A 72,089-nucleotide genomic window follows, 5' to 3' on the forward strand; every position below is an offset into this window, starting at 1 on the left:
CGTTGGGCACCAGCAAGGAGAAACAATAGTGATGTACAGTCCTGTTCTCAACTGTAGCTGGAATAGGCTCAGATCTATAGGAAGACGGCACCCTTTGTTAGGAAGTACCAAAGATGCCTGCAAGACACTGGAATGATTTTGTTCAGCTCTGTGTTGTTATCAGCAAAAAGTAGCTGTAGTTGCCTTTGGATTGTGGAGTTACCTGGATGGTGGATTCCCATAGTTGCTTTACATAATCATGAAAGAACAGCAGCAGTTAGCTGTTGCTTATGCTCCCTGGTGAGCTAAGTGAATCACAGGCTAGGAAACTGCTGCTAAACCTGATCAAGCAAATCCCCAACCTACACTTTTTTTCTGAGAATTTGCTACTCTTCTAGAGATTATTACAAGTGTATTTTCACCCCTGGAATTCTTACTGTTAAAAAACAACCCAAACCAACAAAACATTTAGAACCATGAAATGGAAGACATTTTCAAGAGATTTGAGGTTTGATCTGAAGTAGGTTCAAGTATGCCCACAGCATCTTGAGCAGAATCTACCTGATGATTGATTATGGTTATCCTTATTTTTCTATTTCAAGAAATACCTTATCGACTTCCCTCTGATGCAGCATCCTGGGCTTTTACTAGATTTTTCTTTTTCTTCTTCACTAGGATAAATACAACAGTGCTTAGACAAACTGCCTAAAAGACTGTATCTCTCAGATCCCCAAGACTGTTAAAGCTTGCTTTTTGTCGAGTCTGTTATCTCTGTCCTGCTCTCCTTACATCTTCCTTTCTTGAGGATATGAACACCAGCACTTCAGAAACAGTCACACAGTTTAGCTTAGCTTCCAAGCCATACTTACATTTTGAAAGTTACCATCCTTCTCAAAACTTCCTCTCTGTTCTGTAGTAAATTAACCCTAACATACTCCAAGAATTCACTGTCCATCCTTCCACTTCAGCGGTTAAAGACCACTTCTTTAACAAGTATGCAAGTAAACAACAAATTGTCACGATCTCTGCTGCTACAGGGTCTTTCAGATCATTAGCCCATTACCGTGAGACATTAGGTAGTATGCCAGACTTAACCTGCATTGTTACTGTTGTTAGCTGGTAAAAAGAATGAAAGAAAACTTAGATCAAATCAATGAATTAGAGGTACGCAGTCCATTTCTAAGATGGTTTTAGTGACATCATCTTTTCAAGTAAGCACACTCTGTGATCCCAAGGATTGTTTCCTTCTAGTGCTTCCACTGATCTCTTTTCCCAGAAAGGCCCTATGGAAGAAGGCAAGTTTGGTGACAGGGTGACCGCTCAAAGATGTGCAATATGACCATTGCATATCCAGCTACTTGAAGTATTGGAATGAAAAATACATTTAAGAAAAGAAACAAACAATGCTTCGAATCACTATACTTTATTAATACTTCAGAAACATCAGATCCTACAGTGGGGAGTTCCTACCCCCACCTATTTCCAATCACTGCTTTGAAACAACTTCTTGCAATATGCAAATAGATACATGAGGCACTGTGTGAATACAAAAGTGACAATACAAAAAAACCCCAACAATTAAACCTCATGCAATACATACATATATATATATAAAATATGGTAATGTAGCATAATACACACAAGCACTATTAGAACAATCTATGTAAATGAATGTACAATATGCATAGCATTTAATGGTCAATGACAACCGGTTTCTGACCTGTGCACAAAACCAGTCAGCTTAAATAAGAGTTTTTAAGATACTGGATAACTGGTTAAGCCACAGCTTATAAAACCTGCTGTACTGCAGCTTTTCTGCTCAGGGTCACAAGTGCAGATTAGCATACAAAATAAATAAGGACTACGATTCTACAACACTTGGCTAACATCTCCTATTTCAAAGTCACTGGCCCTCTTACTTTCATTCAAGGTTCATTAGCAAACACAGTGGCAAGAAATGTGCCTAAAGCAACAGTTCTGCTCTTGTACTATTTTAATACTGATAAGAACACATATTTTTAAGTCAGCCGGAGTAGTTACAGAGGTCTAACTTACCACTAAATAAGCACAGGATTGAAGTTATCGTACAGAGCAGACACTGAAGAATTACACTGACTGAGAGGTTGATTAGCCACGTGGTATGCTGCAGTTACCAACCTGTCTGTTCGGTCAACTAGGGCAAGAAAGACAGAGAACTCAAGAGGTGAAGAAAGTTAGAAAGCTTTTTTCCCCACTCTAAACAGTGCAAATGTTTGAAAACACAAACAATCTGCAGGAACAAGGAAATACAGAGACAAGAGTATTTCTGGAGTCCTGTATTCAGGATGAGAGCTACTGTTACCTGAAATAAGCTTAAGTATTCCTATGGAATAACATGCAAATAACAGGATTTTCTTCTTACACATCCAATACTGGTCAATGCCAAAGACACAACAGTTGTCGTAGTCTCTTATCTTCCTAGCTGACATGGTACTTTCTACACTCTTGGTGTTGCAGGCCTCCAAAGATTGGGCCACATTCACTATGAACACAGATGAAATTAAAATTATAAAGTGGCAACTAAACTGACTTAACAGCCAATGGAGTTTACAGTTGAAGAAGCAGCATTTTGGGGAGGGGGGCTGACCATGTAAAAGGACATAAAAGATAGAAGAAAAAGAAAATTGGGAAGAGAATAAGGAGGAGACAGAGCAGGACTGACTTTCAGAAGAGGAAGTTAAAAGTAGTTAAAGCTTTATACTGGCCTTTTTTTTGCCAGTATAAAGTTTTAACCCCCAACAAAACAAACATCTTGCTATTATTAAACACACTGAAAGAAAAAAAAAAAGGGGGGGGGGGGGGAAAAGCAGCATTAATCATCCAGTATTAAGCAGAATGCTTTTTAACGAAGTTAGAAAGGGCAACATGAAAAAGCAGAAGTCATAGTATTTAATTGCCCTGAGAAGGTCCCCATAGGATCTCTCTAGTTTCCTAGCTATTATCTCCTTATCCTTAGACATCCAAAAGGAACCATCATTCCTTAGATAAAAAGATAAACACTTCCTGCAGGGAGTGATGGTCATACCTTCCAGCTCCATTTGCCAAAGCGACAAACCTTCCACATCCCTAATGTATTGCCACAAAAATGAGAATAAACTTCAAGAAGTGATCTGCTAGATCAGGAAAGACTGATGAAGTCCTTGTTCATGGAAATCCAGAACCATTTAATGATTAATAAGTTCAGTACTTGCTATATTAATATCTCCTGGAAATTAGTAATCAGGCTTAATAGTTGAGAGAAAATTCAATAATCATAATCTAACTAGTCACAAAGCCCAGATACATTCAGCTCCTTAGAAAGTTAAATATATCTTCTCTCTTCAGACTAAAAAGCACGTATCAACAACAAGACATGAAACCCTGACTGAGATGAGTTTGTTAACAAAATAAAGCAGACATTACAAAGCAGCCAAATTCATTTGCTTAAAACAGTGGTTTTAAGCTGACAGTGCATTGCCAACTCTACTAGGTTGCCTTTTTTTTTATTCCATTGTTTGCATTCCAAGAAGCTTGAAAACATTTCCTATTGATTTTGTCCTCTTCTGTTTGACAAAAGCTGCATCTTGCTAAATTTTCTATGCTGCCAACACAGCTGTCTTTTGTTTATTTTTGTGTGCACCAGCAGCAGCATGCACAGCTTAGAAAACACATTAAACTAGCAACATTGAACAGCTTGTGGGGAAGGCTTGTGAGTGTTCAGGCTCTGATGGGTCACACCAAAATAAAGGTTTAAGTGATTCTCTGTAAGATTTTGGTTTCCTCTTCTATTCAGAGAGAAGGTTATCACAAGAGCCTACCAGTTCATTTTAAGGTAGTATTTTAACAAGCGTCTGTGACAGATAGGTGTTCAGGTCCAGTCACTCCCTCATGTCTCCATTTGATTACTTTTCAGCTGACATGACTGATATCAATAGAAATAACTTTACGTAAGGTAAAATCCAATAAATATATTAAAACCAACCAAAACACATGCAGAAAGTGGCTGGCTTAGCTCTTGGAGCTGTCAATGTTGCAAAACAAATACTCAATAGGGCCAGCTGTTTTAGTGGCTTGATTTAAGAAAGCAGGGAGGACTAGCCTCTTGGTTTTGGTGCTGTCAGTTTTAAAGGTTATGACTAGCTTGGCAGAAAACACATTGCCTTCCGGCACAACTATTCAAATGCAATCAGACCTGCTATAAACATGTGTTTAGAGCGAATACATAACTTAGCACAGATTGGGAAGTTTTGCACTCATTTGAAAGCTCATCTTTCTCCCTCTCCAACCCTTCCTGAATGACATTTTGTCCATCAGGAGTTGTTTGCTCCTCAGAAAGGGGGAATGGACCATTACTTCCTAGTAGGATTTTGTCTGATGGCACAGGTCCAATTGTAAAAGGGACAGTAATAGAACTAAGCAGGGAAATTTAATTCAGGCTTAACTAGAGCTAAATTATATATGAATCATCTGCAATCTGCTCTGTTGTGGCTAATATCCCCCCACCTTCTCCCCAAAGCATTTGCTTGATACTTCAGTACTATAAGAATAGAAATAGACCATGTCTGGTGCTGTGCATCAAGTACCTGCATCCAAAAGAATACGAGTAATTTAAGCAACAGAGTCTCACTTACACAAAGAGCGGAGCTGCAATCTTAATTTAGACTTTAAGCAGCTCAACTAACTGTCTATGCCCTTTACAGATGAGGGTATTTGCTGGTTACCTTTTGCGCAATGCCATTTAGAAATACCTGTGTTCCTCAGCCACTTGTTTTGGAAGCACCTTTTTGTTAGTTTTTAAAGGATTGCCTGGGAGGGAAGTTTCAACTCCAAACAGCTGCTTTAAGCTATCAACTGAAAATGGGTTTTCCAGTGCAGACAGCCAACTTATCTCCAGAATTCAGAAAGCAAGAGAAGCACTTTTCCCAACATCCAACAAAAAAATGGAAATGTTAGTGGCTTTTCATGACAGAAAGCTAATAGCACTGGAAATGCTTTTAAAAAGAGCAGTATCTCATCTGACTTTGAATTCAGATAAGTGTCTATTAAATACTATTAAAATCATCACTGTGATTAACACTATTCAACTGCCAACTCCGCTGTAACCACTCCATGCCCAATTACTCGTCTTACGAGAGCTCACCAGCCGTATCGATTCATTAACACACTTCATGGCATTTACTCATGGCAGCAGTTACACGGTGACCAGTAACTGCATATACTGAATGCTCCCTCTTAGCATTACCTTACACATACGGATGTTTAGAAAAATCCATTTAGTAGCATTAGCTTCCAAGACAGTGTTGAGGGGTCACAGTAAGTCACCTCGGATGCTTTTACTGTGATTCCTTCCTTGGCTATTTGAAGACAGAGTTACCACATCTGATTTTTGCCTTTTTAATGGGTGCGTTTCTAATTCTTTCAAGCACTGGTATTTCACTCTAAAGAACTGACATTTGTAGCTCTATTTTCCAGCCCACTTCCTTTTTAAAATAGGCATTAATAATACTTAAATGCATTCCTGTCTCTCTCTTTCACTCCTCCATCACTCAGAGGGTGGATTTTACTTAATCTCCCTCTGTTCTAAAAATTTTCCTGCATTTCTATCCTCTGTATTCTCAAAAACAACCCCAAACCAACCCCCCAACAAATGTAATTTGTAAAATTGTAATCTTGTCTATGTCAGACCTGGAAGACTTCATTGTCTTAGGTATGTTTCTTTGTAGGAGAGGGTGGGGTAGGGAACGGAAGGGAAAGAAAGGTAGAAGTATGAATTACCCATAAGCAAAAGAGATGTTGGATACCCACTGAGCAGAATGACTAAAGCTAGTTTTCAATCAAGCACAATACAAGAATTTACGCGTGCTCTGTTTTAAAAATGCAGGCTCCTTTAAGGAGCAATTTTTCTGATGCTGGGTGCTAAAATGCAGCAGCATTAATTTGGAGTCTAATAAAATATGGAAATACTTTCATTTTTCATTTACCATTTGTCTTGAATCCTTCAGCTAACTTCTACAGCTTCAAAGATTTTGGCTAGACTCAAGAATTGTTTTTGTTGCAGGCTCATCAGAAAGACAACAAAAACAGGCAAATTAGTCAATTTGTCATTAGTCGATTTGACATTGGTGGACAAGTGTTAGTATATTGTAGATGACACTGGGAAGGCCCAGAGAGGCGAGAGCACTCACTCACCAAAATTACCTATTATTTTTAACCAAAGGAGAGATGGAAAACAGAACAGAACAGCCAACAGAAATCCAAGAAGTTTTAAGAGGAAAGATAAGAAAAGCTGATGTAGCAGATTAGTACTGTAAATTCAAAACATAGCACCATTCCATATTTTGCACTATTTAGTTCAACTCCATATTTTCTGCTAGACCTCCTTCCCCTCTCTCCTCACCACCCATACTAGTGACACTTCTTGTAACAGTATTATGCATTATAGCTGGTGGCTTCTAAAAGTGATATAAAAGTCACAAGTGAAACAAAAATTGGAGGTTGCCTTGTGATCCCAAGGATAAGACCATCCTGATGACCATTTTCGACAGAATTTTAAAAGTGCACTTCCAAAATCCATACTTGCATCCTGTGTCATACTTTCATTACTGATTTAACATCAAATTGAAATGTTGGTTTTTCATGTTAAAAAAAAAAAAAAGAAGTTTCCACAGGTTTTGATGAGGCTGTCAAGAATAGGTAAGACATCACCAAAACCAATTTTGCTCCCCCAAACAGTATTCAGAATTTTACTGTAGATGACACATTAAGACTTATTTATTCCACTGACAGAATACAAACTGCCATTTTTTACCCAGTTACAACTCCTATAGACCTGACCAGACTTTTTAAAGCTAGTAAGAAGTCTCTGAAAATTAGAGAAATATTTTTTATCCCCACTGAAATCTGTATGAGTTCCCAAAGACTATTCCTATCCACTTACATCTCAAAGAAATGAGGCACTAGGTCATTCAGAATGAAAACACCTATATAAGGGAACAGCTTCTCAGAATGCAGAATTTCATCCCTAGAGCACAGCTTGAGAATTAGATTTTTTAATTACCACAGACAGCTTTCTAAAGGCCCATTTCACTCAGCTACCATTTAAAAAAAGAAATCTATCAAATTTGAAACGAAAAAGGATATTCTCACATAGCTGTAAGTATCCACTGAAAGACTTAAGACTTTGTTTCCTCTGTAATGCAAATCTGCCCCAAAAAGGTTGAAATAAAAGCATCATTACAAAGAATTTGGCTTGTTCAGTTCCCTCCATGTTTCAGCAAATTTGGCAAATTTCAGAAACTAAACCCACACTATGACCTTACCAACATTTCACACCTCCCTTCATGAATACAATAGCTTCCCCCTCTCCTGATAAACCTCAGATAGCAGTGAAATCAAACAAAACTGTATGATTCTTACTATATTAATAATGAGAACTATTTCCAAGACACCAAGAGGCACTAGTGGTCATCAGAATTTAGCATGACACTGAATATCTGGGTTAGAAATCAAAGAGACAGGAGATGGTAAATCCAAAGGGATAACTATGCAACTCTAAAGGCTTCCTTAATTGAAGAGGTTCACTACAAAAATTAACACCTACTCTACCAGGCTGCCATCACAGAAAGCCTTGCCCACATATTTTAGGACAGCAAAATGTAGGATGGAAAAGTGCTTGAAATGTTCTCAGAGGAAAAGCTCCTGTTGTTGCATAGAAAAACAAGGAAGTCACTGCCCGAATTGCTATGTAATGAGATGGTAGCTCACTGAGGAGTTTCTATGTTAAACTGTACGATCGTCCATAGTAATCCAGCAAAAAACTCAAGTCACTTGGGTAACTGCATTGCTCCACACTAGCTAACGATTCAGAGACACTATAGACATAAACAGTGCTGCTCTGTTCTTCCTTTCAGCCATCTCAACTCTTCTATCTAAATTTCCTCCCTAAGCAACATTAAAGTTCAACACATTTTAATCAACAGGACTGACATATTGCAATGCCGTGTGCTTCTAAATTAGACATACAATCTTGCTGCCAGATGTAAAGCACTTCTTGTTTAGATACAGAAATTACTAACACATTTACCATTGAGCCTTCAGATCTTAGCCAGGCCAGCAAGGCAAGACAAAACACAACCAGAGGCTCTAGCATGTAATGGATATAGCAGTTGCACAACATACACATTCATTAAGATTCTTTCATCCTCACCTTAGCTTCACATCTCCTTAGAAAGTTATTTAGACCCAAAAAGTTCCTGAAGTATGGCCAAATTAACCATCTATTAATCAAAACCCGTTACTACACTGTTTCTAGTTTGTGTTATTAGATTTTCTTGTGAAGGTCAGAAGTGTACTTGTTTTTAAATGAAAGTCATGATGACTGAGATTGTTACTTTATGATTAACTAACTAGAGCTTTTTGCATGGGGCAGGGGGTAAGTCACAGTAAGTATTGTGAAGCTTTTACTACAAGCCACAAGATTTGGCAACAATGAAAGAGTTGTTTTCTTGAAAACTAGTTCCCAGTAAAATCATTCACAAAAATGAAACATTTAAGTGCATTAAACATTAGTATTAATGAAATAAAAAAGTCACATTTTAAAAACACTGTGAACTGGCTCACCAGAATATGACAGGAAGCCAGCAATCCTTGGGTGAAATATTTAAGGCACTTGAGGGTAGTCAGTTTTTAAAACCAGATAATAAAGACACAGCCACTTTAAAATTCTAATTTAAATAAAAACCACAACAAAATAAAGTAACACTGCAAAAAATTCCTCCAACTGTAAAGTTCAGTAAATAAACAAATAAAAACTTAGAATAAAAATAAAATTCTCATTTGTTATAGTACACAAAAAAATGGCAGAAACAGAGCATATTTAACTGCTAGAGCATACATACTGTAAAGATCTCTCTCAAATACAACAATAAGGCTCCTTTCTTTTCAAGTTGCCAAACAGCCAATAAAGCATGTTTGTTAGGGAGAAATAATCCAGTGCAGTTAAATACTGGATTCCAGTTTATAAACCAGAGCATCCCAGAAAGCAGCTGATTTTGTATCATTTTGCCTGGGATATTGCTAGTTAGCTTTCTTGCTCTTTTTCTGGAACATTCAGTTTCATTTTCTCCTCTCCATACAGACAAAATTAAATGTCTCTGAATAAGAGGCCACGTCATTCTTGTAATATCATCTTTGGTAGGAAACAAAAGCAACTTACACAGTATAATGGTGTCACCCAGGCTCTCACACACCAAGCCTGTTCCTACAGACCACACACAGTAACAAGCTTTTCTGTGATGGTGACAGCTTCTCTCCTCCCAATCTCCAAAGTAACATCACAATTAAATACAACATACAGCACTCTTTTTAAGTGCCAATTTAAATTTTCACTCAGAATTCACAAACGGGTATTCTCACCCATTAGCTTATACATATTATGGTTTCTTACCACTTCCAGGGCAGAGGGATATGACCAGCAGCCCTGGGACATGCTTTAGAAGTCTGCTCCCAGAGATGAAATAGCTGTATAATTTCCACATCTGCTCAGTGTTTTTTGAAGGGAAGAGGAAGGAAGGAAAAGACAAATGGGAACTCAGTAAAAGGAGCTTTGCCTTTCTATTAACTGTTTGTCCATTTGTCATTTTTCTCCTGACACATTTTGCCTACTGTATTAGAGGCTTCTTCAGTGGAAAGCAGTTCCTTACATGAACTTTTTTGAACATTCTGGATTAAGCAGATTTTGTCACTGTGTGGCTGCTGCCTCACAGCTGAGGAAATTAAAGGGTAAGCTCCGAGCATCATCACCAGTCCCAAGGCTCTTAGGGTCTCTGAGACAGTCTGCCAAGATGTCCTGAGGATCCCTCAAGAACACCACTACAACAGTGATGTTATCACTGGATCCATTTTCCTTTGCAGCAGCCACCAGTCTTTCTGCTGCTTTGAGACCCACTCCTTTGGTTTGCATTAAATGATCTAGGACCAAGTCTACAACCTCATATGGCTTGATAGCGTCAAAGAATCCATCACAGGCTAGAAGCAAGTAATCTTCAGAACCAGTCAGCTCAAATGAATCTCCATCTGCATCACCAGAGATGTAGGGTTTCTGACATATGTCACCTAAGACAAAGAATCAAAATAAAGGCTTTATTACTTCAAATGTAAACAGTTACTTCTTCACCCACCAATTGCTTTTACTGTCCTCAAGGACAGCCAGATCATATTCCAGAGGTACCTGATGCAGGACAAGAGTAGTGAAAATCTATGGAATAAGCATGGAAGGCCTTTGTTTCTTTAAGAATGCTTGGAAGCTACCTAAATTCAGTGGGTTTCTGAGGAGTTACTCTAATTCATTCTTTCCTAATTTTGCAGGGAAACTAAAGAAATTCTTTCAAAGTTTTTTCTCTCTGAAATATATTTGTGCAAGGAGATAGTCAGGCCTTCATTTTGCAGGTGTCTCTTGTACAGCCTTCAGAATGCTATGAAAATAAGATTTTTCTTAGCTATCCAGCTATATAGCACAATGCCATAAGAATCGTCTCACTGTGTTTAGTTCATCAGTTTCATATGGACATACTTATTAAACATGGGTTGCTATTGATCCAAATAGTATTATACAAATTTGTACTAATTTGCTTCCACTCATACATTACAGTTATCTACTGTACTTGCCCAGGGTCTTTTCTCTTTTTGCCCTAATTGGCGAGTAGCAAAGCAAGCTCATTTAATAAGATTCTGGAATACTACAATTAAAATGCCCTAAATCGCTGGATATGTGTGATTTGAAGGAGGATGCAGCAATCTGACTTAAGAACTGCAGTCAGGAGAAAGATATATTAGTATTAAAGTGGACAAAAAAAACCCCAAAGCAGACATTCAGACACATAAAGAAGGCTAGATGAACATTTATTACTTCCTCCACTTTTACAAATTAAATACTCTACATTTGTTAAGCTACTGTAGAACACCACAGTATCAAAGACACGTACAAGAAGCAAAAGACTTAGAAGTATAAAAGAATTAGGACTGTCATGGCTAGTATGTAAAATAAAACAACATTCTATGCTTATGGTAAAACCAAAAAGATTATATAGCTGCAAGCTATGTAAGTTATATAGCTGTAAGCTAGCCTTAAGGCAAAGACAGTAAGAGTAGTTTACTATTTGGTTGATGCTGAGCAAAGTGTCATTTACAGTGAACATACAGCCTCAGGTGGTGTGTTTTAATCAAATTTAATCTGAACTATAATAATTCTGATGGTTTATCTTACCAATTGCTCTGGAAACAGCCAAGGTACCATTAACCCGCCAGCAGTCCATATAGGTTACACAACCACCCAGAGCCTCAATACGTGCTCTCTCATCCTGAAAAACAGTAGAATACAATTTTTATACTGAAAGCCTATCCATGGCTTACTGACCTTGTTGTTACCCAATCAAAGAGGAAAAAAAAGACAAAACCCAAAACCAAGAGCTGCTTCAGCTTCTGTATTTATACTATGAATATAGCAAACACACATATCGGAATCTAGCTCGGAAACATGCACTTAAGATTACTGGAAACAACCCACCTACTTCCCAACCATACCATGGCTTGTCCACAAAAAAAGCAGAGTTCTTAAGTTTTTGTATCATCATTTTCTTTCCCATATGGATGGGTACCCTTTCCTGCCACTTCTTCCCATCCCATACAGCAACTGGATAAATATATAAATACTTGGAATAAAATACAAGATAACTAGACTATGTAACAATAGCATTTGCATTCCTACTTCTTTAACTACTCAGTTATTACAAATATTCATGCTATGAAGGCAAAGGGTCATGCAATGCTATCTAAAGTCATGAGATCCCCATCAAATTTCACGTAATAAAATATCTGGCTATTTAAAATATATAGAAAATGCAATACACTTTAAGCCAGTTAGGCTAGTAGATTATCATTAGCTTTTGAATGACAGTATAGCATATTATGAAAGACTTGCATTATGCTAACATTTTAAGTAGCTATTAATCTCAAATTAATTAATTTATAACAGGCAGTTTTAAATTCACACACACAAAAAAAATCCTGTGAAAGTCTTTAATTACTACAAATTTTGAAAAGACAGTCTGAGCAGGAACTGCAGTCAGGACTACCAGTACCATCAGTACTTTCAAGGGAGCATAGTTGTAGGGATCACCTTTTCAAGACACAGGAGTGGATGGAAAAAAAGAAATTGTCAATTCTCTGAATCCTACCATACAATATATGTAATTAAGTAAAGCACCGAACACTTAAGAAGGCTTGATTCCAAAAGGTTTCATGAGAGATTCTGACAACACACACGAGAGAAAAAAACAAGTCAGACTTACTTCTCTTTCTGGTTTGTGAGGTTCCATTAATGTCACAGCTTTTCCTTGCTGCACAAGCATTACCTGCGAGTCCCCTAGCCATGCTATGTGTAGATTGTTCCCTACAATCAACGCAGATACACCTGTTGTACCACTCCGCAGCTTCTGCGGAAGAAAACGGGTATGTCAGATGAATATTCAACAAGCCCTACTAGGTTACATGGCAATACTGTAAACCTAGGTTTAATCACACTTAAATGCAGCAGAGTAGACCGGCCAATCATAATTCAGGTACCTGAAAAAAGGTACAAGATATTAGACAGACTTGAAATAAACGATTTACATATTCTAACGTGCAGATGGCTAATACTGCCTCTGTTATGTTCTTTCTTCTCTGCTATTAATTCCAAAACTGACCTAAGAGACTAAGACCTCTATTGTTCAAAACACAGAGACACACAGAAAAGAAAGAGGATCTGAGTTTCAGTAGTGTGAACATTTCACAAATAAACACAGGTCTCCCCAATCCCTTTCACATTCTCCACTCTACCACTAGCAACTACAGACACCTTGCTCCACATACATCCCCTTAATCCTTGGGTATTTAACAAAGGAAGGAACCTAACTGTCCTAGATTCCCTGTAAAGATTAGTGAGAGTCAGACCGCATGAAGATGCTGGTCCCTCTTTTGTACCTCATTGACAGAAATTAAGATATTAACAATGAATACTTCCATATTGTTACTGCTATAATAAAAGAGTTCTCATTAAACTGTATAATAAAACATCCTCCCATTATGTAGATTTGAAGAAAGAATGTTCATCATACCAACTTGATTCAAAGTTAATCAATAAGCTTAATGAACTGAAGAGTCTGATTTAAATCATAGAATACTTTTTTCATCTTACAACCACCTGTGAAATTAATGGTGGGACAAGAAAGAGGAAGATAGTGACCGTATTATCACAAAGAGAGAAACCTCTTTTCCAGGTAAGAGGTAGGACAACAGAACATCTAGAGGCTGCCTAATTTAGGCAAAGAGGCAGCAGAGTGTTCTCTCAAATAATTGGTATGTCAGGATCATTTAAACCACTTAACACTTCTTTTCAATCACACATCTTGAACTTGCAAGCACTGTCATTTTTTTTCTCCTAAAAAAAAAGTAATTTGATCAAAGAAAACTTTTACATGTAGCATAACTTCATAAAGAAGTCAGTAATTCAAAGAAACTGTACTGCCATAATTTTCTGGATAATACCATGTTGTCCAACAGTTCTCAGTGTTATTTAAATACAATGGAATTAATCTCTACCCACTCACCTCTCTTTTGGCTTTGAAAAGAAACATTTCATCTGTCTTCTGGAAAGAGCATTTCAAGGCCTTAGCTGGATTCTTAACAATCTCTTCGTGTAGCCCGACATTTACATGTAAATGGGTTGCTGAGTAATTGGCAGCATCCACTCCACCATGGCCGTCAAATATCGCAAAGTAAGCGCGATCAATGTCATCCTTTTGCCCAGAGGGAGAGAGAGGAAGACATATTCATGTTCAAAAACAAAATAGCTCATAGACTGGTACCAGCAAGCAAAGATTCTTTATCTTTCTTCCATACAACATTGCACAGGTAAGGGCAATTTAAGTCAGTTTACCCACATGCAAAATGGATAAAATGGGTACTTTGCAGGGGAATTACTTTTCTTTGTTTGCTGTTAGCCATTTAATATCCTTGAAAATAATCTGGAATTGAAACAGCAGACAGCTGGTTATGTAGTCCCACTGCAGCTTCATTAATTGGCACTTGTACAATTGCTGTTCTCCCCCCTTCTTTTCTTAATATATCAGTTACTTCAGTCACAAGAACATTATAACTCCAGCAACATAACACTAACTGAACTTCCCATCTCTCTATATCACTTATGACATGAAACCCAAGGTCACAAGATCCTTCTTTATCAGGGCAGTAGTTAGCCCCTAGGAACCTGAGTCAGTAAGTCCTTGCTCCAGCACAGACATGATAAATGTGGCAACAAATTCTTACCATTTCACAGATCATCCATCACTAGGTCATTGTGTTTACAGGATTGTTGAAAAGCTAACAAACTGGTCTCCCCAATTTTGTCCAGACTTACTGATAAACCAAACAGCTGATTGAACTCTGGGAGCAGAACGTGGCGGTCCTCCATTTTCCGTCGAGTGTTACGGATGGCGTGGATGGAAACGAGCAGGAACCGCTTCAGTGGTCTCAGTGGTGGCAACTGCTTCTGCCACTCAAAGCAAACATCCCGAAGCTTGTTAAAGAAGCAGCGCTGCAACGACTCTCCATCCAGCACTGACAGCACAAAGACAAAACAATAAGTTGCATGCCCCGTTTTCCTACATTACCCCATCTTTTGGCCTGTCTTTCTTTCAAGTTTCTTTCCTTAGTGCTACATACACACATTCAGCACTCTGCCTTTACAGGCTCTGCAAGAATTAAAATAGGCTCCCGAGAATAACGTGGAGAGAAAGTTGCAATAGAAAACAGTGTAACATTAAGGATAAGAGCAGCTTCTTTACTTACTAGTTCTCTTTCAAAACAGAGGCTTATCAAATAGGTGATTACATGACAAAAATCATAACAAAGACCCAAAAATCAGTCTGTCATATTAGACATAAATGTTATTATGATGTAAGTAAAACGCACAAGATATAGTGGTAGGAGTGCAATCCCTACCAAAAAAAAAAAAAAAAAAAGGAAATAATCAAGCGGGCAGAAAAGCCTTCAAGATAAGAGATTGCTGTTGTCTTGGACACAAGGGTTGAAAAAGCATTAGCTTGGCTTTGGGTCAGGTTATGTCCTACTGAACCACTTCCACTGAAACAACAAGGAAGTCTGAGAATGTTTTGCTGAGGTCAATAGCTCAACTCATAGTTGAGCTGAACAGATTAGAATTTTAAGCTGTTGTCTTTATCTTTTTAAATACACATGGTTGTAGGAGCTAGAGGGACAGAAGAACACTTCCGCCACTTTCCTGCTTTCTCATTACAGAGCAGAACTGTAAACACCCATTGAGCATAGTGTGAAAAGCTCCAGCCAGACACTCAAATCCTTTTCTGGATAGGTCCCAAAGATCAATTAATCCAAACTTATTGTTCATCAGACTGAATGGTTTGGTGTTTGGCATTGTGTCTAGCTTTGCAATGCAGTCTCTCTCAGAATAGGTAATAATTTAAAGTTTTGTTATTTGAGTAAGAACCCTGCCTCAGTGCTAAATCAACTAACTTCAAAAAGCATTGAAAAGATCATCTATAGAGCAAAAATAATTTGCTGGTCACTAATGTGTTTCCTAAAGAACTGCAGTGCATGAACTATCTTTCCTATTTCTATTTTATCTTGACTCCTGCTAACACTGCTAGCATTAAAGTTTCCTCAGAATTCCTTTTTATAACTCCTGGTTTTCAAGCATTTCTTTTTCTCAGCAACACTGGATAGCCAGCTTCAGATGCATCTCTGGGCCTGGAGAATTGAAAGCTTAAATTTAAACACAGATCTTTGATTAGCAGTCACTACATATTAACCAAAACTACTTTTGGTTTGCTTAATATGCAGGTGTGAATGGGCAAGATATTAAATCCTTTAAATATTAAGTCATCTCATATACAAACATAATTAAATAGGACAGCCTTGTCTACAGCTATTAGTTTACATATTTGTAAATGTCTTGACTAATACTGACCAGAAGACTTGGACACACATTGCTGTTTAAATATTAAGCTTGCGAAATCTGACATAGAATTTAGTACCTTAACACCAGAAATTCTTCTGCAGTATACCACATCAAACAGTGGTACTCATATAGGCACAGGTACATACCTTGCTTTTATATAACCATTTCTGTTTCATTCCAAGAATGCTTTTTTGCCAAAGAGTTATTATTGCAATGCAGGAAGAGAGAGTCCATACTGTACTGTGGCAAAAGGAACATCTTTCTTCCTAGCTGTACAGTTAAGGTGATGTAATAGCATAGAATAGAATCATAGAATCATTAAGGTTGGAAAAGACCTCTAAGATCATCGAGTCCAACCATCAACCCAACACCACCATGCCCACTAAACCACGTCCTTAAGAGCCTCATCTACATGTCTTTTAAATACTTCCAGGGATGGTGACTCAACCACTTCCCTGGGCAGCCTGGTCCAATGTTTAACCACTCTTTCAGTAAAGAAATTTTTCCTCATGTCCAATCTAAACCTCCCCTGGCGCAACTTGAGGCCATTTCCTCTCATCCTATCGCTTGTTACCTGGGAGAAGAGACCGACCCCCACCTCGCTACAACCTCCTGTCAGGTGGTTGTAGAGAGCGACAAGGTCTCCCCTCAGCCTCCTTTTCTCCAGGCTAAACAACCCCAGTTCCCTCAGCCGCTCCTCATAAGACTTGTTCTCCAGACCCTTCACCAGCCTTGTTGCCCTTCTCTGGGCATGCTCTAGCACCTCCACGTCCTTCTTGTAGTGAGGGGCCCAAAACTGAACACAGTATTCGAGGTGCAGCCTCACCAGGGCCGAGTACAGGGGCACGATCACTTCCCTGCTCCCGCTGGCCACACCATTTCTGATACAGGCCAGGATGCCATTGGCCTTCTTGGCCACCTGGGCACACTGCCGGCTCATGTTCAGCCGGCTGTCGACCAACACCCCCAGGTCCTTTTCCGACAGGCAGCTTTCCAGCCACTCTTCCCCAAGCCTGTAGCACTGCATGGGGTTGTTGTGGCCAAAGTGCAGGACCCGGCACTTGGCCTTGTTGAACTACAAGATAGGGAAAACTACTTTTTAAATACACACGGTTGTAGTAGCTAGTTACTACTACCAGCTACAAGATAGGGAAAACAACTACAGTCCAAACGTGCAGAGAAATTAATGCCTTTAAAGTAGATATTCTTGCTGAGATTAGACAATGCAAGTACCTGAATAGTAAGCAGATTTCCATAATGTTCGATAGGGGAATGGTGAATAGCAATTTGATCTAAATGACAATGGTGACACAAGAATGAACAAACATAAAATAGACAGGAATATATATGATGGAAATTAAAGAACGTTTCAACCACCAGAACAGGGAAGGTTCTAGGGCATTTGTCAACATGGAGTAGTGAGAGAGAACCTGAACTAGTTCAAGATGGAACTTATCCAAGGATTTTCTTACTTTGCCTGTGCTATCTTAAAAGTAGACTCCAATCCTGTATCTTTACAGCCTTTAGAGTAAAACAGCAGCATGAGTTATTGTACAAGTGTCACCAGTATAATGTAACCATACAGGATTCCAGAGACATTAGATGCTTGTGACCAAGAAAATGTCCCTGTCCTATCAAGTTCTTCATTACTCACTGTTTCTAAACATTGTAATTTCTTAGCTGTTCAAATGAGGTTCACTAACTGAAGGTCTGTGGGCCCAAGATTTTCATAAGACCCAGAACTAGAAATTATAATCCTAGACTCACAAATACATAGCAGCTCACATCTTCTATTACTGCTACAGTTCACCTCAAAGATAATTACATGGGAGTCAATGAAGCGTCCCCAGCAGAGTGACTGCAAGATGCTCTGATGACCAGTTTCCAGCTGCTTTGCAAAATATTTGTGCTGAAAACCTATGTAATTATCATATGTGGGTTACAATATGCTGTTCCTTATTTTCTTATAAAGGTTGAGCAATAGCAAATAAAGATACACTACCGGAGCACAGTAAGATACAATTCTCTCTGATATAAGGGAGATGCTTTTGTATCACTTTTGACAATGGGAGATCTTACCACATGCCTGATGGTCATTGCTGCAAACATAACAAACATTCTGGCAGTGTTAGGTTTACGGTTGGACTCGATCTTAAAGGTCCTTTCCAACTTAAATGATTCTATAATATAGAGCTTCTAGTTATGGAAGAACAGTACCTTGATCTCCTTCAGTTTCCCCTGCACAAAGCCATGCTCTAGTACTGCTGCCTGTACCTCTTTATTTTCTTACAATTGCAGTGATCTAGTCAGGCAAAGTTCTTCTTTTGCCAGCTCCTCATCTCGGGCAGCGTCCTGCTCCAGGTTAGGTTAGTTGCACTGAAGTCCGTGTGATTGCTTACGGACCAACAGACACAACAGAACACCGAGTGCCACAATCGGGCACTGTGGGGAGACTGAACTCAAAGCGACTGGAAGAGGCACCTGCCAGAATCTCTGAGGGCCTGCGGAACGTACTCGGAAGCCGGGTCTATAGGGAGGTGCTGGGAGGCTCCAGCTCCAGCAGAGCCCCACCGAGCCCAGCCGGGCCGGGCCTCCCCGCAGCCGCAGCTCCGCCGGGGGGCGGCAGAGCACGCGAGCCGCCCCCCCGCCCCCCCCCCCCGCCCGGCTGGGGCTCGCTCTCGCCTCGGGGGCAGGCCTGCTGATGTCCCGCATGCCGCTGCTCGCATTCCCCCTGAACGCCGACTGCCGAATCATTTCTCCCTACGCCGGAGGAGGAGAGCCAGGGCATGTTGTTTAGGCCCCAGCCAAGCTGATACGAAGCCAACTCTTCCCATGCGAAGTGCTGGAAACTTGCTAAATCTCTCCAGACATGTGAAGGCTACAAACATTAAGGCAAGGGATGAAATACTCGGGGTGCAGCAAGACTTAATTAAATGTCTTCCCCTTTCTGCCGTTTCAGACTTGTAGGTGAATACTGAAATAGGCTTCAGGAAAAGTGCTGTACCCTGGCCATTACCAGAGCTCTGCTTGGAGATGCATCCTCTGGGGCACGCTGAACCGCCTTTGAAGTCATCCCAGGGAAATGGAAGGGCGATTATTTCCCCTTACAGGATAGACTAGTTTGCCTAAGACGTCTCTCTTCTCCATTTCTATCTTCGGCTCTGCCTGCATCCTGCTCCATTTCAATTCTTGGCATTGGGATTGAAGGTTTGGTGAAGCCTAATGTTAAAACACTTCAGCATGTGAATGCAATAGGACCATCTGTTACACGAGGCACAAACCCAGTACTCAGTCACCAAGGTCTGTTCTCTCCCCGATTACTCAGATAGGGGAAAATGCAGGCGTCAGGCAGAAGACACATGCATCAGGTTCTTCATCCCTCAGCATCCCATCTTTATGGGGAAGATGGACAGAGAAAAAGGAATCGATAAAAAGAGATTATTGAGAAACTTGCCAAGAAAAAGATCTCGAGTTTCAAGATGTTCAGGTTGTGGAGGGCCCAAAACCTGGTCCCAAGAACAGACAAAAGCAAGATGGATTATATGGATGAATTTAAGGTGTCAGCGTGGCTGCACAACAGAAATTGTGATGATGCCAATGTCACAATATAGGAGTAATTAGCTAAGGTCAGGCTACCAAAGAGAAAAGGGCACTTCAAAAATACAATAGGTTATCAACTTAAGATATGAACTGAACCAGTTCAATTTAAATGAAGCTCTCCAATGAGGAAAAGTTCTTAACTAGTTCAGTTCAGGAAGCACAGTGGACACAGTCATTAACCATTTTTGGGAGGAGAAATTCTCTTCCCTTTCCAGAAAGCCAACCCACACAATCAGTCTGGGGCTCCAGACACCATGTTTGCATCTTGCCCACAAAACTAGCATAGCTACCTTTCATCCCACAGACACCCAGCAGGAGCAAATAAAGTTCTGTTCACTGCTGCTTGCCAGACAGCCTAACCAAATATTCTGGGAAGCGTTTCAAAACACTGAAGTCTTCCAACAGATAGCCTCTGGGAAAACCACAGAAGGAAAAAAGTATACTTACAGGTGAACCTTTCCTCATCTCCTTCTCCTTCTTCTGTTTCCACACTTTGCTGCTTAAATTCAGTCAAGTCTGTTTGGAGGACTTCATCAACTGCAGCATGGATCAACGATGCTGCAAGAAGTGGTGAAACACCTCTGCTGGTAAGAAAAGGAAGGGAAAGCAAAATAGACTGCATTAGTTTAAATTGAGCTACAACCTCACTGTTTATGGCTGGTGACATCAGAATTAGAAAGCATTACACACAATAATTTCAACTTCATTAGTAAACTAGTAGAAGAAACCATATGTTCAGTATTTATTCATACAAATCTTTAGTCAGATCTTCAGTTAGACAACTGCTTTCTCAAGAATGCAAAGAGGAAGAAGCGTATGAATCATGTTTTCAAACTGTTGCCTCACACTCCAGTCGCAGATGGTACCTCCTTCTCTTGAGCTCTCAGATGGGAACTGCTACCTTCAATTCTAGCCTCTGAATGCAAACATTTTGTTTCTACTCACTACGCAACATTTCTTGCTTGCAGTCAACTGTCTTACCACAGAGAGTATCAGGATCTCTGCATTGTGGTACACGCAAGTCTCCAAGAAGGTTACTTAAGACAGCAGTTCCCCTCCCTCCACAATAAAAGTCATGCTCAGTACTAACCTACAGCTCTTTAACACTCAGTTTCTCCTGACTGGAAGTTCCCCAAAGAAATCACCCAGGAAGAAGGTGCAAAGAGTTGGCACTGGAGACTAGGCTAAGAAAAGACTCCAACACTTGTGACTTAGCTGAAGCTTTTAGGTAAGCATCTAGAAGACAATAACGCTGCATGATCTACACACCCTCTCCTTTTTACTCAATGCTTTATGCAAGCTACATGCTTTATAGGAAGCACATACTTGCTATACTGCTTTTGAATCTGTAAACAAATAAGCCCCATCCAACTTTAAAATGGGGCTACTAGAAAATAACTCTTTTATATTCACTATATTCCCATGGCAGGCACCAACATTCCAGACATTTTCAAAGAGCACAATGAAGAATAAGCATGGACGCGCATAAAAAGCATTTTATCCATTGTTCATGGAGTGTTGATACCCACAAAGTATCAAATTATACAACCAAAGCAAATAACACATTAAGGCACCTCTGCAGCAAGTCAAGGACAAGACTTTGTTTTCCCAGGAAACATTTAGGAAGTCCTACATAAAACTGGTTGGCTACAGAGTAAGAAATGGTGGAAGCAACTGGTCTCTGCAGAGGTTCAACAGAGATGACTGGTTTTGTGCGTACAGAAGAGCGGGGAGGGGAAGACCGTGAGGTTTTAGATCCCCGTGACAACAAGCTGAAATGCATTTGCCATTGTGTTTCTGAAAGAGAGGCCTTGTCATATCCTCACAGCCATGTACGAGTACCTCCTGTGGCAGCAAACAGAAAGCATTGTGTTAGTCAGCAGGCTGCTAACAGAAGCGTGTTTTATGCTACGCATTCTGTAGCAGTGATGGCCTACTTTAATGAGTCATTTCGGTACTTCAAATAGATGGCAACATGTTTGCAGTCCTTTCAGTGCTAGCTGCAGTCATATCACATCAAGGAAAGGCAGAAATTGGCGCTTTTTTTTTTTCAGGCTAATATGTTTAGGAGAGTCAGTTCCTTTCCTACCCAAGTTAAAAGTAACAATGCCTGCTTATAATCACTCTGACACTAACAGACAACCTTTTAAAAGGTCAGGCAAGAAACACATCCGAAACGGATATGGCAACCCCCCCCCCAAAAAAAAAATCCTGCTTCCTGTTTTTGTTTGTATAGGTGGAAAAGAAAGGAATATTAAAATACAAGCTACACAAACAATGTCAGATTGTTTCAGCAGCTAATGCTGCTGAGAGTCAGAAGCTTTAGTTGAAGTAGGTTTCAGCTCCAAGAACAGAGACAAAAAATATTAAGTGAAACAGCTATGCATTTAAATGCACACTGAGAGCCACAGCTTCAGTCATCTTCAGAATTTCTCTGCTATGCTGGAGGAAAAAATTCAAATCTAGCCAGGGTTTCCAGCTTGGCATCACAAGAGAGCTTAATGCTTTGATTTTAAACTTCGTAGACTTCTGCTTTCCAGAACCCTGACTTGCTGAACTGGATCCATAAAAAGAAGCTTAAACAAAAGGCAATATACTAAATGTTATAATTCACAAGTCCTGTATAAACCTCTGCTTACAGGATGCCTGCAACAAAGAAAAGGTTTACAAGTTATGTCACATCCTTCAACTCTTTCCAGTTGCCACCCAGTTCCTAAAAAGGAAATTCAGAGATTCCTCAGTACTGATATGCTTCATTCAGCTTTGCTTCCTATGCATTTCCTCCCCCTCCACAGTTTTGCAAATCTATACAAAGAAAATGGTTGCTTATCAGGATTTTATTTGTTATGCAGCCAGCAACAACAACATTGAGCAGTTGATTCTGACAAGTTGACAAAAGATAAAAGCCTAAAAAAATGACCCTACCTATTTAATTTAACCTCAGTTCTGAACAGAACATATTTGTTGATTACTTTGTAAACTCTTAATACTAGTACTACTATATTGGTAAGCCTGGTTTTTACACAAGCTCAGGTAAATGGAGCTCCAAGGCAATGGCATCTTCCATTCTGTTTAGATGTTTACTGGTTCTAATTTTATACTCTAAACCAGAGACTTCAAGAGTTAACAAAATATGTAATTAAAGAAGAGTAAGAACTGCTTCTTTAGTTGAGAGCTACAAGGTCTCACTTGGCTAGAGAGTATCTGGAAGCAGACACAGTACCTATGGCAACCAGCGTAAAAGTAGAAGCCCACTGCAGTTACCAGAACAGACTTCAAACCTTTCCTGTAAGCAAAGAAGAATGTCACTTACTGTTAAAATCTTCCTTTCAAAGAAGCCCAAGACACCTTGCTGACAGGCTGAACCAAGCATAATTTAATCTTCATGAATCAGAAGAAATACTGTAGCTGTTTTCTAAGTGGGAAAACAACTGTGTTGGGAAGAAGAGGGAAGCTGGTGGGGTGCGTTATGTGGAAAGGATGTTACCTTCTCTTAAGAGAGTCTTAGAAGAAATGTGTCAGCCCCATTTCTATGACACATGTAACACTAATTACCTAGCCTCAGCCTACACAGGCTAGTAGTAAACAGACTTAGAATTTCTTTGCTACAGGCTATTTCTTTGCTAATAAAAAGGGTGTGTTTTGACCACAATAAAAAAATATTAAAAAATAATTAATGCATGTTGTAACAGTGTAGATGAGGCATTGTAGCTTCACCACCAGCTAAAGTCAGATTGCCAGTGGCTGGAGCATGGAGTTCATATCCTCCAGCCACTTCGTGGTAAAATACAAGCCTCATTTTAAGAACTTGAGTATAGATAAAAGTGGTAAGTTACAGAGTAAAGCAATACTTATGCTAATAAAGAACACAATTTTATATGCCATCCTCCTTGAAAGATTCTGGACTACTGGACACATACGGTATTGTTAAAAGGAGCTATGCAAAGCTTCTGTTGATATACATACCTGTGAGCCAAAATAAAGTTACACACGGAAGTAGAAAGCAATTATGATTTTTTGCATACTTTAGCTTTGGCATAAGTTGCAGAACAGAACTTACTTCTCGTTCACCTTGTTTCTCTTCTGCAATACCATGTAGTTCTCTATTTTATTTCACTTTAAAAGACCAGTTGTCATGCCATCACAGCCACAGTGTATTCGTATATGTCAGATCAATCATAAGACTGCTACTGACCCATTACGTATCAGCTTTCAGAAATAAAAGACAGAATATACACAAGTTCCTTCAGGAAGCAGAAACCCTAGTAAGATCATTTAGTTTTATCTGAGTCATTAAATCCCCAGTACGCTTGCAGTGAGTGTTGCAAACAAGTCACCACTTCAAAGATGCCCCCACCTCTTCTTCCCCTCAAATTTAAGAGGCTATATTCAGAAATCTCTAGTAACAGCTTTGTGGGCAAGGGGGAAGCATCCAGAGCATCAAAGGTCAGGCCACCACATCTTGTCCAGGGCCTCAACTACGACTACACTTTTTTCAAAGGCTTGAAAACAGATGACAGACTTCCTGTCGTGCTCTATGCCCACAGCTTACAGCAGCTTTGAGAAAGCAGAGTAGTGCAGCACATGGCAGACTCCAAACAGCTGCTCTTCAGCACTTTGAGCAGTGAGAAGCAAGCTCTGCGTAACCTGGTGGAGAGTGGTACAAAGCCTCACTAGGACATACCAAACACCCCGTGTTCATGCGAAGCCTTCTGAATTTTTAGTTACTTTTTTGGAAGGAAAATAATTCACATCCCCCTGCCCCAAACACACACATTCCCCCACAGTACTGTCAGGAAATCTCTGTTTGTGTAAAGAGAAGCACGAGAGATTACTAACTGTATTGGCCAAGTTGTTGATCACTTGTCACCTTTCAAATTAAAAAAAAAAGTTACATGATGTTCTTTCTAGGTATTATTACCAAAGTCATGGCAACAAGGCAACAGTGGTATTGCAGGCCAGAGCACCACCATACGATCCTCTTTTCCTTTCCTTTCAGAGTGCACACACACACACACACATATATATATGCATATGTTGGGGAACAAAGAGGTGCTATATCTGCTAGCAAAAGCTTCTAGTGTAAGTCAGCTGCAGCTGACTTATATTGGAGGGAAGATATATTTTTACCCTTATTTGCTACCCAGGCTCTGTAACACCAGAAGATTGCATACAGTACAGCTTTGACAGTAAAGCAAAGTTTGTCACTGTGGACACAGTGTGTGTTTCCAGCAGTTACAGCTGTATCAGCAAAGTGTTTTTAGTGCAGATCTGCAAATGCCAGCAGTTCTCTAGTAAGTGAAAGATCCTCTCATGCTGCCAAAATAATAGCAGGTCACAAGTTTCCTCATAAACAAAAGCTGCTTGTATTCAGTATTTTCTCCCCAATCTGCCACTTTTATTTCCCTCCCCCCCTTTTTATTCTTGTAATCATCTGCAGAACGTTTCCACTCAAGTGGCTCTAAGCATTAGTATTTATTACAGCAGCACCCAGAGTTCCCAGGGTGATGGTGACCAAAAAAGTATGTATCTGTTGAGGAGAGAACATCTGACATCCTAGAATGCATAGGAAGTTGTTTCTTGTGTTAGTGACATCAGGTCTTTACAGTAGATGAACAAGATGGAATCAAAACAAATATATAAACAATGCCACACAGAATTTCAATCTTTTAAGTTTCCATCTTTACATGAAGCAGTTTTTTCCAGATTTTCTTCTGAAACTACTGGAAACAGCAGCTTTAGAATCCAGAATCCATCTGTTTAGACCCTTCAGTCATCATCGAACAGTTTTTACAGAAAATGTGCAATGGAGAGTCACCTGCTACTTCCGTTTCATTCTCAGCAGGAAGAAAAACCACACAGCAGAACAGGAGAGGCTCAACTCCACGAAAGCCACTTTTCAATTAAGCCCTAAACCTGTTGTTTCAAAATTGAGTATTTCTTACCTTGATGTCCAATTCAAACAGCAACAGAAAGGGTGTTTCACACAGATTACGAGAGAAAAATATGCAAATTCTAGAGAAAGACAATTTCAGTTTTCCAAGCAGAACCAAAGAAACTGCTTTAAACACGAGCAAGCCAGCCCTAAAGGTTTCCTCATCATTATAGATTTGATCCTTTTTTCAGCATTTCATCAAGTTTTTTCTCTCTTGCCCCATACATACACTTTCTTTTTAAAGGCAAAGTGATTCTTTCCCAAAATTACTATTGAGAGTATATTGTAACATGGAAAACTCCCTGGGAGTTTTAAATTAAGAAATGTATTCTGAAAAGCAATTTATTGACCACAAAATTAACAGTTTGTCCAGCCTCTATATACTGTTGGAGGCAGGTCAGCACAGCCAAAAACTTTATTATCCAGAGACTCATGCAGTGTGGGCTGCACATCATTTCTCTCAAGCTGTGTATTGTCCTGCCATCAGCTTCAGAAGCAGCAGTGGGCAAACCACTCACAACAGAAAACAAACTAGTTTTGACCACCACCCAAAATTACCACAGCTGGTTTGTTAACCATTTGCTAAATTAACTAGTAAACAGCAGAAGTGCCACATTCCTCTTGTGCGTTAACTTTATCAAGGCTTCCAATTCTAACATTATCAATCATAAACCAGTGAGAACACTGGTGTTCCTGAAAGAGTAGGCTGTTTCTGCTAATCCCATGCTTGCTTTCGCTACCAAGCACAACCGGTCCTATAAAAACTAGAAAGTTTGTTTGCAGGCAATGACACGTGAAATCATTTTCTTGTCTGAAGTGATTGGATCACTGATACTGTAAACAGGTTCCTAGCAATGAGAAGTATTAGTGCATTACAATAATATACACTAAATGGTACAAATTAGGACATAAGGAAGTAAGTTTCAGGGGATTTATTAAAAGCAGAGGTCATAGTAGACAGGGTATTAGTAGTTTTCACAGAGGAAGGGACTAAAGGGAGTTTTAAGAAGAGATTGGGTAAACCAGAGGCAAGATAAGATTTTTGTTTCCCTTCTTCATGCTTACATCACATAAAAACATCAAAATATCAGAATTGCTGAATTAACTATTCTAAAAGCAGGGAAATGCTGAAAATAAAGATGCCAGGGCCACACCTTGTGTGGCAGCGTTACTGTGTAAAACACAGAGACACAAAACAGGATGCTGAGGCAACTGAGAGATGAAACACAGTGAATCGTTTGGGAGGGGGCAGAACAGGAAGCCGAAGTCTCACAACTGTTATTGTAGTAAAGTCTCCTCAAACAGGAAGGCTGCTGGAATTTCACATTGTTCTTTGGCTATGTCACAGGATGGTCATACAAGTTTCAGCTCCTATCAAGGGAAAGGAGAAATTTCTGTATTCAGGGGTCTGATTTCATCTCATGTTCTGTTTCAGTACAAGTTAGTACAATTTCAGGTTAATTTCTAAAGCTTTGGAAGTAACTAATGGACTCTTCATTCACATTGACCCATTTCCACAGATTGTTGGAACACATAGCTCTTACCCAAAAGTGTATGTTAATTAAAATTCTGCAAAACAAGATTACTTAAGCCTGCCCCAATTCTTCAGAATTTTATGTATGTATTTAGCTCCATACAAGGCAGGCAGTTCCATTGATTTAAATGAATTATTCAAAGTAGAAACACCTGCAAATCTTCACCGGATTAGCAATTTAAGCGCAAGTCCTGCCAGGAAGCAAAAGTGGTTGGCTATCTTAGCTAGTGTTTCGCTATGCTAGCTGCATGTGCAGAAGATTGTTAAAATAATTCATTTTAGATTAGTAAAGACATTCAAAGGGGTTAGCCTGAGATATCCAACTGCTTCCATGTAAGAGATGTGTGTAGCCTTAGAGAAGCAATAGCATTCAGAAACTCCTTGCTGGACCTAACAAATGTTATTCCTTACCCCATTCTCTTCTCAACAGCAATCCTGATTGGTGGTGGAGGAATAATGTTTCTCCTTACAAAGACGCAAAGGCTTATGCCTCCAAGCAACTGGAAGGACAAGCTAAACATCACCATATGTTGTCTCATGAGCCAAGGATATTGCTGGACCTCTGTTGGCTTTGGGCCCTTCAAGGCATGACCCACACATCTGTGTGGGTGTGAATTAAGTATCTGACAACGCAGAAATAAGAAGCAGAACTGCAGAACTGTGTGCCAAACTCGATTCCCAATAACACTTGATCTATAGAGAAACCCTTCATCATTACTAATCATTATGTAAAATACATTCTGTGATGCCGGATTGTTAAACAAGTCTCAAACTGAGGAAATACAGAACAAGCATCAATGCCAGAAGTCAGCAAGGTACATCCAATAACATCTTCATAGTGTTAAACCTGGTTATATTGACACTGTAATATTTGAATGTGTGTATTTTCCACTGAGCTGCCATCTGTGTGTTAGGGATGCTACTGTGATAGCCTGCAACAGCAGATCACTGGATCTAAGCTACAGTGACCTCTCGCGAACTCGCTTCCTAATCTGACATCACTTCTGCATCTTTAACAACTTTTACACAAACATTTAAATATCTTGTGTCATCCCTCCCCTTATTTTTCCTTTTCTTAAAACCTTTAGCATCCTTCTTTCTCCTATTTCCTTACATTCCCTGATCTATTTTATCGAGGATTTGGGGGATTAAGATCAATTGAAAAGTTCATTTAACCTTCAAAACTGCATTTTGAGTTGATCTGCAGTAGCAAACCTGGGAACATGGGAAAGAAAGCATAATGTTTGGCAATTTCTCACACAATCACAGACTTTAGTTTTGGTTCTTAATTACATGGATTATGAGAAGAGGGCCTGCACTTTCAAAATACTAGATTCCTGTCTTGGCCTTGGGCTCTACCAGTCTTTTCCTCCACATGCAAGAACTTAGCCTACCCAATAGGAAACTGCAGCCTTTTTGCGACTGCAGAATGAGGTTCCTCTTTGTCATGGGAGTCCAAAACTGACCTGTAAGTCTGCTGAGATCCCTACATTTGACACTTCAGGTATGCTGCACTACGCCCAAGTGCATAGCTTCACACACAGGGTTGCTTCACTGTTTTGCCTGCAGGCAGCCACAAGAATTCATAAAAACACTTTCCTTATGTATTTCTGTTTTCCAAGTACGTTTTGTGAAAAGAAGCATAAATAAGCCGATTGCTGCACTTTTATTCTGCTTTGCTTTCTTTAGCTCTCTTTCCCTTCCCCCCCCCCTTTTTTTTTTCTTCTTTTTTTCTTTTTTCCCCCCAGCTCAGGACTTAAGAAGTTCCACAAAGCAGGCTGTCTAATCAGAACTGGCTGCAGGGCAGGTATGTGAAACATGCAGCTTCTGACAGGGCAGGCTCTTTTCTGTGTAAACACCAGAAGTGACAGGTGAGATGAAAGCATTGCAAAAGCAGCAGTCTTTTTCTGCTTCCACTTGTTAATATGCCCACTAGAGAACAACAGAATGTTAGCAGATATGTAACTCAGAAATACTGTTTTAAAAATCACTACAGTTTCAAGAACCTATCCCATATCTCTACAGCTTCATACCTTCCTCTATAAAACAATTTTAGAAAACATTAGCCTGGCCCACGTGGCAGATGGGTTGCTATATGATAAGTATTTGTTCAAGACTGGCATTACCCTGTTCTTTAAAGCGCTCATCCAGACCCACTCTTGCTCCAAGGAGTTCAAAGATTCAGTGCACACGATGAATTTGCAATCTCTTTTAGGAATGCAACAGCTGTATTTTGTTCAAGAGCAATTTAGACAAAGCACAACTAAGTAATGCAATGATCAACGGGGTCTTTTTCAACTACAGCCTAAAAAACTAATTTTTTTTGTATGCGTTTCTCATCTTTAGGTTTAGGCACACTGTTTAACTGAATGATGTTATGTCCAGGAGCATCTATGTAATATAAGGCACAGAAGTAACTTGATTTTTTTAAGGCAATTTAAGTACCTAAAAATCACCTATACACTTCCGATAACAACAACAAAATCTGTTCAGTGTTCATAAACTCACTAGATGGTAGCTAGAGAGACAAGTAATTCAAACGCTGTTTTCTATTCCTTTATCAAATTCCTCTAGTAACCAGGTAACATTCAGCATACCTAAACAGAATCACTCTTCCTTAACTCCCTGTCTTCACTAGTTATCCCCAGTACCATAGCACAAAGTCAGCTCTCCACTTAGTTTTGGGGTTTTTTTTTTAAGACCATCCACAATCCCTGTTCTTGACTCTTAAAACACTTTAATGAAGCAGACCGTAGCAGGAACTTCATAAAACCCAGAACACGCAGGCCCTACCCGCTGAGGGGTAGGTGTCTGTCAGGAAGCAGACACAAAAGACAGAAGAGCATCAGGAGACAAGAGGTTAGAGCAAGACAACTTGTTCTTGGTGAAGCACCAGCTTGCCAAAACAAGTAAGTCACATCCAAATTCTTAGCTTAGAGGAAGTCTAAACTGGTAAGGATGAAGGTTGTAAGATGTCTCTCCTGAAATCAGGGGATGGCAGAAACATCACTGAAAGAAGAGCAGTGTTTTCCAGTGGTGGTGTGACTATGCTCTTGAAGTTTTGAGAAAACATCAACTTGAGAAACCCACGCAAGCACGCCCTACTCACCAGGACAACTCAAGAGGGCTAGGAAGCTGAATACTTTTCTAGCTGGCTTGCTTCTTACGCCTTATAGCCCTGCAGGGCAGGTTGCAGCTCACTGACTCCCTCCCTCCCCAGACTTTCAAGTAGATCCACACAGGTGCCCTTAGGGACTTGAATTCAAACTACTGGCACTTTACCACAAGAATCGCCCTATCACGCTAATTGCAGGATTGTAATTTAATCTGTCATGCACCCACAGTGGGAGAGAAATATTTTTGAGTGCACACAAACATTACTGTAAAGACCCAGATCTCGGCAGGAGGCCTGTGACAGAAGCACGCTATTAAAAGCCCAGCTTTCAGGAGAATATTCACAAAAAACAATTAAGAAGGGGGAAATAAAAAAATTTAAAAAAAGCTAAAACTCCCTGGGAGACGCTGAGCGGATCTCCCCCGAGGCAGCCCGCGCCAGGCAGCGGACGGCACCGTAAGGGCCCCGCGGGCCCTGCCGAGGTTGGGGAGTCTCCTCAGGAGGAAGCGCCTCCCGCCGCCTGCACCTGTTCCAGCCCGGCACAGGCGCTGGCGGGCCGCGCGCGGGAGGGGGGACACGCACAGCCCCCCTCCCCTCAGCGGCCCCGCGCCGCCCCTCCCCCGCGCGCCCGCCAACTGTCAGCGCGGCGCCGCCCCTGAGGGGAGGCCGGCGAGAGCCCCCCGCCCGCCGCCCTCTCACCTGCCGCCCAGGAGGCTCCTCGCCCGCTCGGCCAGCGCGCCCGGCACCTCGGCCTTGCTCAGGGCGCCGCTCCCCGCGGAGCTCCACGGTAGCGGCTCCCCCGGGCCCAGCGGAGACGGGAAGTCCCTCAGGAAAGAGCTCAGGGGAGCCCCGGCCGCCTCCGCTTCCAGCGCCATGGCGGCGCCGCGCTGAGGCGCGCTGTCCGGCCGCCGCCGCCTCGCCGGGAGCGGGCCAGGCGCCGGCGGGGACAGGCGGTGAGGGGGCAGCCCGGGGAGGGGAAAGCGAGGGGGAGAGGGCGCCGTGACGGCTCCTTTAAGCGAAGCGCAGGGGCGGGGCCGGGCGGCGGGGGTGTGGTCTCCGGGACGAGGGCGGAGCCAGAAACTATCTCTGGAATGCGGGGGCGGGGCGGCCACGTGGGCGGGCGGGAGCGCGGCCGTGGGGGCCGCAGCCCCACGCACCAGGCGGGTCCCAGCGGGGCACAGCCTGGAGCCCCCACCCGCGGGGGGGGGGGGGGGAGGGCGGGACAGTTTTCGCCCGAGGGCAGCTTCCGTTGCAGAGGGTGAGGGGAAGGGAGGGCAATCAGAAATAGAGACGGGCTGAAATCGGAGTGTTCGGAACAGAAACATGTTTACGAGTGCCATCTTCTCACCGAGCCCTCCCGGTGCTCAACACTCACCCGGCGGAACAGTTTTCCATCCTAAAATACTTATTCTACATCAGATTATAAAGAATTACATGCCCTGACAGAGGTACGTGCAGCTGGTAAGGGTGCACAGGCTACAAGTTCACCCAAACTTACTGAGACGATTCCCCCCCCCCCCCCAACCTTGTCACTCACAATCCCTTTGCATTTCCATTCCCACCCAAATGCTTATAAAAAAAGCTTCAGAAGACCTGATTTTGTAGCCATGCCAGGTTTTTTGCTGTGCATAATTCATTGCAAAACACCTGTGCTAGCTTTCAAAACCTTACCACAGGCAAAAATACAAGGCACCATCACTTAAATAGACTGTTAGCTAAAGGTACAGTGATTTTGACCTGTTTCTCAAACTAGTTGTAGTTAATTAACCATGTCCACCACGTCAACTATAACCTTTTCTTGCTCGTTTAAGAGCACCACTGGCTTAGAAAAGGGAGAGTGTCAGTAACAGATGGAACAATCTTTGTCCCAAGCTGGAATCTTCCAAGAAAAGATTGAAAATCCTGAATCCTAGACTCACAAAAATAATACTGTATCAAAACCCTCAGTGAGGTCAGTAGGACACAGGCATCCACAATACTTGCACTGACCTCTCTCCTAGATCTTTTGGGCCCTTTTGGGTATTTACAGCATATCAACTAAAATCCCTTTCCTTCTTGCCTCACACAGAGCTGTGGAACAGTGTAACTTTGGTGTAGTACCAAAGCACAGTGCCATTCATTTATCTCTTCCAACTAAGAAACTGCAAAAGTCTCTCCCAAAAACAGGACCCTAGTTTATTACTTTGTCTACTGGCTTTCTGATTTTTAATACCATAAAACACGAGCCTTTCATTTGGGAAGTATTAAACAAATAGTTTTATCAAGACATTAACCTGAATATTCAGTTTGGGGGGGAAAAAAAACCCCAACCCAAACCTCAAAACTCTTTCCCCCCCAATGACAATGTCTTTAATGCTATTTGTATTCCCCATCTCCTGGTCAACATTCAAACATCTAGACGTGAACAGGTGACATGTCTTTTCTTCCAAACAGCAGCAGTTTCCCCCACGCGCAACTAGAAATACCTTTTTACTTCAGGTATTAAGAGAGTGATAAGTATTCTGTCCTTACATTATAGTATCTTCCAGGGGTAACTGGATATAATAGAACATTTTTAGAGGAGGAAGGAATAAATTATCAGATGCTGCAAAGCCAGGAGAACACATTACCCAGACGCACTAGTACATGTTCAGTGAAATAATATTGCTGCAAGCATTTGCAGTACCTTGATTTCTTGTTTTCTCTTTCTCAGACATCTCTATTTCAGAGCGTTAGCTCATGTTCTGTCCCCATTCTACTGAACAAGGTAGCAAACACAATATACTTCACGCTTTTTTAAATCGCAAGAGCTCTCTGAAAAAGAAAGGAGAAGCGCAGTTAATGCTTTCAAGACTTGCTTATTTTTTATACTGGGATACTTCACAGAGGATCCCATAAAAATAAATTATCTATGAAAAAGAGAGGGCCACTATTACACTTTTTCAAGTAGGCTTTTAATTCAGTGGTTGGATGCTCAATTTTGTGAAGGATCTGAGTGCTCTGAACTCCTGCTGAACCTAGTACAAATTTAGGATTCACGACAGATTGAAGCATTGGGCACAAAGTTAACTGTGTTCAGTAACAGACTGCTGAGGTTTTTAGAGATTTCTAAGCCATTAAAGTTAAGGAGATTCTTATCCCACCTCTTCCCTTTGTATTCCCACGCTAAATTATAGTGGCCTGTATCCTGCAACATCCCTGCTATGATCACTCCCTACTGGCAGTTCCAAGAACAAAAATTGTTTTAAAACAGTTGAATGATTTAGGAGAGAGCAACCCTAGATACAGAATGAAATCGCCCCTTCAGTATTACTAGCCCTAAAACGGCTACTGATCACTTTCAGACAGATGTTTTTTGTCTGTACTGTATTCTTTCCCTGCTCCTATCAGAGATCTAATCCTTCTTTTCCTTCCACAGAAAAATAATTATCAGATCAAAAAATCTGTATTTTAATACTCTTCTTAATCCTGAGCACTGCATTGTCTGTCTGTCTTTTGGCACCAACTTTCTAGGGAGACCAACTGCTACTTCCCTCTCCCCAGGCTGACAAAAGCAAGCTTCCTAAGGCACGCTAGTGCCATCTCAGCAGGGACAAGCATGCAGCCATATCATATAGATCAATTAATTTGTATTCCTTCATCAGCTATGGGAGCCAAATCTCCTCTCTTGAGTGAATGATGCTATTTCAAAGAAAACTTCCTAAATAATAAAAGCTTTCCCCGGAGCTTTTCCCATGGAATATAAACTGAAAGCAAAAGAGATTTATTTCATAAGCCATAATTCCTTTCTTTTTTCCAGTAAGAACCATAGACACAAGACATCTAGTGCTCACCTTAACGTTAGAGACACATCTCCAGGGACTTCATAATTTTAAGAAGTTTCTTGCTCTCTTGTACCTTTCAAAGCAATCCCAGGAATATGCCTCTAAATTTTAAGTAGAAACTGAAAGTGCCCATCACCTCTGCATTCTTTCCACTCCACTCTGGAGACAATTGCCACCACCAGCCTATGTGCCAGGCCACAGCACCGAGAGCCCACTGCACCACGCAGCCTTTTCCCAGGCCATGGCCACCCTGTGCTGCCCAGCTGCAGAGGGAGAACAAGCTTCTGTGGCAGCTGGTGCAGGGCAAAACCAATGCCTTCCTTCCTCAGCCATAGGCACCGACGGTTCTGAATGACTGTTCGCAGTTACTAATACATCTGTATCAGAAAGAACTTTGCCATTTGTGGTAGTTACAAGGGAGCCACTGAAATCCGCCAGAACACGTAAACGGCTCATTCTAAGCGCTTGAGAGAAAGATCCCAGCACTTTATTTCCACTGGGGCTAATACAGCAAAGAGATTTTACAAGCAAAAGTTTGTCTGCAAATGGCCAAAATAAAAGCCATGCTTGGAGAAAGAGGAAAATGTTCTCACGCAGATCAAAAGCCACGAAGAATGACTAATGACAGGTTTCCCACACTTCCAGGGCCACCGTCTCCAAGTATCACAGAAAGCCCAGCCAACAGCCAGTGCCATACACAGCAGCAACACAGGTATTTTCAGAACCATATCCTAGTGTACCAAAGCAGGCTACAGAGGTAAGAGAGGACTTGGAACAGGTGAATCAATACATGCACCCTGAAAGCTGTTATAGTTTACGCTAAGATCTATGTCCCTGAGACATTACAGCAAAATGATCTTTAAAACATGAAAAGAAGCTACTCACTCCAGGCTAAGGGAGATGCAAAGACAGTTTGTTTTTAACCAGAAAGAACATTTAATATTTAGAAAAAAACCAAACAAACAGGAACTACAAAAAGAAACTTCTATCTATGGCTGGGTCTTTTAAGCAATACTATTAAAACATAGTCCATGTTTGAGCTGTAACTGTATAAACATTCGCTCAGAGGAACAGGCTCGGGGCTGTGGCTTTTTGTTTGTGTTCTCTTGTTCAGTAAATGCACACACTGTGTCAATTAAAACAACAGAGTTGTACGTTACCTTTTGTAGGGACTTGTTTTTCCTTTCTGTTGCCAGTGAATCACGTCAAGTTGCTCTCTGCATAGTCTGTGTTCAAATACAGCAGCCTTTGCACCATGTAAAACTGCGATGGCATCCTCCCATCCAACCACAACTAGTGCTGAAACTGTTTTGGGGTATAGATGATACAAACTGTACTTGATCAGATGACCAGGTATTATCAGCTATGCGCACATGGAAGGAAAGGAAAGAGTATTATATATTTGTACAATTAGATTTTGTAATGTGGCACCCAGTGCCACAGTGGTTAGATACAGCTCCATATAAAAACATGAGGACTCCCTCCTTTTGACAACAAAACTAACCAACACTGAAATGACAATTTGGGGTACAGACAGTACAAACTGTATTTTATCAGGTATCATCAGCTGTGTGAACACAGAGGAAAAGAAGAGCATAGGTACTCTGTCTGACCTCCAGCAGCAGGAGGAGGTCTCATTTAACTGGTGCCCACTGGCCAAAAGATACTGACTTGGCTCACAGACCATAATTTGGGAATCACTGCTCAATGCAGATATACCCCTTCACATTTATAATTTCCTTTTTTTATGTCTCTTGGCATTATTCTCTTATGCAGCAGCGTGACAGACTTGAAGTAGAGCTCTTGCTATTGCAGATGTGATTTAAAAATCTGACAGCTACTAATCATTTATTATTTTTGAAGATTCAAAGTCAGATGAAACAAGTCTCATTCCACACCTAAAGACTATCATAGAATCATAGAATCATTAAGGTTGGAAAAGACCTCTAAGATCATCGAGTCCAACCATCAACCCAACACCACCATGCCCACTAAACCACGTCCTTAAGAGCCTCATCTACATGTCTTTTAAATACTTCCAGGGATGGTGACTCAACCACTTCCCTGGGCAGCCTGGTCCAATGTTTAACCACTCTTTCAGTAAAGAAATTTTTCCTCATGTCCAATCTAAACCTCCCCTGGCACAACTTGAGGCCATTTCCTCTCGTCCTATCGCTTGTTACTTGGGAGAAGAGACCGACCCCCACCTCGCTACAACCTCCTTTCAGGTGGTTGTAGAGAGCGACGAGGTCTCCCCTCAGCCTCCTTTTCTCCAGGCTAAACAACCCCAGTTCCCTCAGCCGCTCCTCATAAGACTTGTTCTCCAGACCCCTCACCAGCCTCGTTGCCCTTCTCTGGACACGCTCTAACACCTCCACGTCCTTCTTGTAGTGAGGGGCCCAAAACTGAACACAGTATTCGAGGTGCGGCCTCACCAGTGCCGAGTACAGGGGGGCAATCACTTCCCTACTCCTGCTGGCCACACTGTTTCTGGTATAGGCCAGGATGCCATTGGCCTTCTTGGCCACCTGGGCACACTGCTGGCTCATGTTCAGCCGGCTGTCGACCAACACCCCCAGGTCCTTTTCCGCCAGGCAGCTTTCCAGCCACTCTTCCCCAAGCCTGTAGCGCTGCATGGGGTTGTTGTGGCCGAAGTGCAGGACCCGGCACTTGGCCTTGTTGAACCTCATACAGTTGGCCTGGGCCCATCGATCCAGCCTGTCCAGGTCCCTCTGCAGAGCCTTCCTGCCCTTGAGCAGATCAACGCTCCCGCCCAACTTGGTGTCGTCTGCAAACTTACTGAGGGTGCACTCGATCCCCTCATCTAGATCATCGATAAAGATATTGAACAAGACCGGTCCCAAAACTGAGCCCTGGGGAACACCGCTCGTGACCGGTCGCCAACTGGATTTAACAGTTGAGACATGTTATGCTGACTACAGCAGCATAACACTGATCTTAATCAGCTCTTACATTCCTGGCACTTGTATTGCTGACAAAGGCCCCAGAAATGACGGAAGAGGGAAATTTCATTTCCTTTCTATCAGCCACAGGTAACAGTCTAGGTAGACTTCTTGAGTGTCCGTACTGTTTGTAAGCTCTACTTGGACCAATGAATTCCAATTAAAAGCTTAAAGGCTTACTCAGTTACTAACTGATCATCCAGAAGAATTGGTTTTGTGATTAAATGAAGGTGTACAACAATCTAAGGTGTTTAACTTTTCTAAGGACAGGAAAGCAGTGAAGATTAAAAATACTTAAAAATGAACTTAAAGGGAAACAAATTTTTATAAGAAGTTTATTCTTCTGTTGTGTGGCCATTATACAAAGTAAGCAGCCAGAGCTGCCATTTTGTCCTTGGGTTTCTTTGGATTGAGTCTTCCTCCAGGCCTCCGGCCTTTACCTCTTCCTCGACCTTGCCTTTTTCCTTGTCCCCCACGGTGCATGGGGTGCCTCATGGCTGCATGTTTCAGCTCCACCAGATCTTGAAACACAGGATCACAGAATATGCAGCCTGAATGCTGGGTCTCATCACCAGGTAGAGGAGATTTAGCTTTGTTAAAATCTACGTCCACAAGGGCTGCATCACACAAGTCGCAGGTCTCCGGTGACACTCGGACTTTGTGGGCATTCTCAAAGAAGTGCACAATCACATTGCATTTGTTGCATGCCATCTTCCACTTGGGACCTGACGTCGAGTCTAGCACCAGAACCCCATTCTCACATTCAACGCACTGCCCAATTCCAAGCATGCTAAGAGAATGCTGGCACGTGGGGTGGGTGCATTCGTTACAGCCCATTCCTGGTGGAAGAAGAGTAAAACCATACCACAAGGAACCCTTTATATCACTACCCACACTACCCAGTTTGGAGGAAGTGAGATACAGATGTCAAAGACAGCTTAGTATATTATACGTTTTCTAAATCACTAAAGAATGGAACCACTCCCCAGATGGCAACTTGCCTTTTCACAGATTCAGAATAATCCCTTGCTCAAAGATTTTTCTGTAATGGCTTTCAGAATTGCCAGATACTGCCAGTGTACAGTACAGGCAGTTTGGACACATTAGTGATGAAAACTAATTATGTTTTCAATTAAAGGTATGGCTCCTAACTAACTGCTATTTTATACTTGCACTATACACTGTTAGTACAAGACATTTTTAATTAAAAGATGGTAATAAAAAGATGCCAAAAAGCTCCTGATACTCAAGAGCTTCAAAGCACTACTTTAATTAAGTTTTGGTCTCACAGTTACCAAACTAACTGCAACTTTTACCCCTTCTTATATCCTTCAACAGCTTTTGACACATCATCTATCTCAGTATCAAAACACTCTCAAGACCTGGTCTTAATTTATAGTCCTATCCATACCAAGCATACTCCAATTTGCAAGGTGTCAGAATCTCAGTGTCTTTCACTGCATACTGAGCGTTATGAAGGTCACCTACTGTGCATGCACATAAATTAATTTCTTTCTTCTTTTATAAAGAAAAAAAGTATTCAGAAATGAGTTAACGAATACATTTTGGTCAGCGAGTTTAGCGTGAATTTTAGGTATCTGTAATTTCATTTGAACAGCACTTTATATCAAGCACCACTGATTAAAAACTACTAAAAAGCACACTGTATACACTGCACCTAATCTATTTCAAGTGAAGGTTATCCCTGCATGTTTCCAGAATTCCTACCTTTTTTCATGTCCCTGAAGGGAGGATGGTTGTAACAGTATGGACAGAGTGGGTAGCTCTTTCCTCTGGATCCAGACGACCACAGCACCAGCTCAAAGTCATCTAGGGGGCAACGCAACTCTTTGTAGAGTTTAATGGTACCATTCTGTGGGAGACTGTAGGTGTCATCACAGTGAGAGCAATGCAGACGACTTGGTTTGGCCTGGAAGTAGAATACAAATCTCCTGAACAACTGTAGTGTCAACAGAGCTCAAAACTTGCAGTAAATCCAACTAGGGCTGCTCTCTAGTTTGTTCCCCATGGAAAAACTCCATCAGGCTTTTTGGTTTAGAAATGCACTCCTGACAACCACATTTGAATCCAAATTCAATAATGGAAAAGGGGTTTCTACTCAATGCTCCCCAGCAAGTGAAATTGAAATTCCAAGCATGAGGTGAACTTACCTGAATGTACTTCATGAAACGATGGCATTTACCACAGCGGGAAAGAGGTTTACCCGTGGCAGCTAAGGGTGAAAAAGACACCTCCATCAGCTCATCCATACCTGCGAAAGAGATAATCACATTTATGTTAGAATTCTAGTTCTTAAGAGGAAATCTTGCACAAAATCATCTACAGGACCTGTGAAGGACTGTCGTGGTTTAACCTCAGCAGGGAATGAAAATATTTTACTCACAATGCTCTTCCTTGTTCAGGAAGACTCTTTAAATACACAGCATTTTGCAGTGAGCATGCACAAACACACAAGGGTAAGTACTTCAGCTAGTCTGAAGTTTCTGAAAACTCCCCACTACACAGTCACAAAATAAATCTGAAGTAGAGTTTTGGAGCCCTGACTCAGCCCGTTTGCTTTTGGAAAGCAACTTAATTTGACTGGCAACTTCCAGTCCTGGAACACAACTTTGCAGTAAGCTTAAACCTCTGAAAGGAACCTAATATATAAGTATTTTCTAGTAGCATCTTTGCAACAATTAAGTAATTGTAGGGAACTCCACATGTAAAGCATTTTACCTGCAATAGAATCCACAAAATAGTGAAATTTCCTTTTGAAAATATCAAGGGTGTGCTCCAGGACCTGATGATAATTTGCTTTACCCAGAGCTATTAAGTTGAGTTGCTTCTCTACAGCACTGCGGATCGTAGGAAGAACCAGTTCTGCATCTAACAGAAAACCAGAGACAACAGCAACAGAGAAGCAGCAATGAAAGATCAAAAAATGGGCGTAGGAAACTGTCCATAAGTAAACTGGCATCAGTTTTAATTATCATAGTCTTTGGAATTAGTAATACTTTCCTAGATGCATTATTTCAGACAGAAATGCTACTTATACAGTGACAACAGCTCTTGACATACTGAAGGAAAAAGAAGGTAAGAGGATGGAAAGGGAAGAGCATTGAACTGACCTATTTTGTAATAACCATGAACCAGAACAATGCCAAGGTTTGTAGGCTTTAGTCTCCGACCACTCTCCACTGTGACATAGTTTCGCTGGCAAATGTTGTTAATGTGGACTGGAATACTTGCATCAGTTCCTGCCACACAAAGGAAAACAATATATCCATCCAGAACAAAACAAAGTTTTCTTCGAATTACTCATTTCTGACTTCTCTGGTTTTATGTCAAATTATAGCGCTCCTGAGACTGCTTAAAATTCAGATACCTTTTTACTGTTATCCAACTTCCAGTGGATAACTTCTCTCTCTAGTAACTCTTATGTCCTTTGCACTTCTGAGAAGTCTGAAACATTATGTTTTAACCTTAATTCTTTCACCTATTCCAAGGAATTACTATTGGGAAGACACCTATTCTCACAATCACTTATTCTGGAAAAACACAGTGGAGTAAGAGACTATGTTTGCTTTGACTGGACAAATTTATGAAAATGCATCAAAGGAAACAAGTCAGATTAAAAAAAACAAGTAGTATTGTGGTAAATTGAGTAATAAGATATATAAGGACTACTGGAGCCAGCAAAGCTGAAGCAAGCTCCAAAGGAAATAATTCCTAAGAATGGGGAGGTGCATTCTTCCACACAACATCAGCTCTTTCTGACAGAGAAGCGACAAGGATGTATTATGAAAGGGTACTGCTTTGGCCAGAAACTAGGCATAAGGATAAGAAAGGGAAAGGAACGTGGAGGAAGAGACAATCTACAATCTGCTAAGAGGTGCTACAGGCATTGTGGCTTGAAGGGAAAAAAGAGATTGTTACTGTACCTATTCAAATGAATACTGAAAGGTCATTACCGACAGAGATAGTTCAGAGGAGCAATTCAGACTCTTTGCACTCTTGGTGGATGTATTACAGGATAATGTAAGTTAAGCAAGTTCCTACCAATGCCATGCTTTTCCATCAGAGTGATAAGTTCTGCTTCTGTCAGATAATCAGGAGGACTGGTCTGCTTTTCCAGCAATTTTATTTCACCAATTGGAAAAAGATCTCCTTTCTCACAGTGGGGAAGGCTCTCTTCTAATGGGATGCTGTGCCACGGCATAATTTCTGTGAACCCTGGAGGTAAGGAAACAAACAAACAAAAATAATGAGAGCTTATCTTCACAGCTTTCAAAAGGCCAAGGTATATATTTCTAATTTTAACATGGGCCACATTATACAGATCAAAGTTAAGAGGCTGTCTGCCATACCATGCAGAAAATATCTAAGGCAATACAGTATCACAAGATGGTATCTGCTGCTACATTGCGTCAAATCTATTTTGCATGTGACTTGAGTCAAGTTGATGTATGAAAAAAAGTAAATGCTTTCCTTGAATGAAAGCACAGTGCCAGAATGGATAGGAAGAGTTTCTTAAAAAAAAAGAAATACAAATAGTAAGTCATATTAATGTAATAAGGACTATTGGGCCAGCTCACCATAAAAATCTCAGTGGTGGTGCTACATTCATTTTACAGGGGCCCAAGAAAAAAAAGTTTGCCTTTGTGTAATTTAACCCTCAAAAGGCGTTTGCTGTCTATAAAAAGACTGGTCTTCACATGGGCAAATGTGGCATTAAATCTTTGAGACTACTACATGAAAAATAAGACTTTTTCTATTGTAATTGAAGTATGGAAATGAAGACAAAGATTTGGTCTCTGGTCTTGATAGCTCAAAAAATGTCTTCAAAATTGTACTTGCCCCCAAAGCTTCACTTTTATATGCATTCAATGTATTAGTGGGGAAGAAAAAAAAAAAATCTGTAGCTAACTACTTACTCCCTGATTTGTCTTACCTGGCGAAGTTACCACTTTTCCGATACACGTAAAACATTCAGGGCCAATACTGAAAGAAATGGTGGTTTGTAGGTACTTGCAATCAGCGCTGACAGTGGCAATGAAATGCCTAGTTATATACTCATATAGTCGCCATCCATCTCCACCTGAGGATAAACAACATCTTACCCACAAAACTCAAGTCCTGCAGCTGTACGTAAAACCTGCACTAAAAGGTACCAGATTTCCACAGGTATCACAGGAAGAACTGGTACCTAAAAGAAAATAACATTCAAAAGTCCATCCAGTTTCCCCTTAAAAATTTCCTGCCTATAGAATCGTCATGTCATACAGACATGAGCTGCATGCAGATGCTCTTGGAGAAGGACTGGCAATTTCACCAGCCCATCTCCCAGTTTTGCAATGTGTTTGAATGAGACGATAAAGTAGAAAAGACTTTTCTTCTTTGCTTAAAAACAAAACAAAGAAGAGAGACATATGAACAAAAATAAAATGATCTACTGCTTAGTGCCACTGGAGACCACACCCTAATCTAAAACCTAAAATGGGATTCTAGTGGCAACTGCCACACTGGTCAGCTTGAAGTCCTGCAACAGATCACTCTAAAAATACTACCTATTAACACTAATATAGGTTAAATTTCAAAGCAAAGTTTCCATATTCACAATCTACAGATAGGAAATCTAATAGTCAAAAGGTTACACCGCCATGAACAGCTTCTAATTCGTAGTCCTGTGCTTTGCATATTTCATCTTGCTGTGTACATAAAGAAAAAAAATCTTACACAGCCATTCAGTATCCCATACAATTAGTCAAAATTTTAAAGCATTTGTTTTTCTATCAGAGATTATTTTACTGATTCATGAAAAACAGAAGTTATCAGTTTCCTACAACAATCTTTAGCTATTCCTAATAAACAATACAATACATTCACTACACTTTCTTACAACCTTAAAATCCTTTTTTGAGGGATCACAGTGTACAGAAAGTCAAACATTACATTTTTATATAAACCCGACAAACCATAGAGACTAAATTAAAATGCAGTTGAAGTTTGACTTTCAAGCACAAAAATACAATAAAATTGCAATACTTGGAAGCTACTATTCTGCGGCAAATTTCTCCTAGTGAAAGTAGGCATTAAGTTCTTAAGTTGGCTATTCCTTTTCCTTAGCAGTACTATGGTCCCTAGGATCAATTACTGAATAGCAGACCAGTTCTGAACTTCACTGTCACCAGAAGTTTAAGTTAGGATAAAGATTGCTCTCTCTTCACTTCCTACTATTCAAATAATTGTATTTTCTGTTGAAACTCAGGGATTTTCAAACTGGCTCCTATACCCCAAGGAACTAATTTCCTCACATAGTGTTCCAACACTACTGAATCTGCCTATACCTAATTCTGCTTCTGTTGCAGCTCTCATTGGAGTGATGGGAGGATGGTCTCCCGCATCATGGCCTTTCCTTGGACGATTAATGCCTTCTGATAGCAATGCTTTTACCTGGGTGAAGGAAGAGAGAGAAAACAGGCTGGCTGAAGTGGGTAACAGGTCTCTCTTAGCAGGTTAAGAAACTTTTCAGATCAAATCCATGAGAATACAACATCCATAAATAAAAGCAATTACAGGTATTTATTGTTTCTGAAGACCTATAGGCCAAGTAAGATACATTCTAAAACACAGACTAGAGAATGATCTGTTAGTACAGGTTTTGCTTCATATACTCACAGTTTCTGCCCAGTAAGGATTATTGGCTTGTTGCCTCAAACATCCTTTCAAGTCAAAGTTTTCTGGATAATGGGTAGTTTCTGTTCGAGGGTAGCTAATATAACCCTGAGTATAAAGACGCTCTGCTATTTGCATGGCATGTTGTGGACCCATTCCTAAGATGGGATAGGAGAAAACAAAAATCATCTACACATCACTGTGATTATGATTTGTTTGCTGCATCTGAAAGTATACCTTATCAAAGCATTTAAATAAATCATGGTTTGTCCTTTCCGTAAGACTTTCGTCACCTTTATCTTACCCAACATTTTACTTTTGACAAGCTTTCTAAACTTGATCCTTCCCCCAAAATGATGTATTATAGGGAGAGGATGGTATCAATCTATATTTGATATGTCCTTGATTATTTCGTCTGAGAAGCCAAAATATTTTGCTTTAAAACAGTATGAAAATCTGAACTTTTTACACATACCTAAAGCAGCACTGGCCACTCGTAGCATTTCTACCGTGTTCAGAGCCAGTGGTCTCTGCTTCACCTTCTCTTTTTTACTCACAGATTCTACCTAGAAAATAGCATTTTCCCAGTAAAAGTTTTGAAGTTTGGTAACTGGTAAATGTGTAATTTCAATCACATCTATAAACATGTGGCATACCTACCATTATCTATTCTTGTCATATCTGTTTTGTTTTCTTAAAACAGTAACCACTAATATATTTTTACTTTAGGAAATCTGGCTGGAGATAATTTTACCAAATTCTAAAGTTACAGTCCTAAGGCCTGTAACTGTGAGCGCAGCAAGGTAGCTTATTGCTATCTTTACTTCCCATTTACCTCAGCAGCACGTACTTTCAGTGCTACAAGGATTTAGTGCTTATTCCAAGTAATGGTCCTAACTATAAAGATCCTGATTTTTAAAAGCTTCATGCAGTCTTTGAACCTTGATGGCTATAAGCATTTAAATTCAAACATACCGTCAAACAAGTATTGAACTGAGCAGAATTAGAAGTTAATTGGCTATAAAGACTGTACCATACACATGATTAAAAATTTAAATGCAGGAATATTGCCATATAAGTAATTAAATTCTGATTTATACAATGTCTCATGGGAAATAAGAGGTCTGCTTGGAGAGATCTGAACAGTATTTCTTAGCAGGTTTAGTAATGAAGACTTCCTATCACGAGTGATGATCATTTCCAAAGTCAGTATTAAGAAGCGGTTTCTGCCGAGATGACCACACTAGCATAATATGAACTACAATAAAAAAAATCTCTTGCCCTTAATTCTCATATGAAACATGGCTCTACTGATACTTAGTAAGTATTATTACCTTTGCTTCTTTTGCCATCTTTGTTATATTCAGGAACATTTGAGCAATTTCACGATCAAACACCCTCACTCTATCCCAATCCAAAGTGAGAGAACTTTCTTTTTCAGGGTTCACCTATTGGACCGGGGAAAAAAAAAATTAATTCCCACCAACTCTATTACTAGAAGTGTGAGAATGCACATTTCCAACAATAATGCAATAAGCAAATACTGTTAATACCTGTACTAGGACACAAGTGCCCCAAACATGCAGTTGCATTCTTTTTCACAGGGGCTTTTGAGAAAGAAGGAGTACTTTGAGTTCTGGGCTCAGGGGGAATGACTGGAATTATTCCTGCAGTTAACTGAAATACTTTTCTTATTTTTAGTGTTGGGAACAGTAAAGGCTGAAATGGGCAGAAATTCAAAGTTTACCATTTTGATTTAGCAAAATCAATCATTTGTATTAAATTGTAACTAGGTCATGTTTCAAGTCCCGTGTACAAAAATAAATGTGAAGCAACCAATATGAGAGAGCACAAAACTCTCTGAAAACAGGCACCAACTATTTCTAGCATGACACGAGACACATCAGAAAAGAGATGACAATAGAAACCAGATTTCATTTTTTTTTATTTTAAAATCTAAAAGTGGCAACTTTTTACCATCTATCCCTTATTTGTTTAAAAAATCCTTGTGATCACAAGCAGTAAAACCATGTTGGTTTGCTCTCAGAGCTTGGACAGCAGCGAGGCTATAAAACTGCTATAAGCTGCCAAAGTATTCAGAGGATTCAATTGCCAATTAACACAATGAGCATTTTATTTGCTTTAAAATTCCAATACTGAGCAATGCCAATGTTTGTTGGCAGCCTAATTAATTCCTGGATTCAAATTAACAACATAGTCAGTCCAAGGACCCCAGGGAACAAAAGAAAACCATTTTAAGTAGTCTTTTTGGCCGAGTCTAAGCTTAGATGGTTAGCACTAAAGAATTCTTATAAGCAGCAGACAATAACCACTTTAACACAAAACTGACATCCCAGAATCTGTTCTTGAGAGAGTGGTGACACACATGTGAACTGAATGAGAACAGATGAGTAAATTGTAGGCATTGTGAATGCTCGTCAGCAGCTACAAATTTATGAATGAACAAAATGAAAATATAAATGCATTTCTTTGGTAAAAATATATGTTCCTCATATACAAACAAGTATTGTAAAACTTACTTTAGCTTGCAACACCCAGTAAGTCTCAGGCTTAAATGACTGGATTTTGTCATGCCTTTCAACACAGAATCCAAGTGTTGGGGTCTGACACGGACCAAAGGAGATGAGGGAGCTGTCTAAATTCCCGTATTTCCCCTGAAAATACTTAGTCTGAAACCTAAGAGAGGGGGGAAAAAAAAACCAAAACAGGAACAAGTACATTAATATCCTCATTCCCATGAAAAACAAAAGTTTACATTAACTTATACACACAAATATGAGTAATCTATTAAATCACTCAGGCATTAGGAAAAAAGCATTCTGAGATATATCATCTCTTACAGCTAATTAAGTCATAATTACTTTGCCTCACTGAATCCTGTTTATTCCCAAAGAAATGTGGGAGAACATCATAAAATAAGATCATACCATAGTTGCTGATAGTACTTTACCTAGCTCAAAGCCATAACACAATTTTTTATTTCTTTTTATTTGTCTGTACATAAAATTGTTCAGTTTGGTGCTGAGCAGAATTAGCCACTAGAGTTCCGAGACATATTTTGTGGATGAAGCAGTATTCCTGAACCTTTCATAGAACTATCTGTAATCTATGCTGTCACCTTGTAAACGCACAGCCAATTCTAAGATCCAGCTCCTGGCGGGCATCCACTGAAAGAGCTTCATTGCGATTGGGTTCTCCTAAGTGATTCATGGCATTGCAGATGTCTGTGTCAGTAATAGAACTGAATTTAGCTCTATAAATCGTCCTTTCGGTGCTACGAGGTTTGTTCATTACAGGAAGAACAGCATCAAGAACCTAATGAAGATCAGAAACATATTTTAAGAGTATTTGAAAGGTACGGGCTTAAGTCAGTTTTTCTTTCTAAAGAAAAAACCCTACTCTCCACAAAATATTTGCTGATATGTAACTACTTTCTTAATTCAGTAAGATGTCATGCCAATACACTAACTGATAAGCAAGAGCAGTATTTGTCTATCCACTCAGAAGTGTATTAAGAATTAGCAAAACTGAAGGATTTATTTATTTATTAAACAGCAACTGCCGGAAGTGAAGCACTATTCTTAGCTAAGTGCAAAGAAATTCACCAGTGCAGCTGCAGCACCTTTTGGTGAACATGTATCAGTTTCTATCTGGGTTTATTCTACGTATTGCCAGGGCCCAGTTATGATACAGTGGTATTTAAAGAACTTAAAACAAATACTTGATAAAACGTGCTTCTTTAAACAAAAACCAAAAAATACTCTTCATGGAGACTTCTGGGAATAGGATGTTAAAAAAAAAAATCTTTGCACGCCAAAGTTTTAGTTCTATACCTTTTATGTGCAGAGTCCACATTCCTGCAGTAAGCCTACACTAAAAAGCAGCCTCTATGCTCAAAAGTGTCTAATTGCTTAATGAATGAAAGATAATAGAGACCAAGTTTTATAAGGACAGCAAAATAACTACTCCAGCTGTGAAATACAGACCAATTCTCAAAGCACTGGTATGTTTGAACATTTAAGAGACCTTATTGTTCATCTCAGATGAGAAACAGCTATGAAATTGATTTATACTCTTTAACTGACATCTTAAAGAGTTCAAAAGCACATGAGTTTTTCCACCAAGGCCCTCCATGCCTTTAAAATATCATTCAACTTAGTTTGAATTTTACGGTATATCCATAAAACAATACATTGATAGTATTGTATGTCACAGACAAATATATTAAGGTATTATAAGTCTTGAAAATGGAAATCTTACTTCAAAACAGATGTTTTCTCCTTCCTTATCACAATCCAACCACAAGACAATACAATCACAGCCTCTTCCCTCCACCTGCGAGAAAAATTAGCACAGTTATTCAGCAATTCAAAAAAACCACCTACCTCCTCACTAACTGTGTACTTTTTGTTTCTATTTTAAAAGTACTAGAGATAATTTATTTGGTGCAAAAATGATTGGAAGAACATAGCAGAAATGACAAGAAGTCTGCAGGCGCTTAAACAGCGGTTGAAGAAGAGAAGAAAGCTGTGCTTCATGGGACCAGAACTCTGCCTACAAGATGCTTTTCTGCAGGACCTGAAAAAAAAAAAAATCAGCATAGCTCTATAGCAGTGGAATTCTCCTGAAACTGCCACAGTCTGCGTGTGCAGCCTTGGGCACAGTCCCTTCCCCTTTCTGTACCTCAATTTCCACATCATTAAAAAAAAAAAAAAAAAAAAACCAAGAAACACTTTCCTAGTTTATAAAGATACCAAGAAGTCTAAATTTATCTGACAGAAATCAGTTTTACACCACATAGACTTGCCTTTCAGAAAGTATTATTTTGTAAAAGCAACCAAACTACTGCTTTCCTCTCAGAGAGGCACATGTGAAGAGTGAACAATAACCAACATAGACTTATTTTAAAGGCATTTACAAGCTATGCCTTGCACTTGCTGTTAGAAGCAAAACATGCATCCAACCCTCCAATTTTGAGAAGCACGATATCGACAGTCAAAAAACTCACAATGGCAAAAGTGAATGCAACAAGGCAAAGATTTCAGACAGTGTAAGAACCAGTAAAATTAATAAAATAGATCTAACCTTGACAAAAAGCTGTTTCCTGCAGGGAAGAAAATCCTTATTTAGGAACACACTCATTTCTCTTTGACCCTGGAAGAACTCTAGCATATTGTACAGCGTATTGCCAAACACTGCCCACTTTTGGGAAGCAGGTGAATAGACCCACTAAATCAAACATTCAACAACCTGCAGTGTGAGAAACAGTGCATTCAAATGGCCTGTCTGCCTTACTAGGGGGAAGGATATGTAAAAAATGTTTGGAAGGACATGGAATGCTCTGGCGTTACCCTCCAACAGAAAACTATCTGTGGTGAAGACAGACTCAATTTCTTATACTAGAGTGGAAGATAACTGACCCACTCTAAGAGCTGGGAGAGGGTTATACTTCTGGTTCTTAAACAAAGCTAGCTAACCTGTAAGAAATTTTTTTTTTTTAAAGCAAGGGTAATTCATAGCAAAATGCTACACTGCTTTTTCAAATTTATTAATAATTTTTATTGCTTTCCAGAACCACAGAATAATTTCACTTATTCTTCTTGACAGGACAAAAATAGGTCTCATTGCTTCCTCTAACAAAGGAAGAATAGGAACAATGAATCCTTGAAGACAGAATATGCTCCAGGTGAAATAAAGAAAAAGAATGCCAAGGAAAAAAAAGATATATCTCAAATAAATCTCATAAGAAAGAATACCTGTAAAAACTTCACCATGGTCAGTTTGGGATTAGCTTCTTTCTTTTCTGTGGGAGCTTTGCTAAAAAGTTCTGCTGGATCCACTTTGTCCCAGCTGTTATATTTTCCTGAAAAGCAGAAGTATATTAAGTAAAGCTCTAAATATATATATTAAAAAACAAACAAACAAACAAACAACAGCAAACAACATTACTTTGGAAGACACTTGGCTTTCAAGATTTGCCTTCTACCCTAACACATCTTGCTTTACTGTATATCAAGGGACCCCTTAGCATTATGTGAATTGCAGCTATCATTTTGAAACATACGAAGGAAAAAAAATCCTACACACCTTTCAGAAATTTTAACATGAGCTATTAAAACACCTTCTGTTTGCACAATTAATCAACCAGGTGAAGGGGAGGCAGCTATTTTTATTTTCACAGTGCACACATAATGTGCACACTGCAGTCTGTTTTACTGTTCATTACTTACAGCCAGTTATGTCTCAGCCGTTATGCCATGGAGCATCGTGTGTCACCTTCTCATAGCAACGCATTTGTTCATTTCCATTTTTCTGAAGTAACTGTTAGTAATATTGCTTAGCAATTACATTAAACTGTACCTCTTCAAAGCACTGTGTAAATAACCCAAAATTTAGTCCTCATAAAACTTGTGAGGTCATTATCATTAGAGGAAATACAGCAGTCACATGACTAGTCCCACAATTCAAAGCAAGTTAGCAACAGGATTCCTTGCGCATTATCCTTACCATGTCTCTGTTTTGCAGTAATACACTACAGTGCTTTAGAGAATATCCCTTTGGACTCTGCATTGGTTAATCACCTTTCATCCAAAGCACAAAAACACTTTTACAGGCTAGCAAATTGAGCCTCATCTCCCCTCATTTTCCAGGGACATAATTCAGGCACAGAAAACGTAAGTGGCATGCCCAAAGTCATGCAAGAAGTCAGCCAGAGAACTAGAAACAAAAATAAAGAACTGCTGACCACAAGCGATCTTTTCATCCTCCTTTCCTCTCTAGTTCTAACATTCTTCCTGAATTATTTCCACAATGAGTATTTTCCTATTAGAAGTCCTTGACGGTTTTACAAGCCATCTCAGTTAAAACATTTTATGAACAAATACCTATGAAATCCAAAGTCATAACATGACCACACACAGATGTCATCTTGAAATGGGCACTCTGTCCTACAAACGATCCAGTGTACTCGTGCACAGAACATGCACCATTCAGTCCCTTGCGAGATGACATGTTTCCTGTGAAAATAAGATCATAAATATCAACAGGATAAAAAAACCCTATTGAAATAACAGTTATTTAGTGTGAAATAACATCCCCCTTTTCTCAGACCTTACAGCTAGGGTCTTCCTGATCACAAAAGTCTGTTCATTGATCAAGTTTTTATTTTGGTTAATTATCACTTTAGACCTTTTTTAAAGCATATTTTATTTTCAATTGAAACTATCCATTATCTCCTCCATCCTTTCCCTCACACCAAGATATCTTTATGAATATACAGCTAGTTTTCTAGACCAGTACAGTTATAATCAACTCATTCTGTTTTCCACGATTTATAAAGTATTTACTACAGCTTCAAAAATTTCAGAACAGCAACTTGCTACCTGATTGGCACTTTCTAGAAACCAAATGCACTAACACACACTCCAGCTATATAAAATATCAGAACCAGATTCCTTTATTCATGAATTGAATAGGCATCAGCACATAAAAATAAACAGAATGCAAAGTGCCACCCAGTTATTTTATGAAGTGCAACCTGTCCTAAGCCACCATTCCCAGGTGGCAGCTGCCCCAAGACAACCAAGTAACTGACCACGGTGTTTCTCAACCTCACTTCATCTACAGCAAAATCTGGCAACCTTTGCATCACACAGTTTGTCTCTAGGCAGCTAACACGTATCTCCTCAGCTGGGTTGTGCACTCCAGAGCACTTCGACTCCGCCACTGGCAGAACAAGAAGCAGAAGGACTACACCAACATGCTTTCTTTCCTACCCCTCGAGAGGATCTTGGCGATGGACTGAGCCAGAGAAGGCTTCTCCGCGACCATTAAAACAGTCTTCATTTTCAGCTGACGAGACACAAGATGCCACTGGGCTTAACGGCAGGGTCAGGGTATACTAGAGACCACGGCACGCAGCTCATGAGCAACAGCCAGTCCTCAGCCTGAAGAGAGAGAGCATAAAACAGGTTCAGCACAAAACTACTTCCAGTAAAAAATAACTATGAAAACTAGGAAAAGACTGACAAGATTTTGCAGCTCCTCGCGGCCGGGGAGCAGCTCCCGATGCCCGGGCCCGCCCCTCCGCCAGACCTTCGCTGAGAAGCCCAGCGGAGCAGAGAGGCGGCCCGCAGCCCCACAGCCGGGGAACCGCTTCGATCCGAGGTTTAAGTAACAGCCGGGGCCTGCCGGCAGAGAGGGGCAGAGAGGGGCAGAGAGGGGCAGAGGGGGGCAGAGAGGGGCCGAGGGGGGCCGAGGGGGGCCGAGGGGGGCCGAGGGGGGCCGAGAGCAGCCGCGCCGCCGCCCGCCCCGCCCCGTCCCGTCCCGTCGCTCCCTGAGGGGCGAGGGAGCTGCCCGGCGCGCTGAGGCAAAGCGAGGAGCGGCCCCTCTCCGCACCTCAGCAGGCGGCCATGGCCTCCGCTTGCACTGCCGGGTCACGGAGCCGGAAGGCGCGGGCGGCACCGCCCGGCTGAGGCGGCGCGGGCGGGCGCGGTGCCTCCCCCCGCGCCGCGGGCCGCTCGCCTCCGCCCCGCCCCGCCCCTCCCCTCCGCGGGGAGCGCGCGGCGCCCCCCCACCCCGCGCCGGCGGCCGTCTGCGCGAGCGCCCCCTGGCGGCGCGGGGGAACGGCGGGGGCGGCTGTGGGCGGGGCGCGCGTCCCCGTGGGCCCTTTCTCGTGCGTGTCTTCTTTATTCCAAGGGCTCTAACAAAGCCGAAGCCCCCAGTCGGAGTTGGTGGTAGATATGTAACCGAACACAAGAACACCAGAAAAACGTACCGCCGCCCTTTCCTTCCGAAAGCCCGTGCACAAAGCTCTGCCGCGGGAAGCAGCGGGCCCGTTTTGTACTCACTGCCTCACCTCAGGCCAGCCGCGCACAGACTGCGCTCGCTTTAAGTCTGGTTATTATCAAAGGTGCACACAAAACAGATATAATCAAACTTCTCTAAGAGAACTCGTGCACACAAATTGTATCTGCTTTATTCAAGCAACTTAAGTTAAAGCAGCGCACCTGTGCACAGCCTCTCACTGAGTTTCTAGTTTCCATAGACTTAAAACACTATAGTCTCTGCCACTTAAGAGCACCTCCCTCAATGCAAAGAAACTTATCCTAGGAGTGTTAGGAGCAGCTGATTCCCTTGCACCCAGATGAGGTAATGGAAATAATATCGATTTTGGAATGATTCTTGAAAAAATGCATTTTTTGCACATTGAGTTTTAGTTGAAGGTTGATGTCTCACTTAGGCAGAAAGGGAAAGAGGGGAAAGGAAAGCGGCAAGGGAAGGCCCCGGCTGAAGCGCACCATGCCCTCACCCCGCGTTTCCCCTGGGAGGAGGCGAGGGCTGCCCCAGGCAGGTCCTGCCCCCGGGGCCGCAGCTCCCTTCCCCGGGCTGTGGAGGGGCAGCAGAGGCCCTGTGCCCTGGCTGACGCTCCCCGGAGATGCTGGGCCCTGCTAGGGAGATTTTGTCAGTGGATCGGGGCGGTTTCCAACCTCTCCTGCAGCCTTCCACTCTTCACCACGCCCCGAAATCTTTCTGTCAAGGAAAGCGCTAAAGAGGGAAGCCCCAAGTTGATGAGTTTTATAAGCCCTTTGTGGAGGAGCTCAGCTCTCTATTTTTACCCCTGTGGTGTGCGTCGATCATTGCCAATGTGAATCATTGAAGAAGATCAAGCTTCTTTTCCAGGAGCTGCTCAGTACCATACAAACCCAAAGAGAAGAGATTGGGAAGCAGCCGGGATCAGGATGTGTATCAACCTCACGCTGTCTGGAATAAAAAGGAACTAATTCACCTTCAGTTAGATTAGTAGACAATTAATAGATATTAGAGTTACCAGTGAAAGAAAAATCAAAACAAACCCAGGGCTTTTAATTCTTTGGCAATACTGAAGTTAGAACTTGTTAAAACAAATGTGTTCTGCTGTTTCAATGCCCGGTTCCCTTTGACATCTGGGGAACATCTGGAACAATCAGGATGCAAGTTAAAACCAAGTCTTCAGATATATCAGATACATATTTTTAAATTTCCTCTAGTAAAAGCCCTCTGCGAAATCCAGCCTTTCTTTCCTTTTTGAATGTGCAACGTAACATGCAAATTCAGACCTGTGAAAGCGCAGACGGGTCTCTCCGATACGGAGCTGAGGGACTCTGGGCACTCTGAGCCCCCGTGTGTGCCTGATTCACTGGGCCACACAAAGATTTTCCCAGCCTGAAGGAACTCCTGCTCACCGGACAGTCCATGTACGCCAGCCCTCCTTGGCCTAAACCACGGAGCACGTTGGGGCATCAGGTCACGGCAGTTGCTTTGAAGCGCTCACAACCAGGAGAGGGCAGTTTTGGAAAGCCCTTTGCAGCTGGGAAAGCCTCACCCCGTTTCTAATCCTCCGGCGTGGAGCTGCATCGCTCCCACCGCTGCCGAAGGGACCGGATCACCCAGCCGGGCTGGGGACAGGGGCTCCGCAGCCCTGCAAGGCGGGTTTGGCGCGGCCCTGCGGCGGGGCTGGGTGCCCGCAGCGTGTGCCGGCCGCTAGAGAGCGCTGCCGCCGCCCGAGCCGCCCCCGCGGGGCTCTCCGGGGCGGGAGCTCGCAATAGCGCTTCGCAGGGACCCGGGTTTTACCCCGTTTCCATCACTTTCTCTAGCGCAGCACTGGGCTGCGGCTCAGGACGCTGTAAATTCACTTCGCTCCAAGTTGCATCGCGTTTTCCCCGGGAATAGGCTCCCGCCCGCTGCGACAGCCCGGGAGAGCCAGGCTCCCACCGCGACCTCCTCTCGGGCTCTTCTCCTCCGTGTGTTACTGCTATTTCAGGTTTGGCCATCCTTTCTTTAGAAGCACTTCTCACCGTACGGAGGAGGCTCCAAAAATTATCTTGCCTGACCCCACCACCCTTGCAGCGAGCACCCGGGTCTGGGAGGCTCTTCATTCCCACCAGGAGAAACTCCGGGGAAAAGAGGCCGTGTTTGACAAGACACCAGTTACCCACAGCACTGGGGCAGGCTTCATCCAGGACTACTGACAACCCCATCCTTTGTTTTTTTCAGCTCTGGCTGGTGTTTCTTCACTTTTCTTCTGAAGAGCTGAAGGCCATAAACACAGCTCTCTAGCTGTATGAATGGGGCAGAATAATTAAAAAAAAACAGCACAAGCAGCCTCTCCTATGGTTTTCTCAGAGAAAACCAAGTTTTGTTTCTAGGTTTAAATCATTAGCTAGATTTTGTTCTACACTGACTTGGTAAGCCTATCAAATTAAGAAAGCTACAGCTCTGGGTAAGCACTTGGCACACTGAGGACATTTCAACCTCACTGGTCCTGCTGCCTGTGGAGTCCTGAGATTTTCAACACCATTTATCCGCCAGGTCATTTCAGTGGATGGTTATTTAAGTAGCCAAAGCTCTCACCCTGACTGAGATGTCCATGTCTTGCTTCTCCAGCAGAAGAGCTTATGCAGTGGTTAGAGCCTTGGACCTCCTCGTTCTACCACTGACTTGCTGATTCACTTTGGTAACTAACGCCTTGGTGCCTCCTCTCACCTCCAGGACTCGAGTAGCAACTTCCCTTTTCAGGGATGTTTTACAGATCTGTATGTGTAGAGCCCATTTTAAGAGCAAGATAGAAAAAGCTACAGAAATATAAACTATTGTAGGGAGCATGATCATTGCTGCTTCATTTCCCTGGGCTCATTCTTGACCTTAGAGTAACTTTTTCCTGTTTGTTTCCAAACACACTTGAAAAGATTGCCATGAAATTAATAAGTATTGACAGGAGGGTCAGGCAGGCAGAAACACATCTGGAAGGATGCCACAGACATTAGAAATGATGAAAATGCAGGTCAAATTATTAAAATAGTTTTTCTTTTTTTCTTTTTTCTTTTTCCTTCTTCTTAAACTAAATAAGAACTATGAGGCCACAAAAATGTGCCTGAAATCTTGACTACAAATCTGGGCTCCAGATACTTCAGTGCTGGGAAGTAGGAGACAGTCTACCACATACAGAGCAACAACAGCACTTGAAGTGTTTTGTGCTAGAGTGAAAGTTATGCTTGTGCCCCTTATAAGAAATTAAAAAAAAAAAAATCTTTCAATAATAGAGGGGAGAGAAGAGGGTGAATGTTGATGAAACAGGATATTATTAGTTGCTGGGACACACATGCACACAAGACACATGACATATCATTGGATCTTGACTCTGTTTTCCCCTTTAAAGTAGTAGCCTTTTGTTCAAAGGAAAATGCAAACGTTCACAGATAACCAAAGCTCTGTGTTAGAAAACATCCAGGCTTCAGTCCCATACAGATCCCACGTACATCTACCAATTAGTACAGTACTACTTAGAAACAAAGGCTCACCTACTAAAATGAGGGAGGGGGGGAATATCAGAATAAAGAGATTGTGAAGTTAAAGCACCCATTTATCATATGCAGTATTTCTTCTCTCTTTAAGGCCACCTTAAATTGAAGAAGAGACGTGCAAGGGATCTGTGTGAATGGGAGTGGATCCACAGGGATGGAACGAGAGAAACTCAACACATGCATTTTGTTCAGGTTTGGTCTTGCACCAGCTGCTATATAACCCAGCCCAGTTTGGGCATTGACAATAATCCATAATCCAGGTAGGATAACACAGTCCCTCTCCAAATGCAGTCTGCAATAAAAAAAAAAAAAAAAGCAGAAAGAAACCCAAAGGCAACATGATGGTGACCATTTGAAACCCATGCCCCCATGTGTATGTAATTGTACTGCAGACCTATGGGTATGGCTGGAGGAGGCACAGACCTCAGCTGCTTTCATGGGTTACTTGCAAATTAACAGCAACTTAACTGTGGCCACACAAGGTCCCAACCTTCACGCAAGTAGCTGAGATCTGGGTAGTGCAGCCCACGTGGGAGCCTATCTGAGTAGAAAGATCTGCATCAGTTGCAATCTCACCGCTTTGGTGTAGGCATGCCCTGAGATTATCTACCATCAGCAGACTCAGCACGCTGCACCATCTCAGGAGAGTTTATCCTCCCAGCGCTCCCAGGGGAGGTAACGCTGTCTTCACCTCACACATCAGGGAAGTCTGACACAGGGACATCGATGTGCAAATTTCCCAAGAGCTAAGCTAGCTCCCCAAGTCCTGTGCAGGGTTTCCCAGCTGTGGTTGAGCTTCACCTGAGAAAACTGGCTTTGTTCTGCCCCGTACTGTGAAGTTTCTCATTTCCCACCCTGAGGATCGGCTACTGCTGCCCACTCTCCCTTACATTGGCTCAGGCAGAGCTGGCACTGAGATCAGGCTAATAACTGCCCAGCTGAGCTAGATCATGTAGAGTTGCTCGTGTCCGCTCCATGTCCCCACACCTATACATACATTATGCTCCCAACTATGATACTGCAACATGGAGACACTCAAGTTGACCTGTTGGAATCCCAGCACTGGTCTGGCAGAACAGACTCACATGTGCTCTGGCCACGCCGGGTCTGTACTGAGTATTGACTATATTTGCAGTTTTGAAGTTCTTGTTCAAATGATACAATCTAAGTAACAAAATAGCATGCCGTTAACAACCCCATTGCCAAAAATAATACCTGGATGTGAAGAAATACGTAATTTATAATTCATAACCATACGGGAAGGTTCAGACAGCCTTGTAATGTTTACTGTATACCTAATTATTCATGTCTTTGCTTTCTAAATGTCTGAGTTGTATAAATTAGAGGTGAGGCAAATTCTTGGCTGTCACTTTGCAGACATCTCAGATGGTTTTTAAACCAGAGTTTTTATTGGGTTTGGAACTTGGAATTTCTGCTTTGAATTGGGTTGAATCCTCAGTGCTGAAAGAGCTCCGCCAGCTGAACCCACATGGAGCCAGCCAAAAGCTCATCATCGCCTGAATTTCACATCTCACTCCACCCAGGATGGGGCAGAATTCGTGACTTTGAAAACCTAATCGTATTTTTACATGTTCTATCCTTCTTGTTGCAACCACGTTTTCTTATGGCCTTTCTCTATCCCACATCTCTGAACTTAAAATGATCCAAACAATTGTAGCTACGCTGCTCTATCTTTGGGAAGGACCACCCATCTCCCCTCAAATCTGGGATCTTGCTGAGGCTGAAGCAGCTGTGAAAAAACTGCAGAACCAGCCTTGAAAAAAACCTAAGACACCTCATTACCAGAAACCTCTCAGAACACAATTCACGATTACAGTGTTTTTAAAATTATACCTACATGAGAGGCTCATACAGCCTCTTCCTTCTGGCTGTTTCTGCCACCTAGCCTAATCCCAAAACTTTGTGAGTTGTGGGGTTGCTATTTCACTGGCTGTGGCCCTGGCCTTTGAGCTGTGAGTCAATTTTGCGTTATACATTTTGAGCTAACACGCACGCTTGTGCTGAAGTCCAAATTTGCCTTGCATCTCTACTGTTTGGAAGTTGCTTTGGGTCTGGATCCATGCCATAGCTCCCTCACTGCCAGCTCCAGGCACACGCAGAGTCCAGGGAAAAGAGCCCCTCTTCTCAACCGACCCAACTGTTTGTTATAAAACCTTTTACCTCTCTCCTACAGGAGACCAGCACTTCCCTCGCTCTTTGCAGTTAGAAGTAAAACCAAAACCAATTGGGTAGAAATGTGGTAGAGAGGCAGGAGTCTGACGTTTAGTGTTAGCTACTGACTCTCCTGCTTTGCAGTTCTAAGCAGCACATTGTAGTCTACATTGGTAAACTGGCTTCAAAATCCTACCAGATGCAGCCTACAGAGCTCAGCATCCTCTTCCTGAAGTGTTAACTGTGATATACACTGAGAAAGAGTCCCCAGATTTTGGTTCCTTCTGTAAAGCTCCTGTTAGTGCCTGCTCAGCCTCCCTACCTGTCCTGGGCTCTCTGCACGCTTTTGCCTGGTCCCAAGGCAGCTCCATCGTTCCTGTGTCTTTTCTCCCCACTTCACAACACTTCTGAACAACTGCAGCACAGTAAAGCATCCAAATGGGGAGATCTCTCTAGTATAAACTGTTGAGGGTTTGATTAACAGAATTGCTGCATCGTGGCTCTCACTTGCAGCACTGTTGGCACCTTTGTGAAACACATCCTATTTTACTACAACAATGAAAACCTGTTTACCTGGGTTTTCTTCTACAGCTGTGGCTACCTAACTCCACCTGGATAGTAAAGGCTGTACAACCTCCATTGAGACTACCTTCAATGAGTTTGTTATCCCATAAATAACATCAATCAGCAATTGTTTTTGAGGTAGGGAAGTAACTTGACAGATTCTTTCAAAGGAGAATTAGGTTCCTAATTATCTGTGACCTTGTGTGTTTCAGAATCATTACAGCCATTACAGGACATCACTTGTCTTTAGTTTGACTGTTCCTGCTTCCTTTGCATTCTCCGACATTTTTCCTATTGATTTTCAGAGAAGCTGATGGGGTCACACTGTGGCCTTCAGCGGACATGAATCGTCAGTACTTCCAGCAGCTCATAATCAGAGCATGGAATGAAAAGCCATACATTGCAGGACCGGTTAAATTCTGAGCCCTGCGCTGCTGCCTGGGAGATTGTGGCAGAAACAATGTCCGTACTGCATTGGGGTGGGCTTGCCAGTTAGGGCAATTGCCTGAAAAATGGGCTACCACCCTGGGAGCTGCTGGGATAATTCAGCCTTCCTGGGACCCTGCTGATTGTGCTGCAGTTAAACCAATGCCCTGCAAAAGTGACGGTCAGGCACACAGCCCATATTTTTACCAATTTCCCAATCACTTGCTACAGGCACTTGGCGGGAGTATAGCTGTAGCTCTTGCAACAAAACCTTAACAAAGTGGAGAGCTTTGCGCGGTGACAGGGTGGTGTGACTGGTCCTGTCTGAGTATTTTGAAACTGCAGTCGTGTTTGCAATTTGATAGCTCTGGAGGTATTTTAACGCACAGCCTGCTGCCATCATTGTATCACCTGAAGTTGAGGGGAGAGAGGCGAGTGGCAACGTGGTATTTTACACGTATATTAACTATGAGCTCAAGCTGAAATCAAAGAACAACCAGCTGTCGAGAACATTTCCATGGGAGGTGCCTGGGGTAGTTTTTCCATAGTTTTCAGAATAACTTAACATCTCTGCAGAATTGTCTGGAAAATATTGTGTCCAAGACACTTACTCTCTTTTCATTTTTGAGCCTCCATGGGTGGAGTGATGGAAGGGGTTAACCAGGAGAGAGGAGCATGAATTCTGGAGACATTTTCAGATACCTGGGGTACCTTCGGCTCCACAATGTTGACCTCTGACTCTTGAAGTTTATCAGCACGTTCACTAATCAGGGGTGTTTAATGGAACAGCCACATGGATTCCTGGCATTCTTGAAACGTTATGACCCTGTCAGTTGTATGAAGACTAAAAGTCTCTTGCTTTTGAACTCGCTAGAGTTTGCACTGTCTTAGAAGCCTTTGATAAATACTTGCTGGATTTCTTACCTAGCTGCTCTAATCTGCCCAAGGTCATCATTCCAGAAAAAAGGTTTTATTTTGTGGGCATTCATCATTTAAATGGATCAAATAAATTTTTTCTCAAATTGTGAAGTGGAAAAAAGCATTGTGTGCCATGTTTATGAAAGCCAGCAGATAAAAGATTTATTTTCATGTTACACATGAGGTTTTTTGTGTTAGCTGTCAGTCTCTAAAGACCAGTAAAAAACAAATGTCAAATATGTTTTTCCACAAAAAAAACCTAACATTACTTAAGTACATCTCACACAACACCCAAAGGTTTTATCAACAGAGTCCACATGAGTATTCTTCCTTCACAGTTCACACTAGAGAGTTTAAGCACAAAGGTCTGGATTCAGTTACAGTCAGAGATCCAAGCCTGGCCAGAGGAATATGTGATCCAAACCTTGTCCAGAATTTAAATGGACCCAAATTCAAATGGGTTGAATTCCCCATGAGTAAGGTGCCCAAGTCACTTTTAAAAATTAAACTAGAATTTAACAGTCACTTCAAACACTTTTAAAAATTTACTTCAAGTCCAGGGTACAAACACAGGACACCAATGTCCAAGTAAAACAGCTTGAATTTTGAGCAAGAAATATTTTTGTTGAATTTCTTGTGAATAAGCTCCACACAGAGCAAGCCTTGCTGGCATAGATAAGACCGGATAACTCATCAGTTATAAGAAAGCCTTATAATCAGGGTACTGGCAACAGGCAAAGAAAGGAGGCTGGAAATATCAAGAGTTAACAGGTGACTTGTTATGGATGGCTGTCTCTGCTACAAGGCTTTTAAAAGCAAACAGTTCACATAATTTATGAATGGTTTCATAGGAAGGCTCACATTTATCCCAAGAGGCCATGCCTCAGCATAGCAGACCTTCCAGGAGACTTTTCAGGTGACTCCTCCTTTATCAACCTCATTTCATTACTCCTAGTTCTATTCTTCTGCTGTTTCTCATGGTATCTCTTGATATTTTTAAACTCATCACCTACTGGCAGATTATCATTAGATTACATTGTTCAGCCGAGCCACACACCCTTATTTCAAGATGGACAACAGCACGAGCCTGACCCTTCACAGGGCAGAGGAAAAGCATGTAAAAAGAACTGAGGAGGTCAGATTCTGCACACGGTGGGAGCCAAGATGCTGCTGTTAAGCCGAGCATTGAGTTAAAGCATCTCACTTGCAGGCTAACATAATGCTCACCCGTTGCTCCACATGCACCATCCTCCACCTCTTGGCTTTTACCTGATGTCGTGAGGAGTTGAGGAATGGCGACACACAGTGAACAAGATTATTTCCCCTGCATTTGACCTCACCAGCACCCAGGCAGACACCAGCTTGCACGCGGTGTAGCACAGCTACCTTGTGTTTCCTGCTGAGCCTTCTTATGCGGGCTCAAAACCTACGAGGAATTTCGTAGCAATCCTTGGGACGTCTTGCTCTCCTCATTACCTCTCCTGACCTAGCAAATGGGGGGCAGGATGGGAGTGATCTTTGTATCTAGGTCAGATCTTAATCTTTTTTTCCTTTACTACAGAATCACTCCCTCCTATTTCCTCTCAGCTCTTTTTCAGGTTTGCCTTTCAACTGCTGGTTGAGCACTTGTCTGTCATTCTCTCCTTCTGCCCTCTTCAGCCCAGGGCAGAATCATTTGTACTGAACAGGATGGCACTTTTCTTCATTTTCTGTCTCGCACTTTTCTTTTTCACCCCATCTGTAGTATCCCCACAGCTGACTGATGTAATACAATGAGATATTTAAAACCACAGAAACCGTGCGAACCAGATTTTTTTTTTTACCTAATGGCAGAGCAGAAATCAGCTGGGGATCCACTGATGTAAAACTCACTTTACCAGTGAGACTCACTTACCTGTCTCCAGCCTCATGTTCCTCTGGACAATGAGGCCACAGAGCAGGTGCAACCGCTCTATCTGCAGTCCAGCAACTGCTTCACCCAGCATACAAGGCCATGGAGGGGGACTGGGCATGTCACCTAGCAATGCCCTGGGCTCAGAGGCCAAGGGACTTGTTGACTTTCACTCCATACGGTTCTGATGTTGGGCATATCTCTGCTGCCTGACCCCTCATCCTGCTCTGAACTGTATTATCACGAACACAACATTCACAGTTGCTCTTTCAAGGTGACTTGGTCCTGTGTTGGTCCATAGCTGCACTGGGACTTGCCCCACACCCGATATGCAAAGCCCTGGGCAAACGTCCTCCTTGCAGCCTTGATTTTCCCTTGGGTAAGTGGCAGTCTGACGCAGAGGCTATTGCTAATAAAACCCTGTCACACACCACAAAAAGCTTTGAGTAGAGCAAAATCTAATCACTGATTTAACGAGTATCAAAATAAAACTCAAAAAAATTACCACAATACAGGAAATTGCAGAGCAATGGCAACCACAGGAGGAAAGCAGGAGAGTACCACAAAGACCTTGAAAGGCTGCAGCGGCCGGGCAGAGACACAGCTCTTCCTGACCCCTCTCTCCTTGCAGAGGGAGGAAAACACGCCTCCTCCCCTCAGCCAGGGGCCCAGCCTGCGGTTAGTCACTCATTCTGGACGACAACAAATACATTAGTTTAGCCAACTAGCTAGAAGTAAAGCTTTTGAAAGAAGTATCAAATAAATCATGGAAACCCCATGTATAAGAGCAGGCAGCGTGACATGAAATCTCGGCACAGGCCAGCTGTGACCTGCGTTAACCCATCCAGGCTCTGGCACTTGAGAAATGCCAGTGAGAAAAGTTTTAGAGAAGATTGCTAACTTGTACAGGAACTGCTGCTACGATCATCCTCTTCTATCTACCCCTCTCAGGGAAGAAGGGGCTGGAAGGGCAATCCCAACTATTTTTTGTCTCCTTTGCTTCTTCCATTGAGCTTGTGGACTCTGATCCACAACAGGCAGCAGAGCCAGACTATGGGCACACATCCTCTTCCAGCTGCCAGTGTTTCAGCTGAGAGGTAGCTCTCCTGGTTTGCCCTCATTTCTCATCTCCAGAGCCTCCTCCTGCCTTTTAGAGATTATTGCTATTTGAGAGCTGAGCACCTCATGTGGCATTCAAGAGGAGATGAGTTAGTTTAAAGCAGCAGAGCTTTGCCAAGCTGACCTGGCTCTTCTAATTCAGACTACACCATGAAGGGAGCAATCAGCTCCAGCAAAGGGAAGGACAGCAAGTAGATCAGAACTGGGGAAGGCTGTAGGAGGAATCAGAGGGGGATGAATCTACAGACACAACAGCTAACAGAGCCCTAGCTGCCAGACCCAGACTCCTCAGTCAACAGAGACAAATAGGTCCCATATTTTGACCACATACTTTTTTGCTGTTGCAGTTTCTTTGGTGTGTGCGTACAGGGATGTGCCAGTGCCGAGCAGCAGGCAGGCTAGATGGTCAGCTTGGACCTCAGCCCATCGCTCAAGAAACGCATAGAAGAGCAGAAAACCTGCAGGGCAGCCGGGTTCTGGCTGGCATCTACCCCGCATCTCATCCCTCTCTCAGCTTGCCCTCTAAGAGTGAGTTCTGCTCTCCTGGTAGAGGCTGTACATTGCATGCTCAATAATGCTAGAAAAGTACTGACTTTTATTCCTTTGCATTTGTTCTTTCCTCCCCTGTTCTTCTTTTTAGAGAAAGGGCAAGAAAGCAGACTGTAGAAAGTGTTTGAAACCTGCCAGTCCCTTGGAGGCAGAAACATTTTCCACTCATAGGAGTGTTACTGGTTTAAGACTATAGGGCAAATTGCTCATTTATGGCAAAGCTAGTGAAACGTTAATGTGTCCGTACCCCTACTAAGGCTGCAGGATACTTTGGCTGCTGGTGAAAGTTTAATCATCCAAGCTTAAGTGAACAATTTAGCTGAAGTGAACAGTTGATTTCATGCTTCACTTACTGAAATGCTCTGAGCTGCAAGGCTCCCTGTTTGCTGCAGTTTGCTGGGCACCGGACATGGCTTGCTCTCCACGTGTGCCACTTGTGTCTGCTGCTCCGATTCTTGTGCGCACTGTTAAACTGGAGCAGTGAGAGATTTTAAGGCAGACAAGGTGATAGCTGGGAACTTCAGTCACTGCCCCAACAGTTGGCACTCGTGGAAAGCACCACGATCTCTGTGGGTTCCCAGCAGAGAGGAGGCTCAGCCAGAGGACGGCTGGTTGGGCGCAGCTGCACACTTGAAGGCAGAGGCTGCTTGCCATGGCTCCTCTGCTCCGGCACCTGCAGAGTTTTCACTCTTTTGCTCCTTGGATGAGAAGTTATTTTTGGCTGTGTTTTGCTATATTAAATATTAGCTCTAGGCTTTCCCCTATGTACTGTGTAATCCTGTTCTGTGTGGGTTTTATATATTGTTCTTTTGACATTGTCACTATTGCATATTAATAAATTAAACTTTCAATTCATGTTACTCTCTTGGGCCAATGTATATTGCTAGGGGGTGAAAAGAAGGGATTAAACTGGCTTAAGGTGTTCTGCTCTTGTACCATGTTACAGCAGATGCGTAAGAAGGATCGGGGAGTTTTCTTGGCTCTGAATTGTTATATTAATAGCAGAATTGTGGGGTCATAATTTTTATTACACTCTTTTAATAAACTATTGATGCAGACATATTTTACACTTATGGGGAAATATAATTATGCTGGAACTGTAACATTGGATGCTCTTAGCAGAATATCACAAAGTATTAGAAAGAGAACAAGCCTTCACATTTTGTTGAATGAAGTTTTAGCAAAAGCCTAGGGGGGAGCAAAGGTTCGAGATAGAGAAAGAGGAGTAAAAACAACCTGAATATCTCTAAGTTTGGGCTTTGAGTTACTAATTAGCATAGCAATCGAGGAACTAGTGGCATAGACTGAACTCCTCAATAGCAGCATATGCAGGTGCGTGATGTGATGCTGTATATAGTTAACAAGCTCCAATAATAAGAATTGGAGAAAAGTGCCCTAGGAGGGTACAGCTTACGCTGGGGCTTCAAGGCATATGTCGCATCTCTGTCTTATCAAATGCAGTGTCAAGTTGTGGAAAGGTGAGGCAGAAAATGAACCAATGTCAGATGCAAGCACCCCATCAGCCAGCTCCAAAACAAGGGAAGAGCTAGAGTTGACTGAAAGATTGTCTTTGAGATGGGGTTCGAACAGGTAAAATAAATCAGATACTCTATGAAACCCCTAAGAAAAAGCAGAATGACAGGGTTGAAAGCCACAGATTAGGAGAGGCAGAAAGCTCTGAGGTGGCCAGCTATTCTGTGTTAACTCTCATGCACCAGAGGAGCCAGTGCACTTCCAGCTGCTCTGCAAATGCAGTCTCTGCCCAGCCACCTCCGCTTCTTCACTTAAAAAACAAAACAAAACAAAAAAACCCATAGAACAAACAGAGCTGAAGCCACATACTTCCCCCAGAAACCCCACACCCTTTTAGGCTATAGCAGGGTGTCTGCTAGAAAAGGCGTCTTGTTTTGAACATATTTGATAGCTCTTACATCCATTCTTACTCCAGGTTGTTTCATGCTCAGGCAGCCAACACCACAAGCCCTGCATCTGCACCGTCAAATATGTGCTGTCCATGGCTTAAAGACACTCTTCCCAGAAGATCAGATGTTCCTGTATCCTGATAATCATACAATGACTAAAATATATACAGTGCCATAACTAGACAAATATGCCTGTTATTTTTACTGTGACTATTGTTGTTGTTATTTTATACCCTGTAGCACTACGGATGTGACAGGCTCTTTACAAACATTAAAGGAAGTCAGTTCCTCACTCTGAAAATCTCACCAAGAACAGAAAAATATTGCCTTAAATCTTTCTTTTGTGGTTTAGCACTTGCCATCACACACCAGCTGAGATACAGGCTAGTTCTACAGATAGCTTTGCATTTGCGTCCCAAACAGTGACTTCTGGGTTGTGATTCCTGCTTGAAGCCCTGTCAAATGTATCCTAATTTGTTAACAGTTTTGCTCCATTAGACTGACTCTGCTAAAAGGCTATAAAAAGTAATAGTCCATTTGTGAGTTTACTGCTATTAGCTACAAGTGTTAATTCATGTGCAAAAAACTATACAGCTATATACATTCAGCCAGTAATGAAGTAGAGGAGATTACATAGTGGGTGAGGAAATTATTCCCATTGTAGATTTGGTGCGTATTCATCTGTAAACAGTCACCCCTCCTACCTCAAGAAAAAAGTGATAACTTCTTGGTTTTAATCACACTCTGTCAGTTCTAATTGCTTCGCAAACAACATCATGGGGTGGGTAATTGGGCCCTTCAGCTTCTCCATCATAACAGCGTGACTACTCAGGAGAGGAAAACAAATCCTCACCCGTTCCAAAAGCTAAAATAAGCAAGTGATGGAAACGGAGCCTTCTAATTTCTGTGCAAGTCCTGACCTACCTGTGCAAGCTAACACTTACATGTTAATGCTTAATTAACCAAGTAAGAACAGGGATCTCTCCAACGAGCTACTTGCCGGGGGATGCATAGACAAAACTATTGCATTTGGAAAAGTACAGACTCAAGCTCACCACCTGCCTTCACACCCATGCAAAGGAAGATGAGCTTATTGCCACCTTTCACTGCCCTGTTTGTCTGTGCTTTTCCTTTCCCCAGGACATACAGAGAGGAAAGTGAAGCCTGGCAGATGCTGGGCGTTAAATTTTTCTGCAGAAGTGCCCATTGGCTCCCCAAGCACCAACACAGCAGCCAGCACTCTCCTGCCCCGGCACCGCCTGCCAGCGCTGCGCAGAGCCTGGACAAGGGCCACCAAAGTGCCTTTGCAGCAGATCTGCAGCAGCATCAGTTCTTTCAGCGATACCCCCAGGCAGGCTGACCTCACCAAGCACTGCTTCTCTCAAGTAAGCCCCTAACTGAGCCCTAAATATTAGAGATAATTTTTTTTTTTTTTTTTACCAGCAAGAACAAAATTCTGCAAAACTGAAATCCATCAAGGATACCAACTGAACACAATGTTCCTAGTCTTGTAGAGCAAAGAACTGTAGTTTTCTAAGATGGTTCCTAATCATATGCCTTTTCAGGAGACCACAGAATGAGGAAAGCCTGGCAGCTCAGCATCCATTGCTGCAGCAAAACAATTGCTGAAACACGTTGCAAAACTGCATCAAGGAAAAGCCCCAATCCAGCAAAGTGCATGCTGCGTGTGCACGCAACTTCACTTGTACGTATAAGCCATGCTTCTCGAGAAGCATTTTCTGGCTTTCTGGGTACCACTACATCAGCACTGTAACACTAAGAAATTTTTGCCCGGCCTTAAATAGGAAAAATAAATGTGGCTGTGAAGATAAGATGAATAGGAAAACAAAAGAACTTATCATAGTTAAAGCAAGACTCAAGTGAGACCACATGGAATGAGACAACAGGGAAGCTGAGCAAGGAAAAATATTAGAAAAATGTGGGATACCAAGGACTAAAAACCTGCCAAAATTTTGTTATCCTGGGTTAAAAAAAAGTAACAATGTTTCTAATTATTCTATTTTAAAAAAGTGGCGGCTCCCTGTACAAAGGTCTCCAGAAGAAGAAAAAAAACAGGTTACGACTATAGGTGTCAAGAAAACAAAAATAAAGCAATATGCATGCAAGAATCTCATGCTACATCACACAGAGCAGAGAAAGCCCAAAGGAGCTTAACATTGCTTTGACTGTCCAATATATAGAAGCAGGAGACACTAAATCCCATTTTAGCATATGTCTGGAGATATGTTTATAAGCCCTAGGGGAATTATTCTCACCACACCCTATGAGAATGGTGAAAACAGGACTAGTTTTGTGACACAGTGGTCTGCAGTGGTACATAGACACCTATTTTCTGTGCCCTAGAGCCTACTTTATGGTCATACGCGTATTAACATTATGGTACCTTCTCTCATGTCAAATCTGCCCTGACTGAAACTGTTCTGGGAATATTTCGTTCAATACTTAGTCCCTGAAAAACAACATTTGCTTGGTCCAAAATTCTCGCTCGCTCTTATTTGAATGAATTTTAAGAGGATAACTTTTAATGATGTTTTTGTTGAGTTCCACCATGCTTGCATTACGTCACACAAAAATGCACTGCAGGAAGGTTCTTCATAATGCCATTATGCTATTAGTGATAGTGGGAGAAATTGCGATATTTAAGTATCAACAGAAATAGCTTCATTGCTTTTCAGAAGAGACGGGAAAGGAAAGAGAAAAAGGGACAATCAGCTGATATGTCAAACATCCATATACAAATGATGATTCAGAGAGGGGTTATAATGGTACCAAGGCTAATGAGAAACTACAGATAATATAAGAGACACAAAATTGAGTTCACTTTACAATCTGAGTGTATTATACAGCTAATCAAGAGGAAGGAGGAAAACAAATCATTGCTTGTAGAAGTGGAGAGGGGGGGAAAAAAAAGTCAGAGATGACTCAGTGCTCCTGGGTCATTCCAGTTTCAGCTATCCATCGACCTTGCCTGGAGAAGTTTGAAGAGCACTTTGAAAAATGTTTTAAGTGTGCACTATACTTTCTTGACTGAAAAGGCAAAACCAGGACAAGGAAGTGGGATATCTTTCTAGATCTGCCATTTACAGCTAGGGAAGAAACAGAGCAGAAGAGGGAGTCTTGACAGTAGCTGATTAGAGAAGTAGTTGTGCCTGCTGCAGGGAAGCATGCATTCACATCAGCTAATACTGCTCTGCTTTTTTTTAATAAAAAATGTTTTGCATGTACTAGTCTTTTAATAACACAAGGTATTTGGTTTTAAGTTTTAGGTTTATATCTCTTTCATCACCCTGCTTTCCCTGTATGGGAAGGAACATTTGATGCTTTTACACTCTAAAGCACTCCCTGCTAGCTAAACCTATGAAAGCAGCAAGCATCCAGCAGTCAGTCAGTTGAAAGAGTTGAGAAATGCCCATCCAGGATTCATAGCTGAATACTGGAAATGAAGATGAGCCAGACTCAGCGTGCGTCAAACTCACTGTACCTCTGGGAACAGAACTCAGTACAGTGAAAACCTGACACTTCTTATTGCCTGCCTGGGTCCTGTGCTTTCCTGAAAACTTGTTCGTAAGTGCTGAAAGTTAGAAACTCTTGTCATGCTTTGCTTTCCAAATTTCACAGAAGCAAAGAGACCATTTTGCAACTTCTATAACAAAGTGTCTGATGCTGTCTGATTACATTGGGTATCAGCACTGGGAGATTCTGGGTTTAGGTTCTTCAGAGAAAACTATTCAAAAGCTTCCGTAACTGGAACCAATTCATCCTCTATCAAGTTTAAGAGAAATTCACTAAAATATACCCGTTACCAGCCTTTTGTAGACAATGCATTATATTAGCCTGTGTGTCTTGTCATAATATATTCCAAATGATATGTAATGATGGCAAATCTGTTATCCATTAAAAAGGTGCTGAAGACCAGCTTGTCGGAAGAATTTTTCTCCCCAGATTTTACTCCTCATTAGTTTTTGAAGCCTGGAAGTTACGGAACAAAGTTCATGTTAAAGGCTACCACTAATATTATCATGCTGCTTTAATGCTGAAGTAATCAAATATGTGAAAACTATATTCCCAATTCCTAGCACCACATTTTTATTCTAAACATTCAAAAAGCACACACATCCTGGAGAGAAAAATGTTTGCAGCTGACTGATATTTATCTGAAAAGTGTGATTTCCTCAAAAGCAGCTTGATGCAGCTTCCTGCCTGCGTGTCTTGCACCGCTGGGGCTCTGATTCAATACTTGCATACCCTGCAAGTGGACACTAAGGGGTGTAAATTCATCAACTTCTACTGAAATTCATATTCACATGCTGTTGTAAAGTGAGGTCAGAATAAGACTCTAGGCTTTGTTTAGCAGTATAATTCTCTTTTCATGAGCTTGGAAGGATTTTTTTGGTAATAAAAATGCAGGGAGGTAGAATTAGTTTTGGTTTGGTTTTTTTTAGAGGAAGAATTGATTTATATTTAGCTATCGGACATTTTCCTCTGATTGAACTGAGTCAGGTGCTTTCCGCCCCAACCTTCACACACAAAAGTTTTGGAACTAACTTTTAGAGCTTTCTCCTTACATCAGTTGGCAAAACATCTTGGACATATCCACTTAGTCCTTCCTCAGGGAGTTCAAGATTCATAACAAAAGATTCTGCACATCATTATTTGGAAAAAATGCCTCCATGCCAAAGTTTTCCAATCATCTTCACATGTTGCTTCTATGCCTTAATACATCTGATGAAAAGTCTGTAATAGACTTTTGTAGGATCTATTTGGAGAGATAGTTCAATGCTATATATCAAAATTTGTGATGATTTAGAACTATTTTGTAAATCAGATGAAGACTGACAAAGAAGTGAGTATATCTCAGTATGATCTTGTTCTGAACGATGCTATTGAGAAACGTCACATTGGAGCTTAATAACGTGGAAGCAGAAACTTGTGGAATTCAGAGTTCCCTGGCAAAGCCACAGTCCCAGGCTGCACAGAGAACATAACGGAGATACTGAATATCTACTAGAGAATATGATGAAACTCATCTGGTAGGACTCGGAGCGGTCTCTTCCAAGTACTTGGACAATAAGTTTCTTAAGGTATTTGCACAGTTTTCAGGCTGCTTGGTGCAGGTAACATATCCCCCAGAAAAATTTATTCCAGAAAGTATATTATTAAGCACTCAACAGTCAGCATTATTCAGACTTCTTACCACCAGAGTTACTCACCTACCCTATAAAGGACTGAAGCCTGCCCACGTAGCTGTGCACAGCTGTGACAGTAGGAGTGAGGTCTATCATGATAACAGAGAAGTGGCTCTCAGAGCTTTATCTGCTCCCATGAAAAAAAGCAAGCCTTGGAAGAGACCCTCAGAAAGCTTTCCTGGTCAGACACAGCTATTCTTCGTTCCTGAAAAGTAGCTATTCTAAGACATCTCTTTGTAAGGACAACCCTGTAAGAGCACATGGCAGCTTTCCAGTATTAACATTCTTTTACTAAAAGTAAAAGAACTTTATCAAGTAGTTGGACTTTCCTGATCCCTTAAATGATCGCTTGCAAATCTCTCCATATATATTTGTAAAGGTTTTTAAAGAGATCTCTTTAAAAGAGGGAAGCACAATGGTAGAAGACCACTCTGTGGCATGGCTCCCAGAAAGATTTTACACTTCTGTTCCCCAGTAGTCACCTTCAGCCTTGCTCTTGCCTAGAAAGTGTTGGAGACCTTCACCCACATCTCTGAGTACAAGGAAGTTCCAGCATCATTTTAAAGGGTGGGAGCTGACAGCAGGCACCACCTACAGATAGGACTGTTTATGCTGATGCAGGATAAATGGATGGAGATCTCCATTAATTGTAACCACTGGAGTAAACCTGGAAGTGTTTTCTTGTGCAGAGAGATAGCAGTGCGGGCAAGGAGTGCAATGGGAGCCGCGCTATAGCTGCAGTTGGTTCTTTGCAAGGAAGGTTCCTGCTATTAATATCATTGCTATCATACCAGATAATACAGTAAAAGGCAGCAGCTTGCAGAAAGGCTTAGGCTAGAGTAAACTAAGGAGTAGTCTTTCGATTACAGTGTGGGGTAAAGTCCACAGGGTGTTCTCATATCTCTGCAAGCTAAACATTCATCGTACACCAGGACAGTCCTGCTGTTTGTATTGCAGTAACACCTAACAGACTGACTGGGAGCAGGGCTAGATGCTGTGTAAAACAGTAAGAGTCAGGCCTGCGCCTGGCTCAAAGAACAGGGACAAGACAAAGGTTGGGAAATGGGAAAAAACTGCTGTCTATCACAGTGTACTGGGAGAGATCCTGATCCCTCCAGGGAAGGCAGGTGTCCTGTGATCTACCATGAAAGGCAAATGAGCTTCCCCTGAGAAGACAGTGGCACTGCTTGGGGCCAGTCCCACCCGTCCCTGGCAGTGCTCATGGTGGCAGAGGGATGTTGCTTGTCTCCGCAAAGCTTTGAACCCTTAGGAAAAATGCAGATCTTCTCTTCATGCACCAG

The 72,089-nt window shown here is 41.7% G+C and overlaps 2 protein-coding genes across 3 annotated transcripts; both read right to left on the reverse strand.

Annotated features, from left to right (window-relative positions):
- Window positions 1–6,116: 6,116 nt before the first annotated feature.
- On the reverse strand, window positions 6,117–31,089 carry PPM1F (protein phosphatase, Mg2+/Mn2+ dependent 1F). The gene is made up of 7 exons (XM_076353420.1): window positions 30,914–31,089; window positions 20,078–20,211; window positions 14,453–14,652; window positions 13,644–13,832; window positions 12,345–12,488; window positions 11,261–11,354; window positions 6,117–10,110 (listed from the first exon to the last, which is right to left on the reverse strand). Exons 1-7 carry the CDS (start codon window positions 31,087–31,089, stop codon window positions 9,737–9,739), a joined length of 1,311 nt encoding a protein of 436 aa, XP_076209535.1. The 3' UTR covers window positions 6,117–9,736.
- A 6,204-nt stretch (window positions 31,090–37,293) lies between these two features.
- On the reverse strand, window positions 37,294–52,100 carry TOP3B (DNA topoisomerase III beta). 2 transcript variants are annotated; one of them, XM_076352889.1, is made up of 18 exons: window positions 52,077–52,100; window positions 51,455–51,625; window positions 50,564–50,695; window positions 49,436–49,542; window positions 47,940–48,014; window positions 46,798–46,994; window positions 46,199–46,355; window positions 44,993–45,106; window positions 44,134–44,224; window positions 43,662–43,816; window positions 43,331–43,436; window positions 41,935–42,081; window positions 41,043–41,216; window positions 40,112–40,240; window positions 39,720–39,869; window positions 39,152–39,252; window positions 38,709–38,910; window positions 37,294–37,819 (listed from the first exon to the last, which is right to left on the reverse strand). In XM_076352889.1, the coding sequence occupies exons 2-18, from the start codon at window positions 51,522–51,524 to the stop codon at window positions 37,338–37,340; spliced, it is 2,589 nt and encodes an 862-aa protein (XP_076209004.1). In that variant the 5' UTR covers window positions 51,525–51,625; window positions 52,077–52,100; the 3' UTR covers window positions 37,294–37,337. The 2 variants fall into 2 exon arrangements, with proteins under 2 accessions (XP_076209004.1, XP_076209003.1); XM_076352888.1 differs by lacking the exon at window positions 52,077–52,100 and adding an exon at window positions 51,708–51,853.
- Between the last annotated feature and the right edge of the window lie 19,989 nt (window positions 52,101–72,089).

This window comes from Aptenodytes patagonicus, chromosome 15 (assembly GCF_965638725.1).
Source record: "Aptenodytes patagonicus chromosome 15, bAptPat1.pri.cur, whole genome shotgun sequence".
Taxonomy (NCBI): domain Eukaryota; kingdom Metazoa; phylum Chordata; class Aves; order Sphenisciformes; family Spheniscidae; genus Aptenodytes; species Aptenodytes patagonicus.

Coding starts and splice junctions, on each gene's coding strand:
- TOP3B (XM_076352889.1), bottom strand. CDS start 51,524: ATGAAGACTGTTTTAATGGTCGCGGAGAAGCCTTCTCTGGCTCAGTCC. Junction 38,911..39,151: donor GTTTCATGAAGTACATTCAG/GTAAGTTCACCT, acceptor TTCTACTTCCAG/GCCAAACCAAGTCGTCTGCA. Junction 37,820..38,708: donor CTTCAGGGACATGAAAAAAG/GTAGGAATTCTG, acceptor TTCTTCCACCAG/GAATGGGCTGTAACGAATGC.
- PPM1F (XM_076353420.1), bottom strand. CDS start 31,089: ATGGCGCTGGAAGCGGAGGCGGCCGGGGCTCCCCTGAGCTCTTTCCTG. Junction 14,653..20,077: donor AGATGAGGAAAGGTTCACCT/GTAAGTATACTT, acceptor TTGTGCTGTCAG/TGCTGGATGGAGAGTCGTTG. Junction 10,111..11,260: donor GGCTGTTTCCAGAGCAATTG/GTAAGATAAACC, acceptor TCTTTGTCTTAG/GTGACATATGTCAGAAACCC.